At 36.1% G+C, this 72,089-nt stretch overlaps 1 protein-coding gene across 4 annotated transcripts; it reads right to left on the bottom strand.

Moving 5' to 3' along the window:
• Positions 1 to 27,782: 27,782 nt before the first annotated feature.
• On the bottom strand, positions 27,783 to 56,938 carry Cysltr1 (cysteinyl leukotriene receptor 1). Of its 4 annotated transcripts, none has more exons than XM_074062572.1 (4): positions 56,323 to 56,938; positions 40,476 to 40,570; positions 39,016 to 39,073; positions 27,783 to 31,760 (listed from the first exon to the last, which is right to left on the bottom strand). In XM_074062572.1, exon 4 carries the CDS (start codon positions 31,729 to 31,731, stop codon positions 30,709 to 30,711), a length of 1,023 nt encoding a protein of 340 aa, XP_073918673.1. In that variant the 5' UTR covers positions 31,732 to 31,760; positions 39,016 to 39,073; positions 40,476 to 40,570; positions 56,323 to 56,938; the 3' UTR covers positions 27,783 to 30,708. The 4 variants fall into 4 exon arrangements, with proteins under 4 accessions (XP_073918673.1, XP_073918674.1, XP_073918672.1 ...); XM_074062573.1 differs by lacking the exon at positions 39,016 to 39,073 and adding an exon at positions 55,742 to 55,846 and having other exon boundaries at positions 56,323 to 56,934; XM_074062571.1 differs by lacking the exon at positions 39,016 to 39,073 and having other exon boundaries at positions 56,323 to 56,932.
• Positions 56,939 to 72,089: the final 15,151 nt, after the last annotated feature.

Here is a 72,089-nt window from a genome sequence, read left to right as displayed (position 1 = left end):
TAGTGGCGTTTTTTTCCAGCTTGGTGTTGGGCCTTATCATAGTAGGCCTAACTCTGAGCTCCAAGGCGAAGTCCTGTGCTAGCTTTCATGCCCCACTGGCCAGTGGGTGGAGTTTTGCTCTCTCTTATTTTAGGAAGAGGTGCAATGAAGGTGGTCAGCTGCCTGATTTGTTAACACAATTCCTGCAGCTGAATGCATGGGTACTGGTCTAGGGGTGAGTGCAATTGGAGTCTTCTTGTCACTGGGAATCACCATAGTAAGCCTAGTACTCAATCTCATATCTAATGTCTGGACTTCCTTCTGTCCCTCTACCCTATGTGGGAGGTGTCTCTCTCTAGGCTGGGCTGTGTGGAGTTAGGGGAGGGTTGACACCTGCAACTCTTTCCTTCCTGCCTTCTTCAATACATCTTTTCTTTTTACTTTTACTAAAACCAGGCACTGTGATCTTTGATCTGGCTGAAGTTAGTTTTGCATGAATAACTGTTCAAACTGTTGTGCCTTTGAGGAGAAGTTTGCTGGAGGATCTTATTCATCTGCCAACTTGCTCCTCCTCTAAATTTCCCTTTTTTTTCTGGTCAGCTTTTAAAAGTTATTGTTACTATAATTTTGATTAGCAAAATTGTACATATTTATGTTGTACAATATGATGTTTTGGAATCACAGCTCACCTGTGTTAACTTCAGGTGGCTAATATCTTAATCCTGGGATCTGCTCTAAAATTAGTTGCAAATGACTGGTTACATGAAAAGGAATCTATTAACTTAACTTTTCCTACTTATAATGATGACCAGTTTGTGGTTTTGGCATATGTGACAAATCAACTGCGACATGTAAATATTTTTCCACCAAAGAGACAATGTACCATTTCCATGTAATGCTCAAAATACAGAATTTTATTAAATAATTTTATTAATAATTATTAATAATTAATAATTAATAATTTTATTAATAATTTTATTAATAAGCTAGAGAATTTTAGCTTATTCTCCAGATCCTGGGAACTACCAAACATGAATACTTTTTATGACAAAAAGTGTTTGGAATGTGGTAGGCATGCAAGAAATAGTTTCTAAATGAATAATACTTAACAGGGGAGAAGAATGATGAGAAGGAAAATACAATAATCACATTAGGTGAGCCTTCAAAGTTAGGCAAGGATAGTTCAGGGACAAAGGAGCCAACAAAAACTTGTGACACTTTATCTTTCACTCCAATAATTACTTGTCATGTTACTCAAGTATTCCCAATTTATAATATTACTTTCCTGTTGCTATGGCCTATTTTCCTACTCCTAGAGCCAAGAGTAATCTAACATTCTAATGATGAGTAAGTTACCAGTAAAGCTATTTTTGGCCCTTGGGAACTTGGAAGAGAGGTTGTGAGACTTGGACCTAGCAGAGCTGACATGGTAGATGGCACAAAGTTTAACTGTGCCTTCCTTAAGGACACAGAAACATTACCAGCAGCTTAACTAAGGCTGTCATAGCACATAGGGAACCAACAGTGGGAAAGACATACAGAGAAAATAATTGTCAGAGGTAGAGCAGGAAGAGTTGAAAAGAACAGCATAAGCACAGGCTGGATCCTAAAGTTTTGCTATAGCCACCAAACCTATCAGGTAAATCACTTTGCCAAATAAAGATGAAGAGACCTTTCTGGTAAAAGTATCATCTTGTTTGGTAGTACTCACTGTTCAACATAACTACTAAAAAGACAATAAGACATGGGAAAGTATAGAAAATCCATTTAGAAGGCAGAGAATTATTTTAAGTGAGAAATAATTTTGCTAAGATATATAACGAATGCTTCCAAAAAGGTAAATTGTTTTTTATTTGAAAATTTCAGCTTTTTCCTGTGAAAAACTTTTTTATTAGCATACACTAATTGTACCAAGAAGTTTCATTGTGAAATTTCCATAGATGTATGCAATGTACTTTTATCAGATTCACCTCTTTTATTGTACTCCCTTAACCCTCCTTCCTTCTCCTCCCTTTTCAAACAGTTCTTAGTGAGTTTCATTATGCTATCTTCATACATACATACATACATACACACACACATATATATAACATATTTATATATATATAGTATTTCAATCATATTTACCCCCCAGTACCGTTGGTCCAGGGAAATAATGTCTTGTGCACAAAAGTGTATGTACAGCTATGCTCATTATAGCATTATTCACAATATCTTATGATAGGAAACACTCTTAAGTGTCCAATAATAGTGGATAAATTAAATGAATTGTGGCACATCTATGAGAAATGTTATAAAAATATACTTTTGACATAGAATGTGATTCAAATGACTTACTCTAAAAAATTAGGTTACAAAATTCCATGTATTACTATAATCTCATTTTGAAAATGTTATATTTTATGTACACAAAAGAAGAGAAACACATGCAGAAAGGTAGATAACAAAATATTAATATTAATAGTGATTACTTCTGGATAATGAATTTAAGGATACTTTTCATTTTATCTGACTTTAATTTCCATATTTCTCAAGAATGAAAATATATTGTGTAGCAAAAAAGAGTTTTAAAAGAATGAAATTTCTGCTTTGCAATTTGGTTAGAATTTCTTTCTTGTTTTGTACATGAGGCCAGTGGAATTTTTAATTGCTAAATATTTTCAGTAGGTGTGTAGAGACATCTATGTATCCATATCTCACTGTAGGGACACAGATCTGTTTGAATAAATATATAGATAATTCTTAGAGGGATTGTTTGCAACTGTACTCATTGAATGATCATAGTAAAATGAACAGAGTTAAAAGAGCTTATATTTTGGCTAACAATATATTTCAAAAATTAAAACTGTTGGTATTCAAATCAGAAAAAAATGTTGAAAAGAAGGGTTGAGGATATAATTGGCTTTAAGCTTATAGTGTTCTGAAAACACAACTTAGGTTGTGTTTATGAACTTATCAATCCATCATGATGAAAGAAAATGGATAAGGCTCTCAGAAGAGATTAAACTCTCCAGAGTAAAGTGCACATTTTTACGTAATGTATCTTCCTTTCTTATCATGGTATTTAATGCTTCATCATCAGTCACTAGGTTTTCTCTATGGAGCCAGCATGTATCACCCTCCTATTTTGTATAATATATCAAGTACAATAAGATCTCCAATCAGGGCGTATTTATCAAATTAGGGCATCTGTTTAGGTTAAAAAGAGGAAAGTAGGAAGAAGCAACCAGTAATTTGCTTGATTTTACAAACAAAATCATAAGAATGACCTTGAGAAAGTGTCATTTCTGGAGTTTTGACTCTGACTTGTTCTTCCATTGCTCTTCTAATAATTGCTACCTCAAATTATAAGCATTGCTAAGGATATAGATTGGACACTTGTGGATGAAAAGTTGGGCATCTATAGAGGAACAAGTGTAGTCTCTCAAGTTATTATAATTTTCTATCTGCAGCTAGGAATGAGTCTGTAAGAAATAGCTGCTGAACCAAGTACTATGAAATACAGTTACTAGAAAGGATAGAGTCAAACTGCAGAAAATGTGCAGAATCTTTCTGTCTGTCTGTGTGAGTAAATGTCTGTCTCTATTTTCTCTCTGTCTTTCTCATAGAATTGATTTTTTAAAAAAATTAATTTATTTTATTTTTAATAATTTTTATTAGGATATATTTGTTATACAGGGAGGATTCATAGTGACAATTCTGATTAGGCTTATATTGTACATTAGTTTATATTACCACCATTGTCTGTCCCCATCAACCCCCCTGCCCACTCCACTTAAAGCAATTGCAAGAGGTTTCTTAGTTCTGTTTCATACAGGTATATGAAGTCCATCTACCATATACCATCACCTTAATCTCTTTCCTTCACTCTCCCTACTCCCACTAGTACCCCCCACACTGTACCTATTTTACAGTCCTGTTTCCATTATTAATATTTAAGTTGATGTTCAAAGGGGTGTCTCAATGTATGTGGGTTCATTCAACCCCTTCAATTACTCTCCCTTATCCCTTTACCTCCAACTCCCCTTTTTCAATAGCTTTCAATACACATCCTTTTATCTTCTATCTTCATTATTGAATCATAGAAGGAAAATAATTTGACCTTTGGTTTCTTTTTCATTGCTAAAGAATTGTAGAGTTGAAACTATTAAAAATGTTTGTAGTGAGTCATATTCATTGAAATAGCTTTGTAGCTTTTAAGGCAGTTATTTGCTTCAAAAAGTGTGAAGATGGACCTGAACAAGTTTGATGGGAATCTCTAAAAAAGCTTGTTGTAAAGACATCTTGATTTCATAGGTACCTTGAAAACCAACAAATTTATCATTAGAGCAGCAGTAGGGGATCATCAGAACCAATAATTTTATCAAAGAAATATTAACTCCCAATGAAAATGAATAAGAAGAGTTGGTATAACAAAAGGTAAAGACAAGATTTGGAAATTAATTTATTGTTCATGCCAATAATCTATATGTATTCTGGATTATGATGGGCATTGGCATGCCCTTTTTGGCAAGGGAGAAACAAGATTCATTCTGTTTGTAAGGGAAATAGTAATATCTTACTGTGATTCATATATCACTGTCCTTCCACATGAGCTAGCTGATTTGAATTACAACAGAACTACTAAGGTTTATTACTATATCCCTTACTAATGCCCTAATCACTGGGCAAACTTCTCTCTGAGGGCTATGTGACCTTTGATCATCCCCACATTTATTATTGGCTCATAATACCAGGCAGAGTCATGTCTGACTGCTGTCCCTTGAACAAAGACATCTAAAGAAATACAGAGGAGTTGAATGTAGACCCGTTCCAATGTTCTCAGAAGAGACAGACACAAAGGCATCTTACTGCATAAAGATCAAGAAAATTACTAATGTTTTTAACAAATTGTAGTGTCTAAAAGAAAGATCTTTGAAAAATAGGAGACCCAGATTTGCAGTATGGTCTTCTGATCCCTTTATATCTTGGAGTCTCTGCTTTTCCTGTATAAAATTAAATGAATGGACAATATTGTATCTAATTTACCTTCTGGCTTTGTCAGTTTATAATTCTAATAACAGATAGCCTGTTAGCATTGGTCAGGGCTGAGTTCCTGCCTGGATATGAGTAAACTTTTCTTAGTTTAGAAAAGATAATGATGTTAACAAAACCATGCCTGTTTTAAAGGAATTTGTTTTATCTTGGCAGAAAACATTTAGAGACAGCCAGTATTCCTTTTCTCCTCTCCTCTTCTCTCAGTTTTTCTCAGTTTAAGATGGCTAAATGTTCTTTTCCACAGCTAGTGTATCTATGGGCTTTGCTCTGCAACCTCTCCAGGAAGTCTGTACTGGAGAGGAAATTAGATCTTCACTGTCATGGGCTGAGTATCTCCTCAATGTTCTTATGTTTAAGTACTAACCCCTAGTGCTCCAGAATGCAACTGTGTTTGGAGATAACCTTTAAAGAGGAATTCAACTTGATGTGAGGCTGTTAGAGTGAGCCCTAATCTAGTGTTACTGGTGTCCTTATAAAAAGAGGGACTTTTCATACAGAGAAGGTCATACAAGGATGTGTGTGTAAAGAAGAAAGACTATATAATGATACAGAAAAAATGCATGTGCAAGACAAGGAGAGGGGCTTTAGAAGAAATGATACCTGCTAATATACTGATCCTGGAATTCTGCCTTTCAGAATTAGAGAAAATAAATTTCTTCTTTCAAAGACACTTAGTCTGTGGTATTCTGTTATGCCTTCCCTAAGAAAAAACTAATACACTATCATACATATTTCATGCATACAGCATATTTTCAAAGGAGTGGGATTACTACACTAATATTTTTGCCTACTATGATATATCTTTTAGATTGTTTTTGCTGATGATGCAGTTATTGTGTAGAAGATGAAATGAGGTTCCTAATGTCCTGTGTATGAGAAGCTATGAGATGCCATATGCAGTAGTTAGTTTTGTTAGATGTTGGGAATTATGAGTCAATTTTGATATATAGGTTATCAGGAAATATGTTACAAATTATTTTAAAAATAACATAGAATATAAATAATAAAAATATAGTATTTTGTTATGGATATATTCATTTCAAAGTGGAGAACTAAAACTGCAATATTTTTGGTAGAAAGTTCTGGCTCTGTCAACTAACTTCCTGGGGATGTACTGCATCCACCCTCATGCCACTACAGAAAATTTATTTATTAAATTCTTTTTCTTGAGAATATCAACTCTGACCTTAAAACAACTAAGACATTTCCTTAACAATAAATGTGTCCATAAAAGATGCCAAAATCACCTCAGATTTACTCTTAAGAATTTCTCCATTGTCACTTTAAATAATTTGCTAATTTGGAGGAAACTGATGTACTTTATATAGTTACTATTTATAGATCTGTGAATATTTCCTGAAGCTTGGTCATTCTACTACCAAGTGTATTGAAAAGTTTACTATGATTTACTATGCACCATTGGGGAGGTACAGAATAAGCATAAAGCAAAACCCTGTTAAAAGGTGTTTGGAATATTTTAATTAATAGATTTATTTTTTTAAAACAGATTTGTCTTAAAGGAAAATTGAACAGTAAGTACAGAGTTCCCATATATCACATCTCCTTACTACCACTACACGTGGTTTCTCCTATTATTAATGTTTTTCATATCAGTGTGATATGCTTGATGAACCAATATTGGTTCATTTTTATTAACTAAAGTCCATAACTTACATTGGGTTTCTTTCTGGGTTCTATGATTTTTGACAAATGTGTATATATCATGTATCTACCATTATAGCATGATACAGGATAGTTTTATTGACTTAAAAATCCCCTGTGTATTTATAATCACCTGTTTATTCCTCCTTTCTTTCTCCAAATGCCTGGAAATTACTGATCTTTTTATTATCATTGAAGACTTGCATTTTCTAGATTTACCTTCAGTTGGGACCATGCAGCTTTTTCAGACTGGTTTCATTCACTAAGCTATATGAATGTAAGGCTGCTTTTGTGTTTTCATAACTCATTTCTTTTCCATTTCTATCACTGAATATTATTCCAATATGTGGATGTACCACAGTTTGCTTTTCCATCCACCTGTTGAAAGATAACTTGGTTGCTTCCAAGTTTTGGCAATTATGAATAATGCTGCCATGAATGTTTTTGTACAAGGTTTTGTGTGAACATAAATTTCTAACTCACCTGGATCACCAAGGAGCAAGACTGCTGGATCTTATAAGAGTTTAGTTTTGTAAGAAATTGCCAAACTGTTTTTTAAAGTGGCTGTCCCATTTTGCATTCCCAGAAGCAATGAATGGGATTTCCTGTTGCGCTACATACTTGTCAGCATTTGCTGTTGTCAGTATTCTGGATGGTAACCATTCTAATAGGTATGTAATGATACCTCATTGTTGCTTTAATTTGCAACTTTCTTCTTCTTCTCCTTCTTCTTCTTCTTCTTTCTTTTTTTGGCAGTACTGGGGTTTGAACATTGGGCCTCATGCTCATTAGGCAGGTGATCTTACCGCTTGAGTCACTCTGCTAGCCCAATTTGTAACTTTCTATTGAGCCTTTTTACATGCTTCTTTTCATCTGTATATCTTCTTTGTTTATGTGTTTGTTCAGGTCTTTTGTTCCGTTTTAAACCAGGATGTTTGTTTATTTGCTGTTGAGTTTTAACAGTTCTTTGTATTGCTTGAATGCTATGCCTTTATTAGGTATGGTTTTAATACATATTTTCTCCCAGTCCATGACTTGTCTTTTCATTCTCTTCATAGCATCTTATGTAGAGAAGTTTTTAATTTTAATAAAATTCAGCTATCAATTTTTTCTTTAATGGATTTTGCTTTTTTTGGTGCTGTATCTAAAAAATGTCAATGACAAATACAGGGATACCTAGATTTTCTCTAAGTTATCTTATAGGTGTTTCACAGATTTGTATTTCATATTTAAATTTTTTACTCTTTATTTTTGTGAAAGTTCTAAAGCCTGTGTCCAGATTGATTTTTTTGCCTGTGGATGTTCTTTATTAAGATGAGGAAGTTCCTTTCTATTCTTAGTTTGTTGGAAGTTTTTTTTAAATCATGAATGGATGTTGGATATTTTCAAATGATTTCTCCACTTCCATTGATACAATAATGGATTTTAATTATTTTCTTTAGCTTGTTGTTACAATGGATTGCATTAGTTGTTTCTTTGAGATGGGAGCCTTTCTATGTTGCCCAGGTTGGTCTGGAACCCTTTGACTGAAGTGATCCTCTCATCTCAGCATCTGGAGAAGCTAGTACTACATGCATGTGCCACCTATCCTGGATCCTCCTTAACTGAATTTTGTATGTTGAACCAGTCTTGAATAGCCTTATAAATCTCACTTGATCCTCATGTATTATTCTTTCTTTTTTTGTACTTTATTTTTTTGGTGGTACTGGGGTTTGAACTCAGGTGCTCTACCCCTTGACTCATGTCTCCAAACCTATGTACCACTTTTTAAAAAATGCTGTGGGATTGATTTATTAATATTTTATTAATATTTTGTTGAAGAATTGCATCTACATTCATGAAATATATTAATCTGTAGTTTTTCTTTCTTATAATTCCTTTGGTTTTAGCATTATGGTGTGCCTTCATGGAATGAGTTGGAGTTCTCTTTTCTGTTTTCTGGAAGAGATTGTAAAATAATAGCATTATTTTTTCCTTCAGTGTTTGATAGAATCCATTAGTGGTCCAATCTGATCTTGGTTCATTCTGTTTGAAAGATTATTTATTGACTCAATTTCATTAATAGATATAGGTCTACTCAAGTTATTTATTTGTTCTTGTGTGAGTTATGGTAATATATCTTTTAAGGAATTGATCCATTTTGTAAAGATTTTTAAGTTTTGGGGCATAGGATTATTAATAATAGTCCATTGTTATCTTTTTAATGACCAGGAGGCCAATAGTAATGGTTCTTTTTGAAAATTTTCATTTTCCTCACTTTATCTGGTTATAGGTTTATTGATTTTATTCACTTTTAAAAACCAGCTTATGGTTTCATAGATTTTCCCTGTTGATTTCCTGCTTTTCAAATTAACTGACTTCTTTAATTTTTCTCTCTTTTTTTTGGCTTACTATCAATTTAATTTGTACCTCTTTTTCAAACTTCTTTCTTTTTCTTTTTTTGGTGGTACTGGGATTTGAACTTGGGGTCTTGTACTTCCTAGGCAGGCACTGTACAGCTTTAGTCATGCCCCCAGCCTTTATAGGTTGTTTCTGAGATATAATCTAGCTTTTTTGCCCAGGTTTAGCCTTGGACCTACAGCCATCAGCATAACTTGGAACACAGACACGTGCCACCATGCCTGGCTTGTTTTGTTGAGATGGGGGTCTCACTAAATTTTTGGCTGGGCCGGCGTTGACCATAATCCTCTCAATCTCCACCTCCTGAGTAGCTGAGGTTCAGGCCTGAACCGTTATGCCTGTATCTTCTTGTTTCTTAAAGTGGAAGTTTAGATTATTGGTTTTAGATCGCTATTTTTTGTAATATATGCTTTCAGTGTATAAATTTTCCTACAAGCACTTGTCTCACATCTTCTAAATTAGATCATTTGTGTTTTCATTTAGTTAAGAGATTTTAAACTTAATGTTTAAATTTATTCTTTTTTTTTCTGAGACAAGTTCTTGCTATGTAGCCCAGGCTGGCCTTGAACTCACCATCTTCCTTCTCAGCCTCCTGAGTGCTGAGGATAAAGGCATGCACTACCACACCCAGCTTAGAAATTTATTCTTTAAGATGTTTTTATTTAGAAGTATGTTGTTTAATCTCCACCTACTTTTGAGTTTTCTAAGTTGTTTTTCTGTTATTGATTTCTAGTTTAGTTCATTTGTGGCTTGAGAGCATACTTTGTATGATCTTTATTTTAAAATTTTGTTAAAGTGTGTTTTGTGGCCTAGAATGTGGTCTATCCTGAGTTTGAACTTCAGAGAAGGCAATAAGGTTTTTTTAATCACTCACTGTATTACAATTTTCCACTGAGAAAGAAGCCTGGTGGTAGGGAAAAATATCCAACCCATCAAGTTTTATGACATAAAATCTAGATTCTAGATCTGTAGTCCTTCAGAACCTTCTCAATTTCCTTGTGTACCACTTCTTTTGTTCACAAGACAGTTTTTAAATATACTGGTTACAGGCCATTATGTAATGCCATAATCTATACCCAATACTATAAATTTGTAATAATTACCTACCACTGCCCTAGAATTACCACATTTAGCTGTTTTATGTATTTATTTTTTTAGCTTATGTTAATTGAATTTTTTATTGTTTATTCACTTATTCATATGTGTATACATTTTTTGGGCCACCTTTCCCACCTGACCTCACCTCCATCCCCCTCCTCCCCACCCCCCTTGCTTCCAGGCAGAACCTGTTCTGCTCTCTTTTCCTACTTTGTTGAAGACAAAACATAAAACATAACAAGAAAGACAGCATTTTTGCTAGCTTGAGATAAAGACAGATATACAGAAAGATTGCTAGCATTGTTTCCATTCACATGTGTATTGCAATCTGAACTGGTTCATCTCTTCCAGACCTCTTCACTACTTCCCGGTCCCCTTCCTATAGTGGCCTCAGACAGTTTAAGATTACTTTATTCGCTCCTCTACAGTGGGCACATCAAACACTTTCAAGTTTTAGGTTTCCTTCCCTTTCCCTATTCCTCCTGTACACGTTCTCCCCTTAGCATGTGACCCATGTCCAATAATATTACTGCATTTGTTTTAGGTCGTTAATCTGCATATGAGGGAGAACATATGATTTTGGACTTCTGAGCCTGGCTAACTTCACTTAGAATTATGTTCTCCAGTTCCACCCATTTACTTACAAATGACAAAATTTCATTCTTCTTTGTGGCTGGGTAAAATTCCATTGTGTATTTACCACACTTTCTTAATCCATTCATCAGTAGTTGGGCATCTTGGCTGTTTCCATAACTTGGCTATTGTGAATACAGCTGCAATAAACATGGGTGTGCAGGTGCTTTTGTTGTAACCTGACACACTTTCCTTCAGGTATGTTCCTTAGGAGTGATACTGCTGGGTCATATGGAAGATCTATGTTTAGTTTTTTAAGAAGCCTCCATATTGTTTTCCAAAGTGGCTGTACTAGCTTACATTCCCAACAGCAGCATATGAGAGTTCCTTTTCCCCCACATCCTTGTCAATGTTTGTTGTTGGTGGTGTTTTTGATGATAGCCATTCTAACAGGAATGAGATGGAATCTTAGTGTGGTTTTGATTTGCATTTCCTCTATGGCCAGGGATGGTGAACATCTTTTCCTGTGTTTTTTATTCATTTGGATTACTTCCTTTGAAAAAGCTCTGTTCAGTTCAGTAGCCCACTTCTTTATAGGCTCATTGATTTTTGGGGAGTTTAGTTTTTTGAGCTCCCTATATATTCTGGTTATCTGTCCTTTGTCTGATGTATAGCTAGTGAATATTTTCTCCCATTCTGTGGGTGGTCTCTTCAGTTTACAGACTATTTCTTTTGTTTTGAAGAAGCTTTTTAATTTCATGGAGTCCCATTTGTTCATCCTTTCTTTTAGTTGCTGGGCTACTGGAGTTCTACTGAGGAATTCTTTGCCTATACCTATTGCTTCCAGAGTATTCCCTACTCTTTCCTGTACTAACTTCAGAATTTCGGGTCTGATATCAAGGTCCTTAATCCACTTTGAGTTGATACTAGTACAGGGTGAGAGGCATGGATCTAGCTTCAGTTTTCTGAAGGCAGATAACCACTTTTTCCAGCAATTTGTTGAAGAGGTATTTTTGGTGCCTCTGTCAAAAATAAGGTGGGCATAGCTGTATGGATTCATATCTGGGTCCTCTATTTTGTTCCACTGGTCTTCATATCTGTTTTTGTGTCAGTACTATGCTGTTTTTATTACTATGGCTCTGTAATATAATTTGAAGTGGGGTATTATGATACCCGCAGAATTGCTCTTTTTTTAAATTTTTATTTTATTCATATGTGCATACAATGTTTGGGTCATTTCTCCACCCTTTCCCCCACCCCTTCCCTTACCCCCCAACCTTGCTCCCTCCTAACCTCCCAACCCTACTCCCTCCCTTATCCCCCCTTACCCCTCGCTACCAGGCAGAAACTATTCTGCCTTTATCTCTAATTTTGTTGAAGAGAGAGTATAGCAATAATAGGAAGGACCAAGGGTTTTTGCTAGTTGAGATAAGACTAGCTATACAGGGCGTTGACATGCATTGATTTCCTGTACATGTGTGTTACCTTCTAAGTTAATTCTTCTTGAACTAACCTTTTCTCTAGTTCCTGGTCCCCTTCTCCTATTGGCCTCAGTCGCTTTAAAGTATCTGCTTTAGTTTCTCTGCATTGAGAGCAACAAATGCTATCTAGTTTTTTGGGTGTCTTATCTATCCTCATACCTCCCTTGTGTGCTCTCTCTTTATCAAGTGATCAAAGTCCAAACCCCTTGTTGTGTTTGCCCTTGATCTAATGTCTGCATATGAGGGAGAACATACGATTTTTGGTCTTTTGGGCCAAGCTAACCTCATTCAGAATGATGGTCTCCAATTCCATCCATTCACCTGTGAATGATAACATTTCGTTCTTCTTCATGGTTGCATAAAATTCCATTGTGTATAAATACCACATTTTCTTAATCCATTCGTTAGTAGTGGGGCATCTTGGCTGTTTCCATAACTTGGCTATTGTGAATAGTGCTGCAATAAACATGGGTGTGCAGGTGCCTCTGGAGTAACCTGTGTCACATTCTTTTGGGTATATCTCAAGAGTGGTATTGCTGGATCATATGGTAGATCAATGTTTAGATTTTTAAGTAGCCTCCAGATTTTTTTCCAGAGTGTTTGTACTAGTTTACATTCCCACCAACAGTGTATACGGATTCCATTTTCCCCGCATCCTTGCCAACACCTGTTAGAGGTATTGCTAATGATGGCTATTCTAACAGAGGTGAGGTGGAATCTTAGTGTGGTTTTAATTTGCACTTCCTTTATTGCTAGAGATGGTCAGCATTTTCTCATGTGTTTTTTGGCCATTTGAATTTCTTCTTTTGAGAAAGTTCTGATTAGTTCACTTGCCCATTTCTTTATTGGTTGATTAATTTTGGGAGAATTTAGTTTTTTGAGTTCCCTATGTATTCTGGTTATTAGTTCTTTGTCTGATGTGTAGCTGGCAAATATTTTCTCAGAGTCTGTGGGTAGTCTCTTCAGTTTAGAGACCATTTCTTTTGTTGAACAGAAACTTTTTAGCTTTATGAAGTTCCATTTATCTATGCTATCTCTTAGTTGCTGAGCTGCTGGGGTTCCATTGAGAAAGTTCTTGCCTATACCTATTAATTCCAGAGTATTTCCTACTCTTTCCTGTACCAACTTTAGAGTTTGGGGTCTGATATAAAGGTCCTTGATCCATTTTGAGTTAATATTGGTATAGAGTGATATACGTGGATCTATTTCAGTGTTTTGCAGCTTGCTAACCAGTTTTCCCAGCAGTTTTTGTTGAAGAGGCTGTCTTTTCTCCATCGTACATTTTTAGCGCCTTTGTCAATGACAAGTTGGTTATAGTTGTGTGGCTTCATATCTAGGTCCTCTATTCTGTTCCACTGGTCTTCATGTCTGTTTTTGTGCCAGTACCATGCTGTTTTTATTGTTATTGCTTTGTAATATAGTTTGGAGTTGGGTATTGTGATACCTCCAGCGTTGTTCTTTTGACTGAGAATTGCCTTGGCTATTTGTGGCCTCTTGTGTTTCCATATAAATTTCATGGTAGATTTTTCAATCTCTTTAATGAATGTCATTGGAATTTTGATGGGAATTGCATTAAACATGTAGATTACTTTTGGCAGTATAGACATTTTTACTATGTTGATTCTACCAATCCATGAGCATGGGAGATCTCTCCACTTTCTTAGTCTTCCTCAATCTCTTTCTTCAGAAGTTTATAGTTTTCCTTGTAGAGGTTGTTCACATCCTTTGTTGAGTTTCACCTAGGCATTTGATTTTTTGAGGCTATTGTAAATGAAATTGTTTTCATATATTCTTTCTCAGTGTGTTCATTATTAGTGTATAGAAATGTTAATGATTTTTCTATGTTGATTTTGTATCTTGCTACTGATGGTGCCTAGGAGCTTCTGAGTAGAGTTTTTTTGGTCTTTAAGGTATAGGATCATGTCATCTGCAAATAGGGATATTTTGATAGTTTCTTTACCTATTTGTATTCCTTTTATTCCTTCTTCTTGCCTAATTGCTCTGGCTAGGAATTCCAGTACTATGTTGAATTGGAGTGGAGATAGTGGGCATCCTTGTCTGGTTCCTGATTTTAGAGGGAATGGTTTCACTTTTTCACCATTAAGTATAATGCTGGCTGTAGGTTTGTCATATATAGCTTTTATGATGTTGAGATAATTTCTTTCTATTCCTAGTTTTCTTAGAGTTTTTATCATGAAATGGTGTTGGATCTTATCAAATGCTTTTTCTGCATCTATTGAGATGATCAAGTGGTTTTTGCCTTTACTTTTGTTAATGTGGTTTATTACATTTATTGATTTTCATATGTGGAACCACCCTTGCATTCTGGTCTGAAGCCTACTTGGTTGTGGTGAATGATCTTTTTGATGTGTTGTTGAATTTGGTTTGCCAATATTTTATTGATGATTTTTGCATCAATGTTCATTGAGGAGATTGGCCTATAGTTCTCCTTTTTGGAGGTTTCTTTGCCTGGTTTTGGGATAAGTGTAATACTGGCTTCATAAAATGTGTTAGGCAGTTTTCCTTCCCTTTCTATTTCATGGAACAGTTTAAGGAGGGTTGGTATCAGTTCTTCTTTAATGGTGTGATAGAATTCAGCAGAGAATCCATCAGGTCCTGGACTTTTCTTTTTGGGGAAATTCTTGATTGCTGCTTCAATTTCATTTTGTGTTATAGATCTATTCAGGTGATTAATATCCTGTTGGTTCAGTTTTGGATGATCATATATATCTACAAATCTGTCCATTTCTTTAAGATTTTCAAATTTATATGAATATAGGTTCTTGAAGTAGTCTCTGATGATTTCTTGGACTTCCATGGTGGTTGTTGTTATCTCCCCTTTTACATTCCTGATTCTACTAATTTGAATTTTTTCTCTCCTCATTTTAGTCAGGTTTGCCAGGGGTCTATCTATCTTGTTTATTTTTTCAAAGAACCAACTTTTTGTTTCATTAATTCTTTGTATGGTTTTTTTGGTTTCTATTTCATTGACTTCAGCTCCTATTTTTATTATTTCTCTCCTTCTATTTGTTTTGGGATTTGCTTGTTCTTGTTTTTCTAGGAGTTTGAGATGTATCATTAGGTCATTCATTTGGGATCTTTCAGTCTTTTTAATATATGCTCTCATGGCTATAAACTTTCCTCTCAGGACTGCCTTTGCTGTGTCCCATAGTTTCTGGTGGGTTGTGTTTTCATTTTCATTGACTTCCAGGAACTTTTAAATTTCCTCTTTTATTTCATCAATGACCCATTGTTCCTTAAGTAATGAGTTATTCAGTTTCCAGCTGTTTGCATGTTTTTTGTCTTTTCTTTTGTTGTTGAGTTCTAGTTTTACTGCATTGTGATCAGATAGTATGCATGGTATGATTTCTATTTTCTTGTATTTGCTGAGGCTTGCTTTGTGCCCTAGGATATGATATATTTTGGAGAAGGTTACATGGGCTGCTGAGAATAATGTATATTGTGTAGAAGTTGGATGAAATGTTCTGTAGACATCAAGTAGGTCCATTTGTTCTATTGTATATTTTAGATCTTGAATTTCTTTATTGTTTTTTGTTTGGATGACCTATCTATTGATGATAATGTGGTGTTGAAATCTCCCACAACCACTGTGTTGGAGTTAATATATGCTTTTAGGTCTTTCAGTGTATGTTTGATGAAATTGGGTGCATTGGCATTGGGTGCATAAAAGTTGATAATTGTTATTTCCTCTTGGTCTATTTCCCCTTTTATTAGTATGGAATGTCCTTCTTCATCTCATTTGATCAATGTAGGTTTGAAGTCTACTTTGTCAGAGATAAGTATTGCTACTCCTGCCTGTTTTCGGGGCCATTGGCATGGTAAATCTTCTTCCAGCCTTTCATCCTAAGCTTATGCTTATTTCTATCTATGACATGGGTCTCCTGTAAGCAACAAATTTTTGGATCTTTGTTTTTAATCCAGTATGTCAAACGGTGCCTTTTGATGGGTGAATTAAGTCCATTAACATTAAGTGTTAGTACTGATAGGTATGTGGTGATTCCTGTAATTTACTTGTCTTAGTTGTTTGAAGGTTTGATTGTGTGTACCTAAATCGATGTTACTCTATACTGTCTTGCTTTTTCTTTTCCTGTAGTTTGGTACTGTCTGCCCTTTCATGGATATGTTGTGTTTCACTTTCTGTGTCAGAATCCCTTGAAGAATCTTTTGTAGTGGTGGCTTTGTGGTCACATATTGTTTTAGTTTCTGTTTATCATGGAAGACTTTTATTGCTCCATCTATTTTGAATGATAGTTTTGCTGGGTAGAGTATCCTAGGGTTGAAGTTATTTTCATTCAGTGCCCAGATCTCACCCCAAGCTCTTCTTGATTTTAATGTTTCTGTTGAGAAGTCTGCTGTTATTTTGATGGGTTTACCTTTATATGTTATTTGTTTTTTCTCTCTTACAGCCTTCAATATTCTTTCTTGTGTCTCTGTATTTGTTGTTTTAATGATAATATGCCGTGGGGTAGTTCTATTTTGGTCTGGTTTGTTTGTTTTTCTGGAGGCTTCTTGTGGGCATAGATTTTTCTAGATTTGGGAAATTTTCTGTAATTATTTTGTTGAATATATTACGCATTCCCTTCGCTTGTGCCTCTTCTCCTTCTTCAATACCCATGATTCTCAGGTTTGGTCTTTTGATGGAGTCAGTGAGTTCTTGCATTTTCTTTTCACAGGTCTTGAGTTGTTTAACTATTAGTTTTCTGGTTTTTCCTTTAATTACCATTACATCTTCAAATTCTGAGATTCTGTCTTCTGCTTGTTCTATTCTGCTGGATTGGCCTTTCATTTTGCTTTGCATTTCTGGTTCATTCTTTTTTCTGAGGTTTTGCACATCCTAAGTCACTTCCTCTTTAAGGTTGTCAATTTTCGTCCTGATTTCTCTTTATTTATCATGTTCTTTGTTTCACTTTGGCATTTATACAGTGCTTCTATGGTTTCCTTTATTTCTTCCTTTGCATTTTCAAATTCTCTATTTTTGTTGTCTTGGAATTTCTTGAGTGTCTCCTGTACATTTTGGTTGACCATATCCAGTATCATCTGTATAAAATTCTCATTGATTACTTTGAGGATTTCATCTTTCAGATTATTCTTGTGGGCTTCATTGGGTTCTTTGGCATAGTTTATCTTTGCTTTGTTGGAGTCTGGATTTGAGTATCTGTTTTCTTCATTTCCCTCTGGTCCCTGTACTAATTTTTTTGCTGTGGGGAAACTGGTTTCCCTGTTTTTTCTGTCTTCCCATTATTGCCCTTGGTGTTTTTATTGTCCCTGTATTGTGTGTAATTAAGTATTTTCTAGCTTGGAATAATAACAATGGTGATATTTAGAATAGAAGAGTGAGAGGAGAGAGAAAGCAAAGAAGGTAAAGAAAAGCAAAAAACAAATAAACAGGTAAAAACAAACAAACAAAACAGTGTCAAGGATATAAACAGGGAGAGATTATGTACTAATCAACAGTAAACTAAACAGGCATTAGAGAGACAGAGAGAGGATAAAAGAAAAAATAAAATAAAGAAATAAAATAAAAATTTTTAAAAAAGTAAAATAATTAAAAAAATCCCCAAGTTCAAATGCAATAAAGTTTTAGTTTAATAATTTTGGTGTTAGTCCCTCAGCCTCCAATCCTGGAGATGGTGTCTCAGAAGTAGTTCTGTCATTGTCTCATCAAAAAGGAAAAAAACCAAAAAAACAAAAACAAAAAAAACCCCAAAACACAACAAAGTGTCCCAAGTTCAGATGCAATACAGTTTCAGTAAGTTTTTCAGCATGCAGGTGTATTTTGGTTGTTGTCTCATCAAAGGAAGAGAAAAAGAAAAGAAAAAAAAAGTCTGGAGACAGCTTTGTGAATGTCTATCTGAGGCTGCAGCTCACCTGCCCACTACTGTCAGCCAGCTCTTGCTGCAGGCTTTATTGATTGCAGATCTCAGGAGTGAGCTTAACACTCACCTAGCCCCTCAGGCTTTGTTTACTTAGAGTTCTCCTGGGCAAGACCACCACTGTTACAAGCTTTCCCCTTTCAAAACCCATTAGGGGAGGTGGTGCTACTATAAATAAACACATTGTCTGGCCAGTGTGTTTATTTATAGTTCATGTGGGAAGTGACACTTCCCCCCTCTCCTTTGGAATTTTCCTCCCACTGCCACTTTTACAAAATTTCCCGCTCCTGGTTGCTAGGCATGTGCTGCCGCTTCTGGTTGCTTTGCAGGTGCCGCCGCTCCTGCCTTCTCCAGCTGGCTTGTTTATTTACAGTTCCGTGAGGGATTACCCTCCCCCACTCTTTGGCACTCAGGGCACCCTGCCCTCTTTGCTATGTGTCTTTTTTATTGCTGTTATTATTCAGTTTGTTTTTTTCTCTGTTTTCCCTGGGTGGGGGTTGGTCTGTCCAGGGGGCTATGCTGATCTGGCCCAGGGGTGTCTGTGGGAGTACCACGAGCCACTTAGCTCACCTGGTGGTCTGCTTCTCTCGAGGTGGTAGAAGATGGCGTCTGGCAGAGTGGGAGCCCTACTGGTTTCTCCGTTTACCATGGAGTGGAGATGCTATGTGTGGGCTGGGGGTGTAGTGGTGTTGGAGTTTTACCTCTTTTTGGTGGTTTTTCCTCCAAGGAGTATCTCCAGCATCTTTCCAAGATTTTTCTTTAGGAAGCATGCTTTCTGCTTCTTCTCTCTAGTCACCATCTTGGAATCTTCTCCAGCATTGCTGTTTTTGCTGAGTATTGTCTTGGCTATTCACAGTCTCTTGTGTTTCCAAATGAACTTTAGTGTGGATTTTTTAATCTCTATGATCAATATCATTGGGATTTTGATGGGAATTGCATTGAACATGTAGATTGCTTTGGGTAGTATAGCCATTTTTACTATGCTGATTCTACCAATCCTTGAGCCTGGGAGATCTTTCCACTTTCTGTAGTTTTCATCAACCTCTTTCTTCAGAGGTTTGTAGTTCTTTTGTAGAGGTCATTCACATCCTTTGTGAAGTTTGCTCCTAGTTATTTGATTTTTTTGAGGCTATTGCAAATGAAAATGTTTTCATATATTCTTTCTCTATTTGTTCATTGTTGATATATAGAAAAGTTACTGATTTTTGTCATTTGATTTTATATCCTGCTACTTTGCTGATGCTGTTTATGGTGTCTAGGAGTTTTTGGGGTCTTTGAGGTAGAGGATCATGTCATCTGCAAATAGGGATACTTTGACAGTTTCTTTACTTATTCATATTCCTTTTATTACTTCTTCTTGCCTTATTGCTCTGGATAGGAGTTCCAGGACTATGTTGAATAGGAGTGGGGAGAGTGGGCACACTTGTCTCCTTCCTGATTTTAGGGGAAATGGTTTCAGTTTTCACCATTAAGTATGATGTTAGCTGTATGTTTGTCATATATAGCTTTTATAATATTGAGGTACATTCCTTCTATTCCTAGTTTTCTTAAAGCTTTTATCATGAAGTGGTGTTGGATCTTGTTGAAGGCCTTTTCTGCATCTATTGAGATGATCAAGTGGTTTTTGTCTTTGTTTCTGTTAATGTGCTGTATTACATTTATTGGTTTTCATATGTTGAACCACACCTGCCTTCCTGGGAAGAAGCCGTCGTCTTGGTCATGTTGAATGATCTTTCTTATGTGTTGTTGGATTTGGTTTGCCATCATTTTATTGAAGATTTTTGTATTGATGTTCATTAAGGAGATTGGCCTATAGTTCTCCTTTTTGGATGTGTCCTTGTCTGGTGTTGGGATGGGTGTAATACTGGCTTCATAGAGTGAGTTAGGCAGTGTTACTTCCCTTTGTATTTTGTGGAAAAGTTTAAGGAGAGTTGGTATTAATTCTTCTTTAAAGGTCTGATAGAATTCAGCAGAGAATCCATCAGGTCCTGGACTTTTCTTTTCTGGGAGACTATTCCTGCTTCAATTTCATTTGGTGTTATAGATCTGTTTAGGTGGTTGATATCCTCTTGGTTCAGTTTTGGATCATCATAAATATCTAGAAATTTGTCCATTTCTTCAGGATTTTCAAATTTATTGGAATATAGATTCTTTAAGTAGTCTGTCATGATTCCCTGGATTTCCTTGGTGTCTGTTGTTATCGCCCCTTTTGTGTTTCTGATTTTACTGATTTGGGTCTTTTCCCTCCTAATTTTAGTCAGATTTGCCAGGGTTTGTCAATCTTGTTTATTTTTTTCAAAGAACCAGCTTTTTGTTTTGTTGATTCTTTATATGTTGTTTTTTGTTTATATTTCATTAATTTTGGTCCTTATTTTTATTTTTTCTCTCCTTCTCCTTGATGTGGGTTTAGCTTGTCCTTGTTTTCTCTAGGAGTTTGAGATGTAGCATTAGGTAATTTATTTGAGATCTTCCTGTCCTTTTAAAGAATGCATCATGGCTATAAACTTTCCTCTTAGGACTGCCTTTCATGTGTCCCCTAGATTCTGGTAAGTGGTGTTCCCATTGTCATCAACTTCCACAAAATTTTTGATTTCCTCTCATTTCTTCTATGTCCCACTGATCATTGAGCAATGTGTTATTCAAGCGCCAATTATTTGTTGTTTTTGTCATTGAGTTGTAGTTTTAATGCATTGTGATCAGATAGAATGCAGGGGATTATTTGTATTTTCTTATATTTGCTGAGTCATGCTTTGTGCCCTAAGATATGATCTATTTTGGAGAAAATTCCCTGGGTTGTTGAGAAGAATGTATATTGTTCTATTGTTGGATGAAATATTCTGCTGACATCAGTTAGGTCCATTTGATTTATGATGTGATTTACTTCTAGAATTTCTTTCTTCATGTTTTTGCTTGGATGACTTATCTATTGGTGATAGGGTGGTATTAAAGTCTGCCACTATCACTGTGTTGGAGTCTATATGTGCTTTTAAGTCCTTTAGAATATGTTTGATGAAATTGGGTGCACTGACATTGGGTGCATATAGGTTGATAATTGTTATTTCCTTTTGGTGTATTTTACCTTTTATTAGTTTGAAGTGTCCTTCTTTATCTCATTTGATCAATTTAAATTTGAAGTCTACTTTGTCTGATATAAGTATTGCTACTCCTGCCTGCTTTCACAGGTCATTGGCTTGGTAAATCTTCCAGCCTTTCAGCCTAAGCCAGTGTTTGTTTCTGTCAGTGAGATGTGTCTCCTGTAAACAACAGATTGTTGGATCTTCCTTTTTAATCCAGTTTGCCAAATAGTGTCTTTTGATGGGGAAGTTGAGTCTATTGACATTTAGTGTTAATATTGATAGGTATGTGGTGATACCTACATTTAGTGTTTTTGTTGTTTAAGATCTTGATTGTTTGCAGATGAATCAATGTTACTTTCTGATTCCTTGTCTTTTCTTCTCCTGTGGTTTGATACTACTCTTCCTATTGTGGTTTTGTTTGCTTTCATCTTCTGTGTGCAGAATTCCTTGGAGAATCTTTTGTAGTGGTGGCTTGGTGGCCATATATTGTTTTAGTTTCTGCTTACTGTGGAAGACTTTTACTGCTCCATCTATTTTGAATGATAGTTTTTCTGGGTAGAGTATCCTAGGATTGATGTTATTTTCATTCAGTGCCCAGAAGACCTCACTCCATGCCTTTCTTGGTTTTAATGTTTCCTTTGAGAAATGTGCTGTGATTTTCATGGGTTTACCTTTATATGTTATTTATTTTTTCTCTCTTATAGCCTTTTGTATACTTTGTCTATTCTCTGTGCTTTTTGTTTTAGTGATAATATGCTGTGGGGAGGTTTTATTTTGGTCAAGTCTGTTTGGTGTCCTTGAGGCTTCCTGTACCTGAATGGGCAAAACTTTCTTGAGATTTGGGATATTTTCTGTTATTATTTTATTGAATATATTACAAATCCCTTTTGCTTGGACCTCTTCTCCTTCTTCAATGCCCATGATTCTCAAGTTTGATCTTTTGATGGAGTCAGTGAGTTCTTGCATATTCCTTTCACAACTCTTGAGTTGTTTGACTAACATTTCTTCAGTTTTTTTCTTTAATTTTTATTGTATTTTCAAGTTCTGAGATTCTGTTTTCCACTTGTTCTAGTTTGCTGGATTGACCTTCCACTTTGTTTTTTGTTTCTGTTTGGTTCTTTTTTCTGAGGTTTTCCATATCTTGGGTCACCTCCTTTTTAATATTTTTAATTTTCATCTTTAATTCATTTATCTCTGTATTTATAGTGTTCTCTGTTTCACTTTTGTGTCTATTTTGGGCACCTCTGGGTTAATTTATTTGGTTCTGTGTCTTCTCATGTTCTTTATTTTTGGTGTCTTGAAATTTTTTTGAGTGCATCTTGTACATTTTGGCTAACCCTGTCTCATATCTTCTTCATGAAATTCTCAGTGATTTCTTCTTTCAGCATGTTTTTGTGGGCATCACTGTGTTCTTTAGTGTCATTTATCATTGTTTTGTTGGGGTCAGGAACTGGGTATCCATTTTCTTCATTTCCCTCTGAATCCTGTATTAAATTATTTGTTGGAGGAAAGTGGTTTCCATCCCTTCTTCTTCCCATTGCTCCACTTGGTGCTGTGCAGCTATTTTCTTGGTATGCTAGTTGGTGGTTTTAATTGCTTCTTTTCTTTTCCTTGATTTAATTTTTGTGTCAGGTATTGCAGAAGCTTGAGGTTTTGTAAAGTTGGTACAGTATGTTGGTCAGCGGATGGTGAGTGTGTAGGAGGGAGGGTTGCCTGGTGACAGGTTGGTGGAGAATGTGAGGGGAAGGTGAGCACAGGGGGATAGTGTGGATGAGAAGGGGCAGAAAGAGTAGTTGGGAAAGAGAGCAATGGATTTTAGCACAGAAGAAGGAGGGAGTGTGAAAGGGTTGAGAGTAGGGATGTGAAGATAGTGATGATAAAGTTGATAGTACATAAGGAAAAAAGAAAATAGGAATAAAAATAAAAAAAACCCACAATAATATAACAAACAAACAAACAGAAAAAAAAAACCACAATAAAAAAATACCAGGTTCAGGAACAATAGAATTTCAGTCTTAGTTTAAGTTCTGGAGATACTCCTCCTGCATCCAGTCCTGGTATTGACATATAGGCAGAAGTTCTGATGTGGTCTCACCAGGCGATTGACATGTGAGTAGTATTTTGTTCTTCTGTCTACTAGTTTGATTGAAATTGTGAGGTGCAGTAGGTTTGCCAGATCAGGCAGGGTGGTAGAGCTATTGATTTCCCTAGGTGATTATACTTCAGCTGCAGCTGTTTGGTCAGCTCCTCCCCTAGCCAGGTGGGGCAGTTCAGTTTTGAATTCTGCCTTCTGGTTCAGGAGATCAACTCTGCCATCCACTACCTGCCCTTTTTGGAGGTGGCTTATTTCTATGTTTGTTTACTGAGAGTTCAGTGCTGGAAGTTTAGGTTTTTGTTATGCCCCTTTTCTCTGGGGCAGGTTTGACATACCACCTGCCCCCCTCCACTGTCTGTGCTAGATTACAGTTCACTGTTTGTTTTTCATTTTTTTCCAGGGAGTTGGGGGATCAGCCTGCCCAGTGGCTGTGCTGGTTTATGTTCCCAGGGGAGTGGATAGGGGAGTCCCATGGTGTGTGTTACTCATTCATTCTGTCAATTGACACTCAGGCAGGATTGGAGCCAGTAGTGGTAGTGGTGCTAACTTTTCTCAGTGTAGTGTGGTGTGGGGAGGCTTTCCACAGGCTAGGGGTTCAGGATGTCAAAAGTTTGATTCTGGTTGATGCTTTATCTCTGTTTGATGGAGGAAGGAGAAGAGAAGGAAAGTAAAAAAATTCACAGTGGGTGAGGAGGGTTTCCCCGGGTCTGGACCCACCTTGGTGGATATGCCACAGATTGCAGCTGTTAGGTACAATCAAAGGCTTATTTGAGGATCAATCTTTGATTTTTTTTTCCTGTACCTAATGTGATGGCAGATATTATTTTGGCTAGAAGCAGTCAGAATTACCCAAGTGTGGCTCCAATGTCTCAGGGAGGATTTTGGAGTCACAGAGTTTAACTCTGTGGAGTATGGAGGCTTTCTGCTTCCGTACCCTAGTTGCCATCTTGGATCCTCCCTCTTTAGCTATTTTAAATAACAAATACAAGCATATTATCTTATATTTTTGGATGTTAGAAGTCTGAAATGGGTCTGTTTTTGAATTACTGTTGTTTTTATTTGTTTATTTTTTATTATTGTTGTACTAGGGGTACATTGTGACATTTAAAAAAGTTCTTACAATATATCATACCTAAATTCACCCTCTCCATCATTCTTCTTTATCTTCTCTCCCCCTATTCCTAGAGTAGTTTCAGCAGGTCTCCTTTTTCCATTTTCGTATGTACTCACCCTCCTACACCTTTTCTTTATATCCCCTCCCTTCTCACTGGTACCAATTGCCAGATAGGACCTGTTTTACCTTCCTATTTTTGTTTGTTTAATACAGCTATACTGGGAGTTTCATCATGATATTTCCATGTATATGTGTATTATAGCCTGAATTGGTTCATCCCCCCTATTTTTCTCCTTTCTATTTTAGTTCCCTTCTTATGATGATGTCAACAGGTTTAAAAATTCTATATTCATTCTTGTATAGGGATTATGTCAACCATACTCACCTTCTTAACTTCCTTCTTTTACTCTCCCTCTCCAATTAAAGTGAGTTTCTTATATGCAGCATGTAGTTGGTCTTGTTTTTGAAAATCTACTCTCACAAGACTCTGTTTTCTAATTCAGGTGTTTATACTATTTAATTTTAAAATTTTTTTTGCCTTTTTGAGATAGGGTCTTGCTATGTAGTGCAGGCTGGCTTAGACTCTCTGTAACCCAGGATGGCCTAGAACTTGCTATGCAGCCTGCATTAGCATCAAACTCACAATCTCCCTGCCTCTGCCTGCCAAGTGCTGGGATTACAGGCATGTGTCATTACTTATAATTACCCGATATATGATTATGGTTGATAGCTACTATATTTACATATGTAATCCAGTCATTGCCCTTTTTCTTTCTCTCTCTCTCTGTTGTTTTTTTTTTGGTCTTACACTCTTTCTGAGCTTCCTTTCATTTTATGAAGAAGACAAATAATCTTTTGGCAGAAAGCTCTTGAGAGAACTCAGGAAAAGTGTGGGAGTCTAAGCTAAATGACCCCTTTCAATTCCAAGATTGTAAAATTCTTAATTAGTAAAATATTCAAAAGTTATTTGCAGGTAGTTATAATAGATCTCCACTTTGAAAGTATCATAATTATTGTTAAGGTTTGGATATGAAATGTCCCCCCAAATGCTTGTTTCCAGCTGGTGACACTATGGAGAGGTGATTGGCTCAAAAGGACACAAATCTCTTCAATGAACTGGTCCATTGACAAGTTAATAAATAGCAGGTAAGGCCTAGTTGTTGGTAGTATGTTACTGGGGACATGTGTTTGAAGGTCCTCAGCTCCTTGTCCTCTCTTGGTCTCTCTGTCTCTGTCTCACTCTTTCTCTTCCTCCTGTCTACCATTTGGTGAGCCACTTTACTCCACCACATACTCCCACCATGATGTTCTACCTCACCATGCTTTGACCCAAAAGCAATGAAGCCAAGTGACCATAGACTGAAGCCTTTGAAACCATGAGCCAAAACAAACCAATACATGTTTATCTCAGATATTTTGTCATAGTGACAAAAATTTGACTTGTGCTACCATATTTAAAACAGCTTGATAATCAAGACTTCAGGATTGTACTTTTTATCTATTGTAGAGTTGGGACTTTCAAAACTTTAGTTCTACAAACCTTCATCCTTTTCAACTTATTTTGAATAGGGCTGGATTGGAACTGAGAGGAAAAGGTATAGAGGTCAGACCCCACAGTAACTGACTCATGTTGACCAAACTTACCAGAAAATTTGTACCTGAAAGCCAGTTAAATAGTTCAGAGTAAAAATTGGAATAGCCAAGCAGATGAATATCCCTATTGGCTAGCCATAGTTTGTCTCCTGGCAAGGAAGCAACAAAACCAAATGGATATCCTAAGGTTGAGGACTGCACAAACTTACTAGAATTTCTTGTCATTTGTCTGGCCATTTCCTTTAGTGTCCCTGGGTACATATACCCCCCAGTATCACCTTAAGTTTCTCTTTCATACATTCCAAGGTGAACCCTGAGGATTTCTAATGATGTGAATGCTCATATAAGGGTCCTAATTATTTCAGGCTTGAGAAAGGCCCAATTTTTCTGTTAATACATTAGGTTCTAATTCTGTTGAAGCAAGGAGTTTTAGGTTTCCTCCAGTATTTTGACAATATTAAAATACACATTTCCCTTTCAAAACAGGGGAAGAATGGGTCTATCCAAGATGCCAGTTATGCTGAGTATTAAATGTGGCATGGTCGGAAAAGTCACAGAGTAAGACATTAGCCTCTGTGGGACTACAGGATTTGCTTTGGAATGCTCTTATAATTAGATTAAGCACATTAGATTTCACAAATTTCAATTTAAAAAATTGATACACATGAAGAACTATGCTGTTTTAGCAACAAAAATTCCTTCTGTGGATGGAAAAAATGAGCCAAATTTTATGCCAAACAATTATAATTTTTGTTTAGTTAAAAATGAAAACTATGTGGAAGAGTGAAAGGGGATAAACTTTATTGGTTTTCATTGTTAGTTATTTTTGTAAGGGAGACTAGAATTAGACATTAATTTGAATTATTCTTTACCAAAGTTGTAGAAAGAATATTCTGACTTTTATGGGATGAAAGACATTATTTTTCAATACTTAATTTTAGTGTATGCTTGTGTCTTCAAAAAAAACATTAATCTTCAAGAAGGCAAAAATAAAAACAGCAAACCCAAGTAGTCTTGGGTGTTCAGAAATAAGTATGTTAATTTTTGTTTTCGTATAGTGCACTGAAATTGAGTAGCAACAAACCTTTACTTTGTTTCCCTTTGAAAAAGGGAAGTTTTCCATGAAGATAATTTATTTGTGTTAAATTTCTAAGACAGTACTAGTGACATGCAAAATATTTCCTAGATCAACTGACTTGCTATCAAGAGAAACTGTGAAGATTGGGTCCTTGGGAGTACAAATTTAAATGTTTGAGCAAATATTCCATGAAAATCTGTTTGATAAAAATTAGGTCATGCTTTTCTGATTTAGAATAGAAATACATTCTTTTGACTTACTAGAGTTATCCTAGAAGAGATTATATGAAAGGATTATAAATAGTGCAGACAAAAGTACAGTAATGAGCATATGAATAAAGTTAGAAATTGTCTTTTCATTTATCTAGAGTAACAGAGCTCTGGGATGGAGCAAAGACAATGTTTTAGATTTGGCCTCTCAGAAACACTTTCCCATTTTTATATTACAGATAATCTTCAGGCTGTACACATGAAGTAGAATAGAAAAGGTCCCACAAGTTTACATTGCTCTGAGATCTAATCTCACCTTTTAAGCTTTTGAATTTTCCACAGTTGGAGTCACTAAAATGTTAGTAGGAGGTAGGTATTGAGAAAATGTTTGATTGCCTTAAGGACAATTAAAAATTAAAAGCATAAAATCATATTGCTAGAGCAAAAAGCCAGGAGATTTTATAACCAAGAAAACCAAAATTTATAGTCTGATAAGAGCACAAATAACTATTTATATTTATTCTGGAAACAAAAATACAGAGTTTCCTCTTAAGATCAGAATTTTTTTTTAAGATACAGAAGACATATTGGCTGAACAAAAATAGTTAGGTTAGGTATATAACAAAAGATAGTTTGGATAGCTGATGAGGTTGGTGACTAGAGGAATGTATGTGAAGACTGTGGCACATTAATGCCACAGGGTATTTTATTGCCATTAAGAATTACAAACATGAAAGTCCTTGTAATGTCAATATTCTAAGATACTATACAATATTTTTATGGTGATCTGACTAAAATTACATGCTTCATTTGTTTATATAATTTAAAAATTTAAATATGTAATTTAATTAAGCCTGGTTTTAAAAAATGAACAAATCATTAAAAAAATTAACCCCTGGTTCATCTCTCTCTTTTTTTCTCTCTCTCTGCATATATATTAATATATCTGTGGTAAGAATACTTAACATGAGATCTCTCTTAAGGTTTTAAAATGCACAATACAATATCGTTAACCATGGGTATAAGGTTGTATAGCAAATCTCTATAACCTATCATCATACCTAACTGAAACTTTGTACCTAAAAATGGTACTGCAGGATAGTATAGCAAATTGAGAACATGGGTTGTGGTGGTATCAGACTGCCTGGGTTTTCACCTTGATTCTGATGCTTGGTAGCTGTTTGACATTGGGCAAGTTACTAAGCTTCTTTGTCCCTCAGTTTTTAATTTAACATACCTATCAGGGCAGTTGTAAGCATTAAATGTATTACTGCAGGTAAAGTACTTAAAACAGAGCATAGTACATAGATCTCATTAAATGTTATATAATGCCATTTAAAGATATAATATGTAACCTTGAGGAATAGGTAATTCCACAAGAATCCCTTCACTTTAGGAGAAAATATTAACACATATAGGGAAATTGGGAAAACAATTAAGTACTAAGCAGCATGGTATAGGCTATTAAGTGTGTAATTCATGAAAGAAGAACAAATGTGGATTTGCAGGCAAGTGAAGGTTTTATGGTGTGTTTCCATATGGGATGAAATGAGAGTGGAAATGAGAACACAAACAAAAGCCTCAATGCAGGACTAAATAAACATGATTCTTTTATGTGTTATAGAATTTAACCATGCCAGATTTTGTTTTAACTCTTTCAATATTGGTGTAGTACATCTGAATGAGTATATTTGAGTAACAAAACCATCTCTAGATACTTTAAAATTATATCTCACCATATATTTTAAGGTAAAATTTCAACATACCTGATCTCATTTGATTTTCACAAATGCTGTATAAGACAGATGGGACAAGTATTATTTTCATTTTACAAATGAGGTTGCTGAGGGTCAGAGTTTATGTCACTTGCCTAAAGTTATATATCTAGTAAGTAATTGAGGCCAACTTAATCTACAGGTCTTCCAGCTTCTAATGTAGCACTCTTCTACCATGCTACATTCTTTGCTGAATAGTAGAAGGTTTAGTAAATGAGAAATGAGAACTGATTTTTATGACAAATAATTGTGTTTGATCTTTGTCTTAAGCATGAGAAAAATAGTATAGAGTAAAAGTTCTGCCAATGGCAAGTTTTTGGTATGTTAAACAAAAGTGAACGAGTAACAGTCATTATTATGTTTTAGAGGGTCTTTATGTTTGTGATTTTCCCCAACACTGGAAGTGAAATAGAAATAATGTATGTGTGGCAGATTTAGGTAGAACTTCTACTTTTATAGTTGTTCTTTTTTCTTCACTCTTATTTTTTTTCTTCTGAAGTAATGTGTCTTTTGAATTACAAAGATAAGGAATACACTACACTTCAGCAAAAGCTTTCTCATTAATATTCTATTTTATCCATTACTAGTTGGTTTTGATATTTTAAGACAATGATTCCTCTGTAATATAAATCCACTGTAAACATTCTTTGGTATTCCTGTTAACATGCCAGTAAAAAAGAAAAAGTATGAAACAATAACAGAGTTTATAACTACTTAAACCCATAAATGCATATCATAGAGCAAAATCTCTTACATAGAGTAATACACATATTCATAAATATATGCACTTCTTAAGTAACATGGACATTCAAAATTTTCTTCAGAGATCCTTTGTTGTAAATTTTTCTCCTGGTAATAGGAATATAGAAAAGTAGACCTTCTTTCCTTCTCTTCAGATAAATTTTTAATTACTTCCTTTCATATCAGTTGTCTGGTTTCTTAAGAAAGAATTATATGTTGAGTAGGGAGAAAATTCCTTACAGGAGCCTCAATGAGCAACATGATTTTCTTTTGGGATCTCAAGGCTGGAGCAGAAGAAAATTGGAGACAAACTGGCCTTTGATCAGATTTATCTTCCTCAGTTTCCAGATTGTACATTGCATGGAGCCCTTAGGATCATTTGGTGGAATACTAGTCAATTGTAGCATTTGTATATTCTCTTCTGGAAGAAATGGCCCTACTTGCCTAGCTAGTCAGTACTATAAAGGAGGAGGCTGAGAGTACATTTTATGTAGCTCCTGGGTCATCTCCAGTACTCATCTGATGGGATGCATGCAAAAGGATATGTTAGGTTGAGAAGTATTTGCTAATTTTAAAGCTAGACTTAATAGTCTAGTGCTTATCCTTTGTACAGCTTTTATTTGGGAGGAAAACCTTGATCTTAGACACAGTTTTACAGTGCAAAACCACAAATATACTCCACCTTCTGGCGAATGGTCAAGGAACCATATATAATTTGGCTCGTAATTGTGAAATGAATTTTTAACCCTTGTGTACTAATGGGAGTCATAAATAAGATAGGTTTATAGGCACATATGATTCAGTGTGCAAATTATTAGTGGGAATTTTTTAAATTATAAATGATTTGGGAAAATTATTGTTTGGGAAACTTTTTATTGATTTGCACTGGAGATAGATTTAAACTATTCTTTACATATTTCTTCTCCTTTTTCTGGCAAAGAGGACTTCCTCTTGGGTACATAATTCATGCTGGACAAAGAATGTTTTCTAAATGTAGACAGCCTTCTCCTAAAGTTTCCCCCTGAAAAGAAATATAGAAGAGGGTCAAAGCAACAATTTGATGCCGCCAGAGACAAGGTTATGACCACTGACTTCTGCATTGTAAGGACAGAATCACAGGGCTTAGTTTCACTGTGTAAAAAGTGAAGGTGAATGGTACGTTGAATATGATATGGCATGAAGCTGATTAAAAAGGCTGCTGTCACAACTATTATCATTCCTATAGCCTTTTTACGACTTGACAGATTTTTCTTCATTGAATTTTTTAGTAAGGTCAAAATGATCATTGTGTAACATACAATTATAATGACAAAAGGGATGATGAAGCCAATGAATAAGGACACATAATGCAAGACCAAAATATTATTCTTCATTTGATTGTCCTGTGGAGGCTCAAAGCACTTAGTATTGTTTTTCTCATCTTTGTAAGTTTTGGACATTAAAAATGGAGAACTGGTCAAAATCACAAAAATCCAAATGCCAACACACACAAACCTGGCTTTTTTCTGTGTAACCAAATTAATGTTCTGGACTGGGAAAACAATTGCAACACATCGAAAAAAGCTCATGGCTGTCATAAAGAAAATGCTACAATAGAGGTTGACATACAAAGCATAAGTGCTGAGGCGGCACAAAAAGTCACCAAAGAGCCAAACACCTTTGTGAACATAATAGACTACACGGAGAGGCAATGTGCACACACAAAGTAGATCTGCTATGGCTAAATTAATCATGTATACTTGGAAGGCTGATTTTTCGTGATATGTTTTTATGAGGACATAGAGCACAAAGCCATTGCCAAAGAAACCCACAACAGAGATCATAGAGTACAAGGTGGAATACACTTGATTACGGAAGTCATCAATAGTGTCATGGCATGTATTATTACTGGCAGAAGATACTGTCAGATTTCCAGCTCCATCCATGTTTCTTTAGGGAATGTCTTCTTTGGTGCCTACAATATATAAAATATCTTGTTAATTATTTTGTTTTATTTACTTTCCATTTTTAAGGATTGCATTTTTCTATTTGATTAATTTTTGTGATCATATTATTGTACTGGAAGTACATTGTAACATTTACAAAAGTTCTTACAATATTTCATAGCTAAATTCACCCCAGTCTATCATCCTCCTTTACCCCCCCATTCCTGGCACAGTTTCAACATGTCTCATTTTCCATTTTCATACATGAGTACATAATATTTGCACCATATTCACCCTTCTACACCTTTCCCCCCCACACACTAGTACTAACCCCCTAGACTGGACCTGTTTTACCTTCCTGTTCTCTGTTTTTGAAAAAATACATTTTTGTTTGTTTAAGATAACTATACAGGAAGTTTCACTGTGACATTTCCAGGTATATATGTATTATAATCTGAATTGGTTCATCACCTCTATTTTCTCCTTTTTACTATAGTTCTATTCTTATGGTGATTTCAATAGGTTTAAAAATTCTATATTCATTCTTGTATAGGAAGTACATCAACTATATTTACCTTCTTAACTTCCTTCTTTTATCCTCCTTCTCTCGTATGTGATCTCCCCTTAGTGTCACCTGTTTTACATAATATGGCTTGTATTTATATTGTGTCTGTCTCCCACAAGTGAGAGAAAACATGTGGCTCTTGTCTTTCTGAGCCTGGCTTACTTCACTTAAAATGATGTCCTCCAATTGCATCCATTTACCTTCAAGCCACATGATTTCATTATTCCTCATGGCTGAATAAAATTCCATTGTGTATAAATACCACATTTTCTTAATCCATTCACTACTTGGGGGCATCTTGGCTGTTTCCATAGTTCAGCTATTGTGAATAATGCTGCTACAAACATGGCTGTGCAGGTGACTTTATTGCAACCTGATTTACATTCCTTTGGGTATATCCCTAGAAGTGGAATTGCTGAATCATATGACAGTTCTATTTTTAGTTTTGTGAGAAGTCTCTGTACTGTTTTCCATAGTGGTTGTACTAATTTACATTCCTACCAATACTGTATGAAGGTTCCTTTTCCCCCTCATCCTCAACAACATTTGTTGTTTGTGTTCTTGATGATATCTATTCTAATAGGAGTATGTTTTTTGACCATTTGGATGTCTTCCTTTGAAAAATCTCTTAAAACATCTTGCCAATTTTTACTAGACCTTAAATTATAGGAAGTGTTAATGTCATTTTGCAGTGTCAGCAGGAAGGAAGAGTTGTGGGGCAATGATTCAGCTGGACTCTGCCACCAAGAGGAAGAAGGGCTTGGGTCCTCTCAGAAACTCACAAAACATTTTTTTCTCTTTTCCCATCCATGTTTGTCAGATATACTTCCTCTTATTCTTCAACATCTAGGTGAAATATTCTGTATTTTAAATCATACTACTCTAGTAGTATTCCAAAATTTTTCTTTTTAGATATATTTATGAAATTTTTCAATTAGAGAAAAACTTTAAATAGTAGTTTCATATGTATGAATACATCTCTAAATATTTATGTATCTATTTGCTACCTCCTGCCTCAGCCTCCAGAGTGCTGGGATTATAGACGAATAGTACCATGCTTGTCAAGAGCTTTAAATTCTGTTAGAGAATAAAATCTGAATGGAAATACTTGGTTCCCTCAAGAAGAGGGAGTATTCCAAACCCCTGCATTATTCCCCTCAAGAAGAGGGAATGTATATGAGAATAGGTTACCTAGCACCCTAGGTAACATCTGCTGAATGCTGCTCATACCTAGGGAAAATGATCAAATTTGTTGTTACTGAAACTCACTCCTGTGAGGGAGATTCTTAATCTAGGACATGGCTAACTATATTTAGAAACACAGAACACCATAATTAGGGAAAGCTTACAGGCCATCTGGTTATTTTAATGATAAGATAAAAGTTTTAGAGAGGTGAAATACACATTTAAAAATCTGTACCATAATTTAAGACTGAGGAAAGATGTGATATAACTAGTTGAAATATACTTATTGGATGAAGAAATTGTTGTAGCTCTTCATCCTTGTTCTCATCCTAGATTTGTACTCAATGCTTTAATGTTTAGTCATATATAGTCATTTTTATAGCAAAAAGTTATTACTTGGTCTATCCATGTTCATCAGGGCACTAAACAAGTAGTGATTTCTTTAGTGGTCAGCTAGATTCTCCTACTTTTTATGAAAGTAGAAGAAATTAATCAAATATCATATGTCAGACAATCTTTGAAGTCTTATTTGTTGGCTTTCTACACAACTCTTTCTCCTTGGGAAGAGAGAAGTTGGGGATTGTAAGATGGGAAGATTGCTTGAGCATTCAGGAACTACCAGCAATAGATGGGACTGATCTCCATACCAGGGATACAGAAACAGATAGAACTGACAGTGGTTGCAGGTGGGATATAACTTCTCAGGTTTACTACTGTGAATAATTATATTTGCTTTTGAGGATGTACCATTTATTCATCTAGAAACTCCACATAGTTGTTCTATATTTTCCTTTCATTTAATCATGTCATTATTTGTCAACAAGAATTGTTGGCGTAAGATAAAAAATTGAAGAGGAATAGTTCTGAAGTCATAGAGAAAAATGAGACCATTATTCCAAACCCATGCATTATTTTTCTGTTTGCTTTCCAGTTGCCTCCCTCTTTCACCAGTGATTCTCTAAACTCAGGTGGAAGGAAGGGAAACTGCCTCAAATTAATTCAGTTTTTTTCATTAATCCCATGTTAAGTGTTTTCCTCAAATGGGGCTGTATTATTCTGTGAGGCACTAGATGGTGCTCTTGAGATTTTTTGATGTAACTCCCCCCCCCCTTAGCTTTACTGTATATAATTGACAAATAAATGTTGCATGTATTTGGAATACATGCACAATGTGGTAACATGATGATCTGATACAGATTATCTGATATGTGATGATTACCACAACCATTTCATAATGTGATGATTTGATATACAAATACATTGTGAAATGATTGCCACCATCAAGTTAATTAACACATTCATCACAGGCCCAGCCTGGTGGCACAGGCCTGTAATCTGTAATCCCAGCACCCTGGAGGTCAAGGCAAGAGGACCTTGGGTTTGAGGCTAGCCTGGGCTACATAGTGAGACTCTGTCTCAAAAAACCAAACCAAGCCAAAACAAAACAAAACAAAATACCTCACACCCATCATGTCACATACTTTTTTTGACTGTATAGTTTGTATAGGAAAAAAATTTGGAAGCTACTTAAAAAGCTAAACATTGATCTACAATTTGATCCAGCAATACCACTCTTGGAGATATACCCAAAAGACTGTGACACAGGTTACTCCAGAGGCACCTGCACACCCATGTTTATGGCAGCACTATTCACAATAGCCAAGTTATGAAAACAGCCAAGATGCCCCACTACTGATGAATGGATTAAGAAAATGTGGTATTTATACACAATGGAACTTTATGCAGCCATGAAGAAGAATGAAATGTTATCATTCTCAAGTAAAGAGATGAAACTGGAGAACATCATTCTGAATGAAGTTAGCCTGGCCCAAAAGACCAAAAATCGTATGTTCTCCCTCATATGCGGACATTAGATCAAGGGCAAACACGACAAGGGGATTGGACTTTGATCACATGATAAAAGCGAGAGCACACAAGGGAGATATGAGGATAGTTAAGACACCTAAAAAATTAGTTAGCATTTGTTGCCCTCAACGCAGAGAAACTAAAGCAGATACCTTAAAATCAACTGAGGCCAATAGGAGAAGGGGACCAGGAACTAGAGAAAAGGTTAGATCAAGAAGAATTAACCTAGAAGGTAACACACATGCACAGGAAATTAATGTGAGTCAATTCCCTGTATAGCTATCCTTATCTCAACTAGCAAAAACCCTTGTTCCTTCCTATTATTGCTTATACTCTCTCTACAACAAAATTAGAAATAAGGGGAAAATAGTTTCTGTTGGGTATTGAGGGGGTGGGGGGAGAGGGAGGGGGCAGAGTGGGTGGTAAGGGAGGGGGTGGGAGGAGGAGGGAGAAATGACCCAAGCATTGTATGCACATATGAATAATAAAAAAATTAGAAAAAAAGAATGCTTAAAATCTATTCTCTTAGCAAATTTCAAGTAACAATACATTTTTCTTAACTGTAGTCACTATGTTGTATATTTCATTCCCAGAGTTTAGTCATTTTATAACTGAAAGTTTGTGCCCCTTGATCAGCATCTTCCAAATCCTGAAAATCACAATTCTACCCTCTGCTTCTGCTATAGCCTTCAAAACAACCACATTTGAAAGGTAATTACCAGCAGCCCTTCCTAACACCACCAATCTTCAATTTGTCGTGCTGCAAGCTTTTCAGAATAATTTTCCACACATTATGGCTTCCAGGTATGCTATGTTCTTGCTTTAAAAGCTCCAGTTCTAATTATCCTGATTTTATCAGTGCATGTTGTATGCTTATGTTGAAATACCACACTGAACTCCAGTAATAAGAACAATCATTACATGTTAATTAGAAAAGAAACCTTCAGTAATTCCTGATTGCCTTCCGAATACAATCCAGACTTCTTGGTCTGATATTTGAAACTCCTCATAGTCTGGCTGTAGTTTACTTTCCTCAGTTTCTCTCTTACTTCTCCTGCTTGCAAACCTTATAGTTCAAGGAAACAGTTATTTTAACTATGCCAGGTACTTGTGCCACAAGTTTTCACACCTGCCTGAAATGCCCTTTCCTTCATCTGCATATACAAAACTACCCATCATTCAGCTCAAATTGCATCTTCTTGACTCTACCTTACCTAATTCTCCATGCAAAGTTATTTCCATCCTTATTGAACTTCTAGGGAATGTTTAATCTATCTTGCATATCATTAATTTGTGTAAATGTGTTATCTTTTCTTCCAGACTAAGTATGATTGATAAATAAGAAAGCATCTCATGCAGGGCCTAGCACATATGTACCATGTTCTTAAGTATTAAGTATTAATTGAGGACTTGGGAGGAATAGCTCAAGTGGTAGAGTACCTACCTAGCAAGAGTGAGGCCCTGAGTTCAAATCACATTACTACCAAAGAGGAGGAGGAAGAGGAAGAAGAAGGAAGAAGAAGAAATAAGGAGAAGGAGGAGAAGGAGGAGGAGGAGGAGGAGGAGGAGGAGGAGAAGAAGAAGAAGAAGAAGAAGAAGAAGAAGAAGAAGAAGAAGAAGAAGAAGAAGAAGAAGAAGAAGAAGAAGAAGAAGAAATGAGGAGAGGAGGAGGAGGAAGAGGAGGAGGAGGAGGAGGAAGAGGAGGAGGAGGAGGAGGAGGAGGAGGAGGAGGAGGAGAAGAAGAAGAAGAAGAAGAAGAAGAAGAAGAAGAAGAAGAAGAAGAAGAAGAAGAAGAAGAAGAAGAAGAAAAGGATTTTCTCCCACTGGGTTGCTCTATTAGGTTAAATGTGTAGGCTTTGGGGGTACAGGCCTTCAGTCTGTAAGTGGGCTGAAGCTGATTCAACATGTGTGAAGACCCAAGCTTGGGTCTCACAAAATAATGAAACAAAGGAAAATTGAAAGCGCAGACCAGAATTAGCAGTTAATAGCATGCATACGGAGGAAGAAAATGCTGTTGCAATTCAAACTACTGAGGAGCATCCTGTATCTTTTGACTAGTGCTCTTTCAGACCGAGGGGGTTTGAAGACCATTCCTGAAGTTTCATGAGGAGTCTGAAGTGAAGCAGAAGAAAAATACTGACAAAGACCATCCAGATAGTGGAATTAAAAAAGGATCCCATTCAAATTCAAGAAAAGTAAGCACTGATAAGACTGCTGTGGTTAGTGGAAATCATATATGTTCTTGTAAAGAAAATGAAATATTTGTACAGCTTGCCAGTTCCTCACAGTTTCAATGCAGTGATCATGTAAGAATTGTTCTAGACAAAACTCTTAAAGATTGCTCTGAGCTTATCCTAAGGCAACTTCAGAAAATGAAATCTATTGTCAGTCTGAAAAACTTGAAGTACATTCAAATGACTTGGATATATCTGTCATGGAAAAAATCAGTATAGGTAGAACCACAGACAGAGGGCAGTACTGATAACTAATGTAGTAGAAATACATCATTTTAAATAGGAAGCCATCAAGAATGCTGTAATTGTGAAACTTGTTATTTTTTTGTTGACATGCACTAACCTGTCCAAAAAAATAGGAAAACAAAACCATGATATTTGTCATGTAGAACTTTTTCTTTCATCCTCACAGGACTTGAGGAACAGAACTAATACTTCAGTTATTATAAATATTTGAGTTAAATCCCAAATTTCTGTCACCCAACTGCATTTTTCATGAACTAGACTGAATTATCTGTTCATTGGTATGCTTTACCATGTCACTTTTCATGTATAACAGTACTCTTTATTTGTAGATACCCTTTTTGTACATGTTTATTATTGTAAATTATTTGCTGCCATCAGCAGTCTATAAATCTAAACTATTAAATGATACATTTATATTTGGAACTTTCATTTTTGACTTTCAACTATATTGATCAATGGATATTTCAAATATTTGCAAGATGTGAAAGCATTGAGTGAGTTGTGGATTCATTTGGGGGCAGGAGGGAAATATACATATATGCAAGCATATATACAACAAGCAAACAAATTCTCATACTCTGTCAAACATATGGGCAGAATTTTTAATGGAAATTATTATAGTTGTAATAGTGGTCTTGTTTGCATAAACTGATCAGTCATTTCATTGTCCCAATCTAATGCCCATAAAATAATTTAGATTTTCACTATTTTCTTTAGATTTTTACAAATATAAATTTTGGAACTTTAGTTTTTAGCTAAGTGGTCAAGTTCTTAAATTTTCTTTTATTGTTTTTGATTAAGGAATTTTAAAACTAAAATTAGAAACTCTGTCATAGTTCACTGATTTTTACATGAATCATTTATTTCTAAGTTGATCGCAAGGTTGTGTTTCACAAAGTAGGCCAATCATATTAACACTTTGTTCTGCTTTGTAAATTTGCCATCTGGAATTTTTGGGTAGTATGTGAAATTAATACAAGATCCCTTAGTAGTTTCCAATAGCTATAGATTTCCTTTTTCCCACTGTTTCTGATTGGATGTAGTTACTACAAGTCCATGAAATACAAATAAGGAATTTACTACATTGGAAAAAAGTGATGATTGAGTGAGTGAGTAAAAAATGATAGAACAAGGTATCTATTTATTGTTTGAAGGTATTATTCATCATTTGAAACCATTTAGAGTTACCTTCTTAGGGCTGGGATGTAGCTCAGTGGTACAGCACTTGCCTAGCATGCGCGAGGCCCTGGGTTCGATCCCAGCACCAAAAAAAAAAAAAAAAAAAGACAGAAACCATTTAGAGTTACCTTCTTATTCTAATACAGTTTAAAACATGTCCAGCCTCAGAGCATAAAGTTGCTGTGTAAGTAAAGTTGCTTCCTAAAGTGTTAAGGAAGGTATAAATCATAAGGCTATCTGTAAGAGTTAAACAACACCCATATTCTTCCTATTTTAATTTATTTATTCATATGTGCATACATTGTTTGGGCCATTTCTCCCCCCTGCCCCCTACCTCCTCCCTTTCACCCCCACACCCCCTTTGCTTTCAGGCAGAATCTGTTCTGCCCTTATCTCTAATTTTGTGGAAGAGAAGACATAAGCATAGTAAGAAAGACAAAGCTAGTTGATATAGGGATAGCTATACAGAGAGATTCTTAGCATTGCTTCCATGCACAAGTGTATTACAATCTGAACTGATTCATCTCTAACTGATCTTTACACTGGTTGGTGATCCCCTTCCCATATTGACCCCTATCACTTTAAGGTTACTGTATTAGCACCTCTGCAGCGGGGACGTCAGACACTTCCATGTTTTGGGTTTTCTACCTATCTCCATTCCTCCCGTATGTGCTCTCCCCTTAGCGTGTGACCCAAGTCCAACAACATTACTGCCTTTGCCCTAGGTCTAAAGTCTGCATATGAGGAAAGCAACACCCATATTATTGACACAGACTAAATATTTGTTACCTGTTATATATTACAAATAAATAAGAAATTGTCAGATATTTAAATGAAAGATGTCAAGTAAAACTGATAAATAACAATGAAAATACACAAAGAAGTGTATGACCCCTAGTGCCATTAATAAACTTCAGAGCCCTTACACACCCAAATAATCTTTCTTATAAATTTCATTATTTAGATTCAATTGTTCATTTATATATGTCAAGTTGATGATTTATATTAGGCCATAAAAGAAGAGTATAAAATTTCAGAATAAGCAATGAATCCTAGAAGTGTAGAGATCATTTACCACAAGGCAATTAGTTCACAAATGATGACTACATGTGTGAGCAGCATTTAATTCACCTTTACACTATTTACTGTGGTACCCAAAGATGTGACCAATCCTAATTGGACACAGAGTGTTCCTTTGGAAGCCTAAGAATTCATTCCTGCCTTTGAACAGCTCATAGTTGGACAGGGGAGTGAATGGTGAGGAGTAACAGCTCAGAAGTATGAAGAGGATATAATACAGTATAGTAAGAGCCATTTAAGCACAAAACAAATGAGTCTTTAACTGATTAATGAAAGCAAGCAATAAACACAAATGGAACAGATTTTATTTTAGTACAGATGATAAAGTTACTTTGTTAAGATAAATGCATGTTGAAAAAGCAAGGTCCATTTTGAAAATGGAGCCATACCTCTTTGTAGCACTGCAGTACTCTTCACAAATGTTACTTCTTATGGTGGTCAGTGCTTCTTATGTTGTAATGTCAGAGGATGCCCAAGCTGAAATCTTAAGATTGAAAAGGAAGTTAATGACCTTAAAAATAGTCTAGAAGGGTCATGGGAACTTAGCAGCCTTAAGTATAGATCCAGAGAGTGTGATGGGACATCAAAGCTTCCTTCACTGAAAGATTTAAGGCTAGTCATTGAATTCCATGACTCCTTATCCTTCCATCCTTTTTTTTTTTAACATTCCCAGAGGGAGGACTTGGAATACAGGCCATAACAAGTCACAGATGTTTGCTGCCATGTGCACACAACTTTTGTATTTAGAGATGAACACAGTATTATAAAATACTCCTCTCTCTATGAAAACATATTTTCCTCATAAACATTTACTTGCAAAGATCAAAAGCAGAAATAATTTAGAAATTCCTATCTAAGGATTGATTTTGCTAGAAATAGGAATTAGAACATTAAAAATATCAAGTATATCATTCTGGATAGTTTAGGGAAGAAAGTAGAAGTTCCTTTTAGTTTACCAACCCAGTTTCTGGAATTTATAGGGGAGGAAGAACAACTTAAAGGACCATGGACTTTTCTCCCTATAAACTCATACTAGTATTTATTGTTTTTGTCACTAATTTGGCACATGTACTTTTAGAAATCAACTGTTTTGTAGCCTCTATAGTTAACTTTTAAAGAATGTATGTCTCTTCCTTCAATTAAGTTATATCAGAGAATCTAACAAAGTATAACAAATCTCTATGAAATAAGCAGAGAAGGGCTTTCTTGAAGCAGTTGCAACCTGAGTGCTTTTCTTCTAAGCTTTTGTTGTCCTAAGGAAACCTTCATTCTTGTCTGCAAGGTCCCCAGAGGCTGGTCACTTTTTCTTTATGTGTGGTCCCGGTGCCAACAAAATAAACACATCCCTCCAGTTTATTCTTAGCAAGTAGAAACAGGGTGGAAACTTCCAAAGAAACTCTACTCAGAAAAAAAGGAAATCAAAAGGAAAATAAAGGAAATGCAAAACCATAAGACATAGTCTAATTTTAAAAGTAGAAACCTGGCCCATAGTTACAATATTGCAGCTTAAACTCAGCACTGTACTCAGATAATCATTTTTCTGCACTGTGCTCAGATAATCATTTTTCAGAGCTTCTCCAATTACTTCTCCCTTTTCAAATTGTTCTGCCTTCTCCAAGTAAGAAGATGACATAAGTTACCTGCTATATCCTGGGTAAAGTGTGGATTTCAAGTAAATTACTCAGAGTTGCCTTTTACATTTTGTTAATCCCGCAGTAAACTTTTTTTTAGTTTGATTACTTTTTACCAGGTCCTTATACTTCAATAAAGATATACTGACTGAATGCTGAATGTATAAAATCCTTTCTGATCCTAAAATATGATGCCACTCATCTAATCCATGAAGAAAATTAACATCAGCTCTGTGATAGCTTTTTTATTTAGACAAAACATATTTTTCCCGAGTGTGGAACAAAAAAACAAGTTTATGATTGTCTAAGATCTATATATGAGATGTACAATGTTACCAGTCTAATGTGCTAACTGGTTATCCATTTCCATGGTGGCTGTGCCATTATGATTTAGCCCAACCTTTATATGTACAGTGAATAAATGTCATACTGTCTAGGCAACAGTGTAGTGTTTTTTTTTTTTTTCAAGTTTGGGATGGCAAAACCCAAATAACCCAATGTATGGTTATTTTAGAAATTCTTATCATTGTATATAGCAGGCATTCAAAGTATGGTTATGTGATTTTTACTTTATTTTTATTAACATATGTTAATTGTACAAAGGGGTTTCCTTCTCCCAAGTACAAAGGTTTGTGACTTTTGTTTCAACATAGTATAATCAGTAATGAATGCCCCTAAATTTAGTTCAATACAGTTGCTCTTCTTTATGTATTTTTGAAAAATTTCTTACAGTCTTCTTGGGAACTAATTTCCAGAATTAAGGTCATTTCTTGAGATAATTTTTGAGTCCAAATGCTTAAAAGGAAACAAGCCCCCAACCCTCTCCCCACTGATCAAAGTTGCCTCTATCTCCCCTGGTCAGGGTTGTAGAGACATCAGGTATATTTGACTTCCTTCTATCATATTTCCTGTAAGAAAACAAAAATGTTAATTTTTATGTTGGATAAATAACATCAAAATAAATGTTACAATGCTGTGTAACATAATGTAACATAAAATAAATGGTACTAGAATTTATTCATCTTGCTTAATTGAAACTTCATGCCTATTGATTAGTAGTTCCTCATTCCCCACTTTTCCAGTCCCTGACAACTACATTCTATTCTTTGATCCTATGAATTGGACTAGTTTAGATACTTCTCATATACGGAATGATGTGGTATTTGTCTTTTTGTGATTGGCTTATTTTTCTTAACACAATATCCTCAGTTTTCATTCATTCCATTGTATAGTATGGAATTTCCTTCTTTTTCTGAGGCTGAAATTTCTTCCACTTTATGCATGTACCACCTTTACATTATTGATTCATCTGTCAATAGACATTTAGATTTTTAGTTTTATCCCATATCATCTGTTATTTATAGCAAGTTCACTGCTTTATAAAGACTTTTTTTGTTATAGCAAACCACTCTTCCTTCAAGAAGGGAGAAAAACTCACCTTAATTTTTTGCCAGAGCAAGGACTATATGAACATGATGGCAAGACCATAATAGCCTTTGAACCAGGATAGTGCTAAGTTTGAATCATAATTGAATCTGTACTTGCCTGTGTGACCTTGGAAAAGTTACTTAACCTTTCTGTTATTCAATTGTTTGCTATGTAAAATGCAGATAATAAAAGAATCCAAATTATAGTAAAACCTGGGAATGTAAATAAAAGTTTTCAGGAGCAGGCAAGGTTTTTTTTTCAGTGTTGAAAGAAGCTGTTGATAAAAGGCATAAATAAAAAGTGTCATTAAAGAAGGACCCAAGAGCGAAACAAAGAATGACCAGATACTTCCTATTCAGTGCTCTTGAGTATGAAAGTGCAAACTGTACCTTAGTTCCATGAGTGTTGCAGAAAACAGTGATGCATGTCCATTTCTCTAAATTATACATAGCCAGGGTTCTTAGTAAATAGAGTGAATAGGAAGTGGCCTTATGACTATGTAACTAAATGGCACATGAAAAGTTATTAATTGAATTAAATTGGATTTAATTGAACTGATTTTGCTCACATAATAAAGGCTTATGGTCTAATTATAGACCCCAAAACTGTTTGACTAATTAATTCAACAAAACTTAATGAGAGTCAACTAAATTTTTAAAGGATAGGGCTGAAAATGAGTTTCAATATCTAACTTTATAACTAGAAAGATATTTCTAAATTTGGTTTCAAGATGATTTATATCATATACTAAGAAATCTTGAAAAGAATTTAAGCTAGAATTGTAAAAAAAAAAGCCCATTAGCTTGATTTAAAATTATAAATTCTATCATTCATAATAAGATAGGAAATTATGGTATAACTGCATAATTTATGACTTTTTTTGGTATTATATTATATGTTGAACTCTCATTCAAAATATTTTCTAAGTCTCTATTATATCTATTTACATACTTTGCTTAGCTTTTCTTAACTAAAGCTTCTTAGGACAGGAAACTTGTCTCACCCATCTTCATGTTCTCAGCAAGTTTAACCCAGGGCTTGGTATCTGGTAAGCCCTCAATAGGTGTTTCTGATTGGCATTGAATTGGTAGTAAGAATCATGCTTGAGGATGACACCTGATTCTTGTCGATCTGGGAATGATAAAGCCACAGGGTTGGCTTTGGCCTGTCACTGTACTACTAATATCCTTGATATTAATAGTTTTTTTGCTTTTGATAAAAAGCAAAAAAAAAAAGGCAACTATGCAGATGTTATCAACTGTTGGGTAAGGGTTAGAATTCTGAGTAACTTTGAAAAACTAAGTGAGATAGGGGATGTAATTAAGGTGAATATCAAGTAAATTTGTGTAGTTTATAAAGTATCAGTCAAGAAATGTGCTGTTTAGTTGCAAGTAGAGCTCAAAAAAGAGAGCAAGAGCAAGGTATAGTGTAGAAAGCAAGCTTCAACTTGTTCATAAATCAGGAACAGAGAGTTAGTCATAATTAATACTATATCAATCACATCTTTTGTCTCCTTAGAAGCTCCTGACTGCATATACAAAATAATATAAATCTAATTGCACTAGACTTTTCTGGATTACTTCTCAGTGTCCCTTCTTTCACCATAAATGTATCCACATAGTATCAAATTTGCTTCTGCAAGGTATGTTCAGGTAGGAAAATTCTACCAGTGCTACTTGGGTACCCTTTAGAATAAGAAATGGCAAGATAAAGAGTAACTTATTAGTGTCATGGTATTCAGGCTTTTATGAGGATCTGAGACCAGACAAGATCACAGAATGATTCATAAAGAAAGGGATCAAAACTATGTTCCCGTAAGTTGTAAGGTGAACCAAATCAATGAACGAGTCAATGAAAAGGAAGTATGTGTCAGTGTATTGAAAATGATTCTGAAACAGCTAATCAGTAAAAAGAAGTTACTAGAAGTAGCTATAAAAATATCTGAAATGGAATGACTTAATTTTATAGAATATTAGAGTTGGAAGAGCACTTGCAAAACATCTAATCTAACCCAACTCCTTCATGACCTAGAGTGAGAAAGTGATTACTGGAAGTAATACACCAAATTAGTGGCAGGGCCAAGATGCCTAAATCACGGTCCAGTGCTATTTTCACTACACCACATAATTAAGTTTCAGATTCCAGAAGGTCTTTCACTAAACACTGACCCATAAGACAAATTCATATGCTAGTGCAAATCTTGTCCGTTGCTATTGTTGTGCTGAGGACTGCATAAATGTCAAGGATTGATTAATCTCTTTCCCTTCTTTTTGGTTACAGTTTGGAAGTACTGTTTACAGAATATTTGAAATTAAAATTTTCTTTTTAGTTTTCTTGTTTCTCTTCAGTTTAATCTCAGTTATGCTGGATTATTCTCTTAAAACACAGATCTAATCAAATCAGTTCTCTCCCAAAGATCTCCAGTGACCTATTAATTAAACTCAAAGAACTATTCAATACTACAATAACATTCCATCCCATTGCTTATTTTATTTATATCATATACATATGACCTACTGACTAGCTCCATCCCTCATTTGATATCTTTTCCTTTCCTCATGCCATATTGCCATATATGAAGTGCCCTTTGTCCTCATCACTATCAGATGTAATTCTAGCCATCTTCTCCTCCATAAAAACTGCCTTGTCTTCTATATTACTGTAATATACTAATTATGTTAAAAGTGATGTCATAGAGCTGGGATGTCCGTCAGTGGTAGAGTGCTTACCTAACACATACAAGGCCCTGGATTCTAGCCCCAGACATGATATTAACCACTTAATATGTATAAATTCTGTGCTGGATCTTTGGAAAACGGGACACAGGCCCTACCTATAAAAGACTTCCAGTCAACTAGAGGGAGACACAGATATGTTAACAAATTAATGCATTGTACCACTGCAGCTGTTGCAATGGAAGTATATAAATGCACAGAGAAGCTAGGCATGGTGGCACATCCTGCAATTATAGTACTTGGACAGCAGAGGTAGGTGGATTGTGAGTTCAGGACCAGCCTGGGCTACATAGTGAGATGTTGTCTCCAAATATAAAACAAAACAAAAAAAGAGAGACACATAGAACAGAAATAGTAAATAGTCTATGTATGTTAGAAAAGGATTTATAAAAGACAAAGGGGAGAAAGAGACAGAGAGGAGCATTCTAGGTAGAGAGAGAGAGAGGGAGAAAGTAGAATGAGAAAGGCATGGAAATTAAAATAGCCTGGCATGTTTAGGGAACAACTAACAGTTTGATGCAGCTAATATATAAGATGATAGGTATATGTGTATTTGTGTGTGTGTGTGTGTGTGTGTGTGTGTGTGTGTGTGTGTGAGAGAGAGAGAGAGAGAGAGAGACTCTGATTGGACTATGAGTTTAAAAGTAGAAATTAGTTTGGAGAGAAATGTAGAGACTATGTTACAAAAAATCACAACAGCTTTTATATACCATTCTAGAGACTCTGAGTCCATCCTGTAGGTAATGGGTAGCTGCTAGAGGATACAGAGTGAGAAAAGAAGACTGACATGGAAGGCAAAAAGAAAGTGCATAAGTATGACAGTTGAATTATGATTTATTGTGGATCAGTTGAAACAGAAGCCAGTAGGTTCAACTACATTTCAAGTTCCTTGAAAGCAGGGTTCAGAGCTTCTCTTTCAACTGTTTTACTTCCTCTTATACTTCCCTACTTTCTCTCTAGAGTGGTTAGCATAGTACTTTGCATTTATAGCAGGAATAAAAGAATGGCTGGTGAGATTCTACATCATTCTTTTTATAGAAAATTATATTATTGACCCATTATTTTTATTTGAAGAATAGTTGCCAGTTTGAGCCAAAGGGGATCTTTGAGATCCTGTTCCAATGGACTTTTTGCATGTGAAAAACTGAAACCTAGGGATGGAAGTAGGGTGGTGATGACTTGCTCAAGAACACATAACTAGTGAGAGAGCTGGTAACAGAATCCAAGTGTTGTGAAGGATAGGCCAGTTCTGCTACCACACTGTTGTCTCCATCCTCACTCTTCCTTTTTTAAAATATCAGTGACTTATTTTTCAGATAGTCAATTGCGGTCATCAGTGCAGACAAGATCTGTGAAATGACAACATTTGGTCTCAGTTATTTGCTTCTTTTTCTTTGGAGTATTTATCAACATTCATGTGGATGACTTAAACCTCTGTCTTAGCCACAAACTACTCACTTTAACTTCATTTTCTCATTTTCAGCTGTGCCTTAGATTGCTATACTTGGATCACTTGATTTTTTTCCCTTAATTTCACAATTCTCAAGTTAATTTATACGAGTGATCTTTCTGTTATTTTTTTCATCATCACAGATAGTCGTCAAGTTATTACAGCATAGAACCTAGCATTCATCTTTGACTCCACCTGACCTTTATCTTATCCCTCATCAAGTTCTGTTGATGCTTATTTTGTAATACTTCCTCTCTCTTTTATCAACCTAGTTCAGGATCCTTATCTCATGCCTTGCTACATGGACATACTTCAAATATGAATCCTTTTTTACACTTACATGGTCAAAGAGGTGAATATGCAAACCTGAAAAATTTCTACTTATACTTCATGATTCAGGTTAAAGTTGTTATTTTCTATGAATGCTTCCTTGTGCATAGTTCTATCAAAGTACATATCACAATAGTGCAATTATTCTTTGTGTAATTAGTCTTTTTGCTTACAGGACTGTAATTTAGTCAGACAGAGAACCTACTAATATCAGTGAATGTGTTTTATTCATTTTTGTTCTATTTTTCTCCTAATTGCACAATTATAAAGAGAGACTGTGTCGGTTTAAGTGCTTTTGAATAATAGAGTACTTAACTCCCTTGGATCAGTGTGTAGGTAGAGTAAGGAGCATGATTTTGGTGTGGAAACATGGATGCTATTGTGCAGAAATCTAAATAATTGTGTAAAGTTAAAGTGAAATGTGGACACCTCTAGGAGGGTAGAATCTATTAAAAAGAAATCTGAAAAATCAATAAAGAATGCAGAGGAACTGGAGGACATCATTCTGAGCAAGGTTAGCCAGGCTCAGAAGACCAAAAATTGTATGTTCTCCCTCATATGAGGACTTTGGATCTAGGGCAAATTCAGCAATGTGGTTGGACTGGGATCACATGACAAGGGGAGAGCACATACGGGTCATATAGAAATAGGTAGAAAACCCAAAACATGAAGGCGTTTGATATCCCCACTCCAGAGGAACTAATACTTACTTAAAGCGACAGAGGTCAACATGACAAAGGGATCAGGAACTAGGGAAAAGATCAGTTTGAGATGAATCAACTTGGGTTGTAACACACTTGTGCATGGAAGCAATGTTAGGGATCTCTCTGTATAGCTATCCTTATAACAACTAGCAAAAACGCTTTATCTTTCTTATTGCTTATGGATTCTTTTCAACAAAATTGAAGAAAAGGGCAGAATAGGTTCTGCCTAGAAGTGAGGGGAGGGGAGGAAGGGGCAGGGAGCAGAGGGGAGAAATGACCCAAACAATGTATGTACATGTGAATAAATGAACAAAAAATTAAAAAAAGAGAGAATGCAGAGGACCACGGCTCATACATAGATACTTTACAAATCATTTATGAAGAAAAGAAAGTGGATAACAAAAGACTTAATCCACATGTTTAGGCAGGAAAGGAAGGCAAAGAGCTTAAAACAAAGAAGGTATAAGCAATCTGGAGGAGAGTTCAAAAGTGGCTTTGGTCAAAGACTACATCCAAATTTTGTGGATGTATTTGTCTATAGAGCCTGAGCGAGAATGATGATGGGTGCTTTTGAATTGAAGACAGAAGAGATCAAAAGATTAAATAAGTGTCTGGATGTAGTTTTATGATTCTTAGTAGTTGAATGCTTTTCCAAGACTTCCTTTACCTTTCTAGTAAATGCTAATGTGTACCGGATGGTCTCTCTGTGATGGAGGACTGCCAACAGGGGTGGGGTGACAAGGGTAGGACCAAAGCAGAAGAGGAAATGGGGGAGGCTGGGACTCAGGACTCAGCCGCCTAAGATTGACACTTCCTCCACTTCTGCTGAGCAGTAACAAGATGTGGGAAACTTGTATTTTATGAGGATGCAGCTCATCTCATAAGTCTCCAATGTCTTCTTTCTTCTCAACGTAGCCTATTCTTGTCAAATGAGAACAATTTGTTGTGCTGTTATTTCTATAAGGCTGAGATTAGGGAGGTTAGAACTATGTTGTAATATAATAATCTTTTTTTCCGTTTATTCATATGTGAATACAATGTTTGGGTCATTTCTCCCCCCTACCCAACTTTTTTTTGAGATTGTCTCTAATTAACTTTTTTGCCTGGGCTAGACTCATACCATGATCTGCCTGTCTCCACCTTCCAAGTATCTGGGATTACAGACATAAGCAGTCATGCCTCACTATTATGCTTTTATTTTTTTTTAAACGTAAGCACTTTAATTAATATGTGATAGTTATATAGGAGGTTTCATTGTGACATTTCCATATATACATATGTTATCACTAATGTATTTTATTAACATGTATTAATTGTACATATTGGTTAGTTTCAGTGTGATATTTCTTTTCTTTTTTTAATATTTTATTCATATGTGCATACAATGCTTTGGTCATTTCTTCCCCCTTCCCCCCACCCCCTCCCTTCCCCCCAACCCCTTACTTCCAGGCAGAAACTGTTCTGCCCTTATCTCTAATTTTGTTGAAGACAGAGTATAAGCAATAATAAGAAGGACAAAGCATTTTTGCTAGTTGAGATAAGGATAGCTATACAGGGAGATTACTTCCATGTACATATGTGTTATATTCTAAGTTGATTCTTCACGAACTGACCTTTTCTCTAGTTCCTGATCCCCTTCTCCTATTGGCCTCTGTCGCTTTAAAGTTTCTGCATTAGTTCCTATAATAATCTTTTAATACAACAGGCACTCACTAATATTTGTTGGATGGATATAAAATGAATAGGAGAATCAACAAATATAAGTGATTTTTAAACTGCAAAGCACTACATAAATTTGAGTTTTTAATTATTTTCTTTCCAACTCACACTAGGTTCAGTGCAGATCTTTTTTTTTAATTATTCATATGTGCATACAATGCTTGGGTCATTTCTCCCCCCTGCCCCCATCCCCTCCCTTACCACCCACCCCACCCTCTCCCTCTCCCCCCACCCCCTCGATACCCGGCAGATACTATTTTGCCCTTATCTCTAATTTTGTTGTAGAGAGAGTATAAGCAATAATAGGAAGGAACAAGGGTTTTTGCTAGTTGAGATAAGGATAGCTATACAGGGAGTTGACTCACATTGATTTCCTGTGCATGTGTGTTATCTTCTAGGTTAATTCTTCTTGATCTAACCTTTTCTCTAGTTCCTGGTCCCCTTCTCCTATTGGCCTCAGTTGATTTTAAGGTATCTGCTTTAGTTTCTCAGCATTGAGGGCAACAAATGCCATCTTACCTATCCTCATATCTCCGTTGTGTGCTCTCGCTTTTATCTTGTAATCAAAGTTCAATCACCTTGTTGTGTTTGCCCTTGATCTAATGTCTGCATATGAGGGAAAACATACGATTTTTGGTCTGTTGGGCCAGGCTAACCTCACTCAGAATGATGGTTCTCCAATTCCATTCATTTACCAGCGAATGATAACATTTCGTTCTTCTTCATGGCTGCATAAAATTCTATTGTGTATAGATACCACATTTTCTTGATCTACTTTGACCATCCCATCCCACACTGCTTTTTTAAAGTTTGCATTATGATTTTTATCTGTGTCAATAACAAGGCAATCAGTATTCTACTACATTATGTTGTATTTTTTAACATGTAGGAATCTTGTTTCCCTCAGTAGATTGTGAAATCCTCCTGGGCAGAAATAAAAATAATTAAAAAAAGTAATTTTTTTTTCTTAAGCCTTATGACCTGAAAGCCTAGTGTACCACAATATTTTGTTCATAAAAACAAGTAATATATGTTTATCAAGTGATAGGTTATTGGTTATCTGGAACAAAGTATCTGGAGCAAAGATACCCATCTTTAATCCACATATAATCAAGCTTGCCCCAGTATTCCCCATAAGTTTTCACCATGGTAATAAAAAGATCTTGTGGCAGAGGGCAGAAAGATTCTGTATCATCACTGTAGTCCTATCACTACAATAAAAAGTTTTCTTACTTGGTATTTTCAGAGATGTGCTTAGCAGCATTCTCACTAGTATTAAAAGCTACAAGGGTGCTGATAGTGCATTGTTGATGGTTCTCAGATGTTTCTTCTGAAATAGCATACTCTCCTTACAGTAAGAACATCATACTTATCAAATCAGGCACCTCTGTTTTCAGGCAGTTGGAATCCAAATACAGGGTACTGTCAAGCCTAAAAGGACCTTAGACTGTGTCATTCAGAGCTTATGACACAGTGTGTCTCCTTGCCTAGTACTGTGCCACAAGTATAGCAATCAGATTAAAGTGATATATTGAACCAGACCTGAAGGGAAATGCAAGCCACCAAAAGGCAACAGAAATCTTGATGAGTGCATGGGTGTGGGTATGTGGTGGAGACAGTATTTCCACTCTTAGTTTGGGTGTTACAGAAAACTTATATACCTTTGAACAGTTTTAAAGGGCAAGCAGAGGCCTTACCTTCTTCTAGCTATACCTGTGTACTATGTAACTAATTACCAGTAGTTTGGAATCCCCTAAAACTCTGAGGCCATTGCCTACAGCTGAATATGAGGCCTGCCCCTTAACCTCTTGCATTTAGATGCCTGAATCTTGGAAGTGAGATCCTTGTTGAAGGGCCTTTGTCATAAATACCAATTTAGACTAAGCATAATCTTAACCATTCCAATTTGGAATGAAAAGAAGCTTTTACTATTTTATGAGGCCTAGAGACTTCCTAGGGACTTTGGAATAAGTGCCTAAGACATGTCAGAGATATTTTAGTGTTGTTATTGTTAGTGCAATTTTACTTAGCCTGTTGAATTCATGACAACTCAAAGACAATCCTATATACAAACAAAAGTTACTCAGATAGATGAGAAACTTTGACAAATCTTATATTTGAGACATCTGAAAGTGTGATTCCAAATTGGATTTTTCTTTCCTTTTTAGAGAAAGAAGACTGATGAAAAAAGAAAACCTGAATGTGCCAAGAGATGTTTAGATTGCCACTCTTTCCTTTTTCACCAGTTACCTTAAAGCAACAGCTTAAACATCTGGGATGTATTGATTCCACATGCACTAAAATAAGATAAAAACATTTTATTCATTAAAAGGGAAGCCAAGTATCTGTTTAAGTGTCTGAAGGCTTATTTTTACCCTTCTGTTTTATCTCTTTTTGGCTCCCTTTTTTTGTGAGGCTCTCTCCCTGACTAACATCTTCCAAAATTTTAAAGATTTTTCTTTGTCTTTTCTCTCACATGTACTTATTCCCTTCCTCAAACCAGAATGACTGGTGGGGCACAAAGAAGGGAGAAATTATGATAGGATAAAATGAATAAGCAGGATGCAAGAGTTTTGCAGAGTAGAACTTAAGTTTAAACAGTGGCCTTCTCCACTTACCTTTGTCATTTCAGGGTGTTTTAAGCACCAGGATTGTCATATGAATTAATGGACCTGAGATATCTGTATTTATCTAATTGGATTAAGTGACCTCTCTCATTGCCTTTTTTTTGTAGGAATGAGGATACAACACTACTTGGTATGAATCTAACAGACTTTGTAGCAGTTCTATTTCCTTACTGCAAATCAACAAATCCATCTCTGTTGTAGAGTAGATATATCAATATATCTCTCAGGAGTTTACTTATTCTTGGGACAGCTTTTATCACTGGTTCTTTTTTAAATTTTTTAAATTTTTATTTTATTCATATGTGCATACAATGTTTGGGTCATTTCTCCCCCCTTCCCTCTGCCCCCTCCCTTACTCCACCCCCCCCCCGCTCCCTCCCTTCCCCCACCTTCCCCCTCACTATGCGGCAGAATCTGTTCTGCCCTCATCTCTAATTTTATTGGAGAGAGAGTATAAGCAATAATAGGAAGGACCAAGGGTTTTTACTAGTTGAGATAAGGATAGCTATACAGGAAGTTGACTCACATTGATTTCCTGTGCATGTGTGTGTTACCTTCTAAGTTAATTCTTCTTGAACTAACCTTTTCTCTAGTTCCCCTTCTCCTATTGGACTCAGTTGCTTTAAAGTAACTGCTTTAGTTTCTCTGCATTGAGAGCAACAAATGCTATCTAGTTTTTTAGGTGTCTTACCTATCCTCATACCTTCCTTGAGTGCTCTCACTTTATTATGTATCACTGGTTCTTAAATCATACCACATAGTTGTTCATGTAACCAGAAACCTAAATGACACTGGGGTGAAGGACAAAGGTGGCTTTGGGTGTTTTAGGGAGCAATATCTGTAATATATATATTGTAGGTATGTGATTACAACCAAATCTGTTGTTGTACAAGTGACTTTATGACAGAATAGTAGAATGTTGTATTACAATATTCTGAACTTGGTGTAAAAATTATTTTGATTCTTAACTTTTGATCCCAAGAATCACTGGTCCAAATGGAAATAATGGCTGATAAAAAAAGGTGAATAGTTCAATTATAGAAATACTTCTTCAGTAATACTTTAACATATTTTATTCCTTTCAGAATTCACATGGAAACATGTAGTACTAGTGGCAACCAGAAGGCTATATCCCACTTACAGGTTCTCAGAGTAGGATGAGATTTCTGAGACTTAGAGTGAGGCACCTGGCCTAAAGGTGTAGTGTAGGGAGCAGGAAGTAGCTGGTTCCACCCCCTCCATCTGTAGTCAGTTTTGTTATGTGTTTTAGCTTCCCGAAATGGATGGATTTTTGACAAAGCCCTTTGGTGGCTTGAATTTTTAAGTTGCTTTCATATTTATCATTTTAACAGATTTGTAAAATACTCACTGCATTTTTGATACACAAGGGAATAAGGAATACTGACACTCAGCAACTCGTTGAAAGTGCACAACTGATTAAAATGTCAACACAAAGAGGAACTCCCAGTTCTCCAGGCCCAGATTCCTTTCCATTGAGATCTGTGATGCAAGGTAGTTTAGAGCAGCTACTGTAAGGCCACAAAGAATTTATGACAAAGTTAATGCTGGGAAACAGTTTGAAGCAAAAATTCCCAATGCTTGTTTATATTAGAATAACTTAACATTTACTTAGTGTTCATGGTGTGTATGAGGCGCCATGCTAATCATTGTCAAGTGGGGGAAGTTTAATACTCTTTTAGGCCTGTTTTATTTTGCCTCCTCCTTAAAACCTTCTCCATTTAGCCTACCTTTCTTCTCTATTGCCATTTGCAAAAATGACTCTGGTTTGCTGTCTCATATTATTTATGTTTTATAGCTCTATAGGTCTACCAAAACTGTAAGTTCCTCAAGGGCAGAGACTATGTCTTACCTTCTTTTGTGCCACATATTGTATTGAGCTTGAGCAATACTTGTTTAACTGGATTATAACAAATTTGAGATATTTCAATAGCAACATGAGAAATAACAAAATGGATCAAAGTAGTACTCCATACAGAACTATGTAAATAGTGAGATTATGATAGCTACCCTTCCTGGTGTCAAATCTATAAAGTTGAATATGTACCTTTGGAATCAGTGCCTTCCCATTAGAATCCCTCATTATCTGCCAATGATACTGCAAATGCAAATTTATTTTTCTGTACCATGGAAGAATCTTATTTTTATACCACATAAACAGTTTATAAATCTATCAAAAGTTTGATTAAAGTAGGAGGAAGAAGGTAATGAAAAAGTGAGAAGTGATGGTTCTGAATTAGGAAGACACTGACATGCTAGATGCAGCCTTGCCTCAACCTGCAAACTTTCCTTAACCTACAATTCTGTTTTGGCTTACTGGCTCCTAGGCTGACTTGTTTTATTTGCAGGAACTGATTTGCTGGTATAATCAATATTTAGGGAAACTGAGGAACACAGTTTTGTTAAGGAGATGGGTATAAATATATTTGTAGTTCTTTATTTACTATATAATAAGGGTAGCATTTAGTTCTAGTTGGGCTATTAATAGTAATGTAATGAAAAAGTATTTTAAAATGATTAAAACTGCTGCAGTAGATATGATGAACTTAAAAATGTAGAAACAAATTTCACTAATATACCTAAAATATATTGTGGTTCATTGTATTTTATAATTCATTGTAAGTTATAAATATAATATTTAAAATAATGTACAAATAAGACCAAGTTTGTTATATTTTCTTTTAAAATGATCACCTGTTGAATATGTGGCATTATGACCTCCTTTTAAATTTAGATGTCTAAACAACTTCAGAACACTGAATTTAAATTAAAGAGGTAGATTCTACCAGCCCATGTGTTTCTTAGGAAAATAGTTTCTTTGCTGCTAAGTAGAAAAAAAATGTTCCTGGCCAAAATCGTTGATTAAAATGTATGAATTTTTGGCTCTCTGTCAACCTAGTCTATTTTAGACTATTTCAAGTCTAAAGTTATTATAAAATAGATCATAGAATTTTCTTATACTCATTTATAGTTGAGAGGGCTTTCTTTTTTATAGTCTCTAGTCAGAACTCACCAATTTCTAGTTGTGCAGCAAATTTTAAGAACATTTCTTAACCTCTTCAAGTCTGTTTCCTCATTTCTCAAACAGAGAGAGTAACACTGTCTTCTGAATTGTAGGCTGTTGAGAAGTTCAAGTGGGATAATGAGGGCAAAACTTCCTTGTGAAAATGCCAGGTCACTCTTCACTACTTGGTTCACCTCCAGTGATCGCTCTATATTTTCCTTCCATATTGAAGAAATCTGCCACTATGTTAGAAAAACTCCACTGAGCCCTTAAAATGGGATTTTGAAATATACTTTACATTTCTGGCTAATTACAAAGGAGCCAGAGGCTTGGGGACTGAGTGTCCCCTCTGTATTTTGCCACACTGATCCTCTAGCAGAAGCAGTGAGCCAATACTTGTTGACAGGTTAGTTAGATTATCAAATATCTGGCAGATAAATAAAGCAGAAAGAACTCACAGTTGCAGCCTAATTTAAAGCAGGCAAAACAAATTAGTTATCCCAAAACTCTGGGGAATTTGCTAAAATCTACCATCAGCTGAATTTTACTGCACACTGTTTTGATATTAGTACTGAAATACCAAGTCTTACCTGCTGCCTTCCAGATTCACAGTTGAGGGTGTTTTTGCTTTTGATCTCAGAAGCTAGCTCCAAGTCTTCAGTGGATCCGATCTACCAGTCCCTTAGAGAGCTCACCCTTGTTAGTGAGCTGCAGAGTAAATCTGGACAGTCTGGAGAGTCTTAAAAGTGCACTCCATTCACAGAGTGCTTGCTCGTTATTCAAGCTACTTTGCAAAGTTGAGTTGCTGCTATTTTCAAGAGGGGAGAGGGCAGGGCAGGGCACATTTGCTAGCCTTGTACTGATTCTTCTTCCTCTTTCTGATTAGTCCTCAAGCTGTTTAAAGCATACCAGAGTTTGAGCTATCTGGTGCAAAGTGGGGGAGGGTAAGAAATAGAAAGGGAGGAAGAATAGAAACTGGAGACTTGGCAGGTTGTGTGTATAAATGAAGTTTTATCCCTAGCAACAGCAATAGAATCCTCAGGAAATCATGTAGCTGCTCTGAGATGGAAAGCAAGGAGGGGTTTATGCTGTTCGGCTTAGTTCTCATGATTTTTATGACTGGATGGTGGTTAGAGTATTTGTAGGCGGGGAAAGCTAATCCTACCAGTATATGCTAATATGACTAGCATTATGAGAAACTTGATCTTAATCAAGATAAATTTCATCTCTCTCTCAATCTTTCTCTCCCTCCCTCTCTCTTTTTTTCCCTCTCTCCCTTCCTCTCTCTTTCTCTCTCTCTCTCCTGTCTTCTTTCTGACTCTTGTGGCTGTATTCACATTCTAAAAATCCTTTCCCTTCCTGGTGCATTATGTCCTGGAAAATATCCTCACAATAATAAGTTGCCTCCATTAGGTCCAAAGTATTCTTTTTCTATCCTACTGAGAAGTTCTGGAATGACAAGTCTTTCTGTCAGTGATCCAGTGTTAGTAATTTGGGGGCCAAGTAAGTGCTCTTGACCTTTGGTTGGGTTCTGAGGTATTGGAGCTGTGGGGTGCCCAGTCTGGCTTTTGGAAAATAGGGACATGTTAATCTGTATGTGTTCATTGGATCCTGGGGCAGGACCTTGATGTTGCAAACCAAATAGATAAGACCATGATATAAGTTGGTTACTTGAATTATAATGAGTTGTATTATGAAGTTTTAAGGCATAAATATGTTCACTTTAACATTTTGTGAACATGGCCCCATAACTAATTATTAGTTTGATGGACTTATAAAACATGAGCCCAATATTTTTCTGGCCTGCTACCTGCTGCAAGACAAATATTTATTCAAGTTTTGCCTCTTTAGGTATCAAAATAATACTTTACAGTTAATCTGAGGCCAGGACTATAAGGCCTTTGGTATCTTCATCTCCTTCCACAGACTCCTTTGATGTGGTGGTGGTGATGATGGTTGGGGGGAAAGGCCATTCATCACATTTAAAGAGGAGAGAACATTTGAAGTTAAGACCAGATTTTAACAAGGTGGACTCAGTCCTTACTTTCTTGGAGCTTATATTTTAGCACTATCATGAAAATATTCAGTCAAGTTGGAAATCAGCAAATTCGTGCTTAATTTATGTTGCACTTTAAGGAATAAAGTACTGTTACATTTTATTTTTGTATAGATAGATATAAATTCCAAAACTTGATTTGTTTTCACATCAAGCCATTTTTGATACAAATTTTTAGATCGCTATACATTTCTTGCTGTCTAAGATAAGTGTTGAGCATAATTTATTTTTTGTTTAATAGGATTTAAATAATTATTATTAACACTTATTGGGCACTTATATATTCTATTAAAGTGCTTTGATTATGTTATTTAATCCTTACAACTTTTATAAGGTATTATCTTATTTCATACTTCCTGAGGAGTAGAGGGGTTAAGTAATTTGTTTAAAATTACACCAGTGGCAGTGCCAGGATTCAAGCACAGGTGTGACTAGTCTCTTAGCAATTATATATCATTATATTTCTGTATTTTTAAAATATATGTTACTGTGGGTTGTGATGGCAAATTCTATAAATGTACTAATGTACTTGCTTTTCAGTTAGGACTTTACACACTTGACCTTCCCTTTTTTGTTTCAAATTTACCATTTCCTTAGGAAGCATATATTAAATCCTTGCTTAGAATTATATGTGGTATTACATTCAGTTAGACTTGAAGTGAGCATCTAAAAAATAAGTATTTTCACTTTTGGTCTTAGGGACTCAGAGGATGAAAACTGCTATAATAAATGGTTTTATGTATTTCTTTGTACTTGGTGATTTCAGGATCATGACTAATTGGGTCTGCCTGTTGTTGAAATGTTCATAAAAATGAAGAAATTTGTTAAAAAAAAAAGACCAGATTTTAATCCTTCCTTCAGGAGTTTTACTAACTAAACTGACATTTTAAGCATTATCTTTTCAACTGGGTTTTTATCCCCAGAAATTTATAGGAAAGTTTATATAGAATGCAGAGGGTGAATTACCACTTCCCCTCCGGTCTGAAATGCTATAGCCATTTTTGTGTTACGGTGGACAGGTAAATCATACTAGGTACTGAAGAAAAGGAAAGAGGATAGATCCTTGAGCTTCAAAATGGCAGCACTATAAATGTGGCAGAGAGGAGGTGTCTTATGGTGCTTCTGTGTGCTCCCATGCTTATTTCTTTCCTTAGTTGTTTCTCTATTCCTGAGTGATGGGAAGGGCAGTACTCCACCTATTCCCAAACGGGACTTTGGCTTGTACAAATGTATTGATTTTTGCCACTTTTACTATAATTGACAGTGTATTCCTCATCTCTCCATTCTTTTTCTCTTTTTTTAAACCTCTCTACCCATTTGCATTATATACCCATCTTTACATTTTCTATCATTTCAGGAAAAGATAAAGTGCCCTACTCATGCTTCCCTGCTGCCCCATTCTTTCTCGTTTTCCCAGATTCTTAAAGTTCTTACTTTCTTATTGGAATGAAGGATTCCAAATAAGGAGTGGTGAGGAGGAAGGGATATAACATGTAGTTAGATGGGGAATCTGTCTTAACAAAGTAGGACTTGGGAAAAAGGTTAAGGAATTTTTGGCCAAATAGTTTTCATACAGTAACTATGAGCTACAGGACCTCCTATGGAGCCTACATGGATTCAAAGCTGATAAATGGCTTTTAAAATAATCTCATTTAGATTTTACATTAAATTTAGTTCCTGAGGAACATGCCTGATTTATCATTGTGTCCTGAGGTGTTAGCTCATTTCTTTGTTTGGTTTGTTTGATAGATAATCCTAGTTCAACTTTCTCATATTACAGATGAGAAAACAGTCCAGAGAGAAAGAGGAGTTATATTTTTTTCTCCAACACTGAAATTGTTCCATGAGTCAATACTAATGGTATTTCTGAGAATGGTTAAAGAGGTTTAATATACGCATAGCATAGTTATATGTGCCTGCACACGTATACTTATTCATAGAGACTGGGATGGCCATGATTCATCTTTTGGTTCTAGCTTACAGAAACCTGGAGGCAAGGAAAAAGTCAGTCTGGCTGTAGAAAAACGGCCTTCACCAGTTTCCCTATTCCTGTTCCAAGACCTATCCCATGGGTTTACATCAACCTAATAACCCTAGTTATCATTTCTAGCGAGGCAGGAGCACTGTAACTGAGTTAGAGTTGGGTAAGTTTGAATGAACCCTGTAGAACAGAATAGCATAGACCACCTAGGATAGATGGTGCAGATCATTTACCTTTTTTGTGTGTTGTTCAATGTCGCAGCTACTAGCCATGTGTGGTTATTTAAACTTAAATGTAAATTAATAAAGTAAAAAATTATGTCCCTCAACAACCTAACTACATTTCTCGTTCTCAGTAGCACAGCTATATATGGATGTGGCTATTGCATTGAGCAATACGTATTTACAAGAGGTGTTAAAACTAATACCTGATTTGGGGTAGAGGGTGTCACTAGTGCAATGTCATATAATTGCCAATGTTTGTAGAAGAATTCAGATTTCTGGACTCCCAATGAGAATAGTCAGATTTATTTCCACCCCCTATCTAATTATTTCTAACTCAGTGTGGATCTGTAAGCATGATTCAGACACATGAGTGTGTGTGACTCCGTGTGGAGTTTGAAAAAGCTCATGTGTGGGCTTTGAAGATTTTAGTGGGAGTGGGGGAGGAACAAGGCATCTGGTTAGCATAGATGAGGGAATGCTGTATGGAATAGAAGGTGTATTAATTATGATAAACTCCAGTTTTACTTTTCCCTACTCAGTGTTTTCCCTTAGTCCAGCTGTAGATGGGTGTGGACAGGGAGGTGAGCTGGTTTGGTGGATCATTTTTTCAGCCAAGGCAAGAGGGAGTCCGGGGTGTGTGTGTGTGTGTGTGTGTGTGTGTGTGTGTGTGTGTGTGTTGGGTGTGTTGAGAAAACTGCTACTAGCATCCAAATCTAGGAATTGAGGCTTATTGGATTTGCTCTCACCTCAGCTTTTGCTCCAAGAAATTACCAGTGGTGGAGGCAAGGACTGTCAGTGAGGATGGGGCTTTTATTTATTTAGAGGGATTGTCTCCAGCCACTTAAAATTGAGGAATTGCTGTACTAAAAACTCTTAGTGAAAGTGCTGCTAAAACTAGAGACTAGTTTACTAAGGATTATTTTAAGAACATCTAAGTCTGCAGCTCCTCAAATCTGTTGCTACTCAGAAGTTGCTAGTGTTAGTCAGAAATGCCTTTAAATGTAGTTCTTGGCAAGAGTCCTTTGTTAATAGGAGTGGCCTAAGGACTGACTCTAGTCCACTGTGGGTGGATGTGAAAGCATATCTTGAATTCTACAATGAGGGGTTTGGAGAAATGATGATGTTAACTTTCTGGGAAGGTGGGCTCATGAAGGATACAGAGGTGATGTTGAGATTATTGAGCCAACTTCCCACTCCCACTCACCAGGCAGGTTTAGGAGACATAGATACTGGACCCAGTTTCAGCTTTCCTTGATGAATTCTAGAGTCCTGTCGATCCTATCCCCATAGAATGCTAGAGCTGGAGAGAAACACGTGTTTCTCTCCTTCTACACCTGAGAAAAATTAGAATGGAAATTAGCTTTACATTTATCTTGTTTGATTGTTGAATAAATAAATCTAGAGCAACCCTCTCCTATTACAGATGGTGAAACTGAGTTCAGAGAAGCTCTCTCAGGATTAATTTCTTTTGTCACCCTTGAATAAGTTATTCTATCATTTGGAGTCTTACTGTTCTTATTAGAAAAATGATGATAATAATATCAGCTCTGACTATTTCCTAGAATTTAAAAATCAAATAAAACAAGAGCCAAGAAAGAGCCTTAAAAAGAATAAATGTAATGCAGATAAAATTATTTCATTATCTGTTTTTCACCTTCCTGCCTAGTGGCTTCTTTTACCAAAAATATTACATGAATTGTTGTAAATAAAAATTTTCAGAGAGGGAAATTTGGGTAACTTTGAGATAATTTGGGATTATGTAGTATTATACCCCCAGGATAGGGGATTATTATCACTGAGGAACTAGTTGCAAAGGCCTACTTTTATATCTCAAACTATGTTTACCACAATGGCAGTATCTGTCAGGTGTATTTGTATGTGTTTGCTCTGTCTTTGTGTGTGTATATGTGGTTTAAAAATGAGGCTTAGGGACTACTGAGGCACTAATTGTAAAATTACCATAGCTATTGGAGTTTTCTAAAGGTAAAATGAAAACAATCATTTGACTCAAAATTAAAATCCCAAGACCTAGGTTTATTGTAGCTGTATCACTTTTGATATGGCCTGGGACAGAGCAAGTCACTTAAATTTTTTGAGCTTCAATTTTTCCATTTGAAATGAATAAGATTGAATGGATTATACTATCCACCTTGTCACTTCAGTGGGAATTAAAGTGAGATAATGCATGTGAAAGTTTTGTGAACTGTAAATAGTGGCTAAAAAAAACTCTCATTATTATTTCCTAGTAGCAGGGGAAATTCCCCAGGGATGTGCTCAGAAGTCATCTTTGGCCTATTTCCTTTATCTCTGCAAAGGACCAGCAAGTTCCCTAGCCAGGAAGGGAAATCGATTTAAATATTTGATTTTTGGGGTCCAATCCTTAATCTAGCTTTAATTCCCTTGCTGAGATTCTCTTGTTTTCAAAAGATACAAACATAACTAGCCTTGGACAAATATTTTAAAGCAAATCAAGCATGTTTTCAATGACCCCTTTTTCCTTTATCCTTTTCAACACTTGCTACCCTACTGGGGGTAGAGAGTAGCAAAAGAAACTATATTCTGAGAGGTTGTATGTCTCAGTGGGTAGTTAATAGCTTAAAATCTGGAGCTAGGTCTGCATTGAATCTTTGTTTCACCACTTACTAGTTGTGATTTTACATAATTTATCCAACCTCTTGGCTCCTCAGGGCCAATAATTACATGATCTTGTGTGGTTTTTAGAAGGCTTTCATGCTCCTGGCACAAATGATGTTTACAATAAATGTGGTTTTATTTTTGTTTGCACTCATTATGGTTCTTGTTCTCTCATAGTTATTTATATTTAAAGTTACCAGCCTAGGATTAGACACGTCCTCAAAGAACAATTTCTGGTTCGAAGCATTAACAACTTTCCCACATCTTAGTTCTGCAGGCAAGATTGGTTTGGTGGTTTGTAGAAGGGAGTCTATAGGCAATATTGGGTACCAATTTGAATACAAAAGGGGATCTTGATTTTTTAATACTTTTTGGTAATTTTTCTTTTACATTTGCTTACAGATGATCAGGAATCTTTCTTGATTATTATCTCCTAAGAAATATCTGCATCCCTGTTCTGTCCAGAGGCCTCCCATCACTGGCAGGTTGGAACCTAGATTACTTGATTAAGAGGCTTTGACCTTGACTAAAACAAGCTAACATAAATGAAGATTTTTTAGTTGGTATGTGTCTCATCGGGCTAAGCTGAATACCTAGATGTATACTAAATATGGTTATGGAACAAAGGACTCAGCTTCTTTAGTTTCATCGTATCTGATTTGGGGCACTCCCCTGTGGATCAGTCTCAGAACTGCCCTGTCAGTTTACAGAATAATTTTGATTTCATGATGTTGTGCTGAACAATTTATTTCCCTCCCACAGAAGAAAATGTGGGCAAATTTGTATGTGTGGCAAATAAATGGTTACTGACTGATTGAATATGTTCCTCATGGAGACAAGTAAAACCAAGAAAAAGGAAAATACAGAACATCTGATAAGAGGGATAGTGAAGATGTACCTGGTAGAAACGTACTCAAAGTGATTACTTTTGTCACATCATTTAACATAGAGCCTGAAATATTATTTTTATGTTTGTCACTATTAGTCAAATACTGTTTGTGAAAGTACTTTGAAAATGGGAATGCATTATACAATTTGAGATTATTTGCTATCAGTTTACTGTTGGTTATGGAATGCTCTCATTAGGTAATTTTGAGCTTTCTCTTTTGCACAAAGATATTATGGGCATCTCTTCCTCTGAAATGTTTTAATGCCCACTTTGATTTCTGAATGAAAAGCACTTTTGAATCTGATAACTATTCAATCTTCAGGCTGTCTCAAGTCTACTATTATTTAAACAAGCAAACAAACAAACAAATGAATGAGCTACAGTCACCAATAGTCAAAATGGTAGCCAAATTGGTAGCTAGCTGTGTCTTTTTTTTTTCCTGAGGTGAAAAGGCCTTCTTACTTTACTCATTTTGGGTTTATAACTGTCAGTCCTTCTCTTTCTTCCTGTTTCAAGCAGGAAGTGCTGATAACATTGTACATAAATAAGTACTCCACATTGCATAACTGCCGCCTCCTTTCAGAATTTGAAGAGTGCCTCAAATAATCTGTCTGCACTTAGGTACTCAGGAGAGCCAGTGAGAAGGTCTTTGTGTACAAAGAAGAAAAGGGGCTAGAAACATCTATTCCACCCTGTGTATGTCTTCTGGGAGCAATGGTTTGTCTGCCAAATGTGTGACATTAACTCTAAACTTATTGGTCCAGCAGAGCTAGTCCTAAGGAAAATTAGAGAATAAATGAAATGAGATTTTCTTGACCTCTTTTTTAAATAGAGACATCTTTTCTTCTTTCTTTTTCTTTTTTTCCTGTTCAGGCATTTAGTGCTTCTATTTTTTTTTGTCTCTTTCATCAAGAAATGTTTTATTAAAATACTGTTTTCAATGCAGAGGTGAAAAAGTTTTCCTCAATAATTTTAATTGACTAATAAAGTGTAATTTCCACTTTTTTTAAAAATTAGAAAATGGATTTTGGTACACCAACAAGAAATGCAGTCATTAACTTTGATTCGTGCATTTTTTTGTTAGAAAATTAATACTGTACCCTATCTTTGTGATACTGTTTATTCAAATATTCATTGCAGTTAATGTTTCTAGAATCTGTACTATACTCATTCCTTTAAAATGTAAGCTTATCATTTATGTGCAGCTGCATGTGAATTATTGCAAAGATCATCTATAAATTACTGATCACCTCATGGCTTTAAATTTCCAAACGAAAATAAAAAAGAAAAAGAGGCAATCAGGTAATTATTATTTTCTATTTTTTAATATTTTTATTAGCATATATTATTTGTGTAGGGGATTTCATTGTGGCATTTTCATATGTGCTTACAATGTAAATCATTTTGTATTGTGCTAGTAATCTTAGATTTCATGTAATATTCATTAAATTACAATTTAAAATGTACCCTACATAGAGAAAATATGCTTTTGCTTACTAATTTTAAACAATGACATTATAAGCATTTTAATAAAACAATGAAGTGAGGTTAATAATGAATTTTAAAGTCCATTTTCCTTTTTTAAGTTATTGCACTATTTCTATCTATGAACTATTGTTAAAATAATATAGAATTATATTTTTCAAAATATAGACCAACCTTGCTTTTATTTTGTTCTGTGCCTGATATACTTCATAATTGCTATGTTTAATTTTCAAAAGTTGGGCTTCTCCCTCACAATAAATGTAAGTCTTATTGTCATAACCAGTGCTTTGTTTTATGCTGACTGAGATTCTAAGTGAAGGAAAGTGGATTTGAGAAGGCACTAACATTTTATTTTAAATTACATCTTTTTAAAATTGTGGTGCTGGATGGGGGTATATTGTGGCATTTATAAAAGTTCTTACAATATGTGAAATATATCACCCCCTCCATCATTTTCCTTTCTCCCTTTCTCCCTCCATTCCTGGAATAGTTTCAACAAGTCTCATTTTTCCATTTGCATACATGTATACACAGTATTTGCACCATATTCACCTTCTATACCCTTTCTCCACATCCTCTCCCCTCCCACTGGTACCAATCCCCCAGGCAGGACCTGTTCTATTCGCTTGTTCTTTGATTGTGTAAAAGAAAGAAAAAATGACATTTTTTGCTTAAGATGGCTACACAGGGAGTTTCCATGTGACACTTCCATGTATATCTGTATTATAGCCTGATTTGGTTCATCTCCTCTCTTTTTCTTCTTTCTATCTTAGTCCCTTTCTTATGGTGGTTCCAACAGATTTAAAAATTTTATATTCATTCTTGTATAGAAAGTACATCAAACACATTCACCTTCTTAACTTCTTTTTTTTACCCTCCCTTTCTTGTATATGACTTCCCTTAGCATGACCTGACCTGTTTTTCAAATATTGCTGTATTTGTTTTAGGTTTATATTTCACATATGAGAGAAAGATGCAGCTTTTGGCCTTTTGAACCTGGTTAACTTCAGTGTAAATAAGTTTAAATTGTTCTTTTCTTGAAGTGACTTAATTATGAAATATAACTAAAGCAAAAATAAAAATAGGAGAGGGATCCAAGATGGTGACTAGGGTACAGAAGCAGAAAACCTAAGCTTTGTGACTCCAAAAACCTCCCTGAGACATTGGAGGGAGACTTGGGTAATTCTGACTACTTCTAGCCAAAACAGTAGCTGCCATCACATTAGGTGCAGAAAAAAATTCAAAGACTGATCCTCAAATCAGCCTTTAATTGCATCTAACAGTTGTGACCTGTGGTAAAGCCAGCCCTGGGGAAACCCTCCTCCTCCATGGCAATTTCTCTCTCCTTTTTTTTCTTTCCTTCTCTTCTCCTCCCTCCATCAAGGGGAAATAGAGCATCAACCATAATCAAACTCTGTGACATTCTGAACCCCCAGCCTGTGGAAAGCCTCCACACACCACACTGCACTGAGAAAAGTTGGTGCCATTTCTCTCTGGCACCGCTGCTGGTTTCAAACTTGCCTGTGTGTCAATTGGCAGAATGAACAGGTGAGCACCATGCACAATTCAGGACTCCCCTATCCATCCTCCCTGGGAATGTAAAACAGGGCAGCCCATGGGAAGTCTTATCTCCCCCAACAAAACTGAAAAAAAAAAGTGACTGTAATCTAGTATGGACAGTGGAGAGGTCAGGTGGAATGTTGAACTTGCCCCAGAGAAAGGGAGCAGGGCAAAGAACTAAACTCTCAGTACCAAACTCTCAGTAAACAAACACAGAAAAGGCAGCAAAGGCTGGGATCAGGTGGATAACAAGCCATCACCTAAAGCAGAGCAAATAGTGGATCACAGAGCTGATCTCCTGAGAAAAGAGCAGCATCCAAAACCAAACTTCCCCTAATACTGAAAAACAAACAGTGAACTGTAATTTACATGGACAGTAAAGGGGGTGGGTGGAACACTGAACCTGCCCCAGAGAAACAGATAGGGGCAAAGGGCTAAACTCTCAGCACCAAACTCTCAGTAAACAAACACAGCAATACACCACCTCCAAAGCAGGGCATGTAGTGGATTGCAAAGCTGATCTTCTGAAGCAGAGGGCAGCATTCAAAACTGAACTGCCTCACCTCGCTGGGGCAGGAGCTTACCAAACAGCTGAGGCTGAAGGATAACTCAGCAATCAGCTGGGGGAAAACAATAGCTCTGAACATCCTGTATGATCTGGCAGACTTTCCTCACCTAACAATTTCAATTAAACTGGTGGACAGAAGAACAAAACACTACTCACAAGCCAATCAGCTGGTGAGACCACATCAGAACTTCTGCTTATATGCCAATACCAGGACTGGATGCTGGAGGAATAACTCCAGAATGTAAACTAAGACTGAAATTCTTTTGTTCCTGAACCTATTTTTTTTGTTGTTGTTAGTTATATTATTGTGGGTTTTTAAGTTTTATATTTATTCCTATTTTCTTTCTGTACTATCAACTTCACCATCACTATCTTCTCATCCCTAATCTCAAGCCCTTCACTCTCCCTCCTTCTCCTGTGCTACAATCCATGTTCTCTATCCCCCTGCCCTCACCTTCTGCTCCTATCCCCCCAACCTGTCACCAGACTAACCCTCCCTCCTACACACTCATCACCTGCTGGCCAACCTACTCTATCAATTTACACAACACCAACTTCCTGCAATTCATGACACAAGCACCCTACACTACAACAAATGAAATATACACAAACACACACAAGGGCCACAAAACCCAGCAGTCCCCACATCGCTTTCCCCACTTACCCACCCCACTTCTTGCCTCCCCTTTTAGTGCCACCTTAACCAATTTTCCAAATTTCTACAGTTAGCCTAACAAACATTAACCCCCCAATTCCCACTGTTTATAGATAACACCACCAAGGAGTCTTCTATATAATAAATGGACAACTAGTTGGGAATTGTGAATTAGTTATTACTAAATTACACCTCCAGGCCATGGACAGAAATAGCACACCAACCTAACTAACAACCAAGGCAAAAATTAAACTAAGGGAAATAAAGCAGGCAAGTAAAACCACCAGCTAGCCTATCAAGAACATAGGAGCAAAACACCAAGTGATGTGATGGGAAGAAGAAGAATGGATGAAAACCACTCTCCTCCAAAAAATAATTCAATACCAGATTTAGAAGGCAATGAATAAAATGGATACCTAGCTCCTGACTCCAACAAAACAATGATAAATGACACTAAGGAACCCAGCAATGCCCACAAAAGCACCCACAAAGAAGAAATCTTGCAAGAAATCACTGAGAATTTCATGGAGAAGATATTAGACATGGTTAACCAAAATGTACAATATGCAGTCAAGAAATTTTAAGACACCCAAAATAAAGAGCATGAGAAGTCATAGAAACAAATAAATGAACCCAGAGTGCCCTAAACAAACACCAAAGTGAAATACAAGACACTATAAATAGATGAATGAATTAAAGATGAAAATAAAATATATTAAAGAGGAGGTGACCCAAGATAGGGAAAACCTCAGAAAAAAGAATCAAACAGAAATACAAAACACAGTAGAATGCCACTTCAGCAGACAAGAACAAGTTGGAGACAGAATTTCAGAACTAGAAGATAAAATAGAAACTAAAGAAAAAACTGAAGAAATGTTAGTCAAACAACTCAAGAGCTGTGAAAGGAATATGCAAGAACTCACTGACTCCATCAAAAGACCAAACCTGAGAAACATGGGCATTGAAGAAGGAGAAGAGGTCCAAGTAAAAGGGATTTATAATATATTCAATAAAATAATAACAGAAAATTTCCCAAATCTTGAGAAAGTTTTGCCCACTCAGGTACAAGAAACCTCAAAGACACCAAACAGACTTGAACCTCCCCATGGCATATTATCATTAAAACAACAAGCACAGAGAAAGGAGAAAGAACACTGAAGGCTGTAAGACAGAATAAACAAATAACATATAAAGGTAAACCCATGAAAATCACTGCAGATTTCTCAAAGGAAACCTTAAAAGCAAGAATGGCATGGAGTGAGGTATTCCAGGCACTGAATGAAAACAACTTCAACACTAAGATACTCTAACCAGCAAAACTATCATTCAAAATTGATGGAACAATAAAAATCTTCCACAATAAGCAGAAACTAAAACAATATATGGCCACCAAGCCACCACTACAAAAGATTCTCCAAGGAATTCTGCACACAGAAGATGAAAGCAAACAAAACCACAACAGGACAGGAGAAGAAAAGACAAGGAATCAAAGAGTAACATTGATTCACCTGCACAGAACAAAACCCTTAAACCACAAAAACAACTAAATGGGAGGAATCACCACATACCTATCAATATTAACACTGAATGTCAACATACTCAACTTTCCTGTCTACAGACACCATTTGGCAAACTGGATTAAAAAGAAAGATCCAACAATCTGTTGTTTACAGGAGACCCATCTCATTGACAGAAACAAACACTTAGGCTGAAAGGCTGGAAGATTTACCAAGCCAATGGCCTGTGAAAGCAGGCAGGAGTAAAACACTTACATCAGACAAAGTAGACTTCAAACATACATTGGTCAAGTGAGATAAAGAAGGACACTTCATACTAATAAAAGGGGAAACACACCAAAAGGAAATAACAATTATTAACCTATATGCACTCATACCAGTGCATGTGGAGAGCAGAGTAGGAGAAGCCTATGAGGACATAAGCACAGTTTTACTCAATATTCTGCAGGCTGAGATTGGCACAGCCCCAGCCACAGAAGAAGGCTAGAGTATGATGCAGAGCAGCTGCTTTTCCTAAGATGTTTATGTCAAATAATAGGTTTGCTGAGATTTGGCATAGACACAGCCATAGAAGAGAGTGAGAAGGTGAGATGCAGCTCGGTGGCTTTTCTTAAGTTGTTTAGAAGCAGGAATGCAGGTTCCTCTTGTTACAGTGTCATGCCCCTCCCCAAGAAACATTCATCCACTTCCTCATTTACCACTGGATATAAAAGACTCACTGAAGGAGGATTTTGGATTAAGGGAGGCTTTTGAATGCCTGAGGTTTTTTGATGGAGGTTTTGGGCTGAAGGGCAATTGTTGAAGGGGGAAAATAAATGGCTGAGGGAGAATTGCTGGAGAGAGGATTGCTGAAAGGAAAAGAATTGCTGAAGAAGAATTGTCAAAGGGAAATTGCTAAAGAGGGGTTAATAGAATTTGTTGACAGCTTGCAAAGGAATGGCCGCTGTTGATTGTCTGCAGGTCTGAGGACTGAAACTTTAAGAAAGCTAAAGAGAGAACATGGGACAGTGCAAGTCTGCACTGAGAACTTTATACGCAGGCTTTAGAAAAGCTAATCTAAAGAAAAACTAAAGAGAACATGGATAGTGCACATATGACCACTGAGGCTTTAAGAAAGATAAGAGAACTTGAGATACTACGTGTCTGAGAGCATAGACTTTAAGAGAGATTATGCTAATGAAAAGCTAAGAGAAAATATAGGATAGAGTGACTCTAGGGAAAGAGACTTTAAAGAATAAAAAAGAAGACTTTTAGAAGCAAGGTTTTAAAGAATTATAAAGGAGTAAGGCCTTAAAGAAAAGATAGAGAAAAGAAACAACATAAAGAGAAGAGATTAATAGAGATAAAAAGCAATGAAGCTGTTGTGAGTCTCCACCTGAGTACTCAACACACCTGGCCCCAACTTTCTGTCTGTCTGTCTATCCTGTGTCCTTTCTGCATCTCCCATCACCCTCAATTAGGCCCAGATAGGTTCAGTAGTAACAGGAGTGAGAGAAAGCTCACTCCAAGTGCACTCAATTTCATCAAACATATTCTAAAGGACTTAAAATCACATATAGACTCCAACACAGTGGTAGTGGGAGACTTTAATACCCCTCATCACCAATAGAAGGTCATCCAAACCAAAAAAATCAACAAAGAAATCCTAGAACTAAATCACACCATAGATCAAATGGACCTAGCTGATGTCTACAGAATATTTTATCCAACTTCTGCACAATATGCTTTCTTCTCAGTAGCCCATGGAGCTTTCTCCAAAATTAATCATATCTTAGGGCACAAAGCAAGCTTCAGCAAATATAAGAAAATACAAATAATCCCATGCATTCTATCTGATCACAATGCATTAAAAACTAGAACTCAACAACAAAAACAGCTTCAGAAAATATGCAAATAAATGCAGCCTGAATTATACATTGCTCAATGATTAGAGGGTAATAAAAGAAATAAGAGAAGAAGTCAAAAGTTTCCTGGAAGTTAATGAGAATGAAAACACAATCTACCAGAACCTATGGGACATAGCAAAACAGTCCTAAGATGACAGTTTATAGCTGTGAGGGCGTATATTATAAAATAATAAGTGAGCTAATTCTACATCTCACACTCCTAGAAAAACAAGAACAAGCTAAACCGACATCAAGCAGAATGAGAGAAATAATAAAAATAAAGGCCAAAATAGAGACAAAAAAAAAAACCAAACAAGCCACGCAAAGAATCAACAAAACAAAAAGCTGAGAGATTCCAAGATTGCGGCTAGAGGGAGGAAGCAGAAAGTGTGCCTCCTAAACCTTCAAGAGATGCTGAAGATACACCTTACAGGAAAAACCACCAAGAAAAGGCAAAACTTTGACTCCTCCACACATCCAGCCTGTGCATAGCATTTCCACTTCATGTTAAATGGAGAAACCAGGAGGGTTCCCACACTGCCAGACATCAGCGCCCAGATGGCTTGGGAAGACGCAGACCACAAGGTGAGCTAAGCAGCACGTGGTACTCCCACAGACAACCCTGGGCTAGATCAGCATAGTTCCCTGGACAGACCGACCACCACCCATGGAAAAAAGAAAAAAAACTGAATAAGAAGCAATAACACAAAAAAGACACAAAGCAAAGAGGGCGAGGCACCCTAAGTGCTGAAGAGGGGGGGTGGGGAAATCCCTAACAACAAGCCGGCTGGAGAAGGCAGGTGTGGAGGCACATGCTCAGCAACTAAGAGTGGGAAAACTTGTAAAAGTGGCGGTGGGAGGAAAACTCCACAGGAGAGGGAGAAGACCCACAACCCACATGA

The sequence above is a fragment of the Castor canadensis genome, chromosome X (assembly GCF_047511655.1).
Source record: "Castor canadensis chromosome X, mCasCan1.hap1v2, whole genome shotgun sequence".
NCBI classification, from domain to species: domain Eukaryota; kingdom Metazoa; phylum Chordata; class Mammalia; order Rodentia; family Castoridae; genus Castor; species Castor canadensis.
Note: the sequence above shows the minus strand (reverse complement) of the source record. Positions and strands in the feature narration are given on the sequence as shown.

Excerpts from the sequence above, each read along its gene's own strand:
- Cysltr1 (XM_074062572.1), bottom strand. The coding sequence starts at position 31,731 with ATGGATGGAGCTGGAAATCTGACAGTATCTTCTGCCAGTAATAATACA.